Below are 72,089 nucleotides of genomic sequence, written 5' to 3'. Positions count from 1 at the left end.
TGAATAGAAGTATGTTTAGATCTGACACAAATTGGGATCTAAGATGTTTTACATAAACATTTCTTGTGACAAGTTATATAATGGGATTTGCTACCATATTATGAGTGGATACATACTTCATATAAATTTTTTCGCGTGCGATTAGGTATCTATTATAATAATACTTTAATCTTTCTATGCCTTGACTTGCTATGACACTTCTTCAATTCTTAGCAAAATCTTATAGTAGTTTGATTATCATTGTTAATCACAACATGAATATGTGAGAGACTAATATTTAAATGGTTCACAAAAATTTAACCATATCTCCTCTTATGCTGCAAATAAGTATCGTTGATACTCACTCCTGTGATAGATAAGGAATTAGCAAGTTTTTCTTATTATTGTATGAGTATGGCTTTTAGCCTAACTAGAATAGAGAGTTAGATGGTGATTTTCTCACATTCAAGTCTCATATCCAATTCTCATAAGTGTATTCTCTTAGTTTTGCAGGTCCATTTAGATAACACGAAGAGTAATTCGCAGTTGCCTTGAGATACCTTAGTATTCTCTTTACAACAAACCAATGTGTTAGCCCATGATTGGATATATATCTACTCATTATCCTAATGACGTGACAGATATCGGATCTTGTATACGATGTCGTGTACATCAAACTTTACATTACTATAGAGAACATTTTTATATGTTCAATATTTTGTTGTATTTAGGGATACATTTCGATGCTAAAGATCAAACTCTTAGCTATTGGGCTATTATATGAGCTTATCGATTTTGCATATTGAATCGTTTAAAGATGTTGGTGAACTTGAATGATATCTTGAAATCTCAATTTCAAGAAATATAATTTATTTCAAAGCTCGAAGCTTTGATTATAGATTAATGTAATTTTCAGCTATGAGTATGTCATCAACATATAATGACATGATGACAATTTTGTTCCTAGAGCGTTTTATATAGAGGAGATGGTATTCTTCAATTAGATTGAAGTTGTTTAATAGCATTCTTATTATGAAATTGAACATACCATTATCTCAGAGACTGGTTAAGGTGAATAATTGATTTAATCAATTTGTAAATCTTTTGTTCACAACCTTATTTAATGAAACCTACATGTACATTTCTTCGTCTAACTCTCTACATCGAAAAAGCGTTCTTTACGTCAGCTTGATCTAGCTATAGGTCTAAACTTGCCACTGTAGCTAGAAGTAATTCTATAGATATGAGTCTAACAACAAGTGAGAATTTTTTCTTAAAACATATCTTTTTTGTTTTATATAACCCTAAGCCACCCAACAAGCTTTATATCTTTTGATACTTTTATCAGCCTTTCGCTTTTAGCTTGAGGACACATTTGTTCTCAATTTCTTTCGTCCATTTGGAAGATCAATGATTTGATCTTATGGAAGTCATTTTCTTCTTCCACTGTTTTAATCTATTCATTTGTGGGGATACTAAAAGGTCCTTGTCTTTGATATTGAATAATTGACATTTGACTTTTATTTAGACTTGGTTCCGAATCTTGATAAACATATTTAATATATTCGTCATAATTTCAGAATGCTCCTACTTGAATTGAACATGTTCCATATTCTTGCATTGAATTAGAAATCATACTCCAACTTAAGATAAGATCTAGAATATTGGAAACGTTTTGAAGTACTTGAACATTTTCTTTTCCTCAAATTTTCTCCTATTGGAATGGAGAGATCCGCTCGAATCTAGTTCCTCATATAAAGTGTGATCATGGCCAATGTCTCCGATTAGAAGGCAACTTCTTTCAAATTTTGCCATTTTTTTTATTTTCAACCATTAAGACATGTCAATCTGACACGTCTTGGTATCTTAAAAAGACACTATTAAATCAGAGGTTGTTTCTCAAACCAACTCGATGTATCATGAGAAAAAGATGGTGAAACATCATGGGTTATGATGACTTAAATCAGGTTGTGATCTTTTAATAATTCATATGGAGTAGAAGTGACAGATTTTAAGGGCACTTTATTTAGGGCATGATAAACCTAACCATCGCAACACCAGGTTACGAATTGCTTGGAATTGAAAACGGATGTTCAATTCCTTTCATCATATAAAACTTTTGAATTTATCAGAAAGATATACTTGATCATAATGAGTTGTCAAATTTTAATATTTCATACTAGTTGATTCTTAATTAGGTTCATTGACTTTCTAAAATAGTGTAAAGCCTCAGTTTTTTAGATATCACATACGATATGACTATATATTTCATAGTCATAAACTGAAAGTGATGAAATATTAGGCTTGTGCCTTGACCTCACATTATAGATACTAGAGTCGAGATCCCAATGATGAAACCTATGTAAATGGAAAAATATGAAAAGTCTTTTATGGTGTTGCAGAGAAAGTGGTAAAGGCCAAGAATATCAGTTAACCACGTCTAACTAGAACATTCCTTTAGTGATTGGATCCAAATTGGATATTTAGACATTATTAAAAATTTAATGTTTGTCACAAGCATTCCAACGCAACCAATGGTGGCCGATTTGAAGGTGTAATGAGCAAGTTATACTTTGTGCAAGTTCTTGTCAAACTCAAGCTTTGACTAGAATGTTGACTTTTTTTATAGGTCTAAGTTTAATCACAAGAGTCATCACATGTCAATAAAGACTATGATAAGAGTCTAACGAATTGATCATGTTTAATTTGGATGTCGGGTAAGAAGTTATGACTTGGTGAAGCTTTGAATGAAATTCAGGACCGACCCAAATAATAACCTTAAATAGAGTTATTTTTAGCAAAATATATGTAAAAAAAGTTGTCCAGATGGTTACAACGAGTCAAGTGGTACTAAAATCGTCAAAATGAGAGGTAGGAAAGAGTATTTTTTGGAAGAAAAAATGCACTGTCAGTATTAAAAGAAAACTCCATCAGTGCCAAGCTGGATGTCACGAGGACGGGTCTAGCCTAGGCCAAAGCTCCGTGTGGCATCAAGACTTTCCTAAGTCCCCCAAGCCAACTCTTACTAAATGGGCTATCCCCTTATGTGCATCTCGTCAATAAATTCATCGATAATCCATCTTGGAAGGTCCCTGTGTATATCGAACTTTTTCCTATAAGGGGCACACACTATAGGCTATCTCGGAGTCCATAGTCTCCATAGGGTTCCAACCCTATGGAGACATTTGTCTCCCTTCACGAAGGTCGAATGCTCGACTCGTCTAGTCTCTAAAGGACTAGGGTGGATCGCTTAAGCTAGTACTAATGTTGATCCAACGATAAAGTAGTCTTTGTCCCAGATAATGATCCTTATGCCAACTTGATCTTCACGATCAGCGCACATTGATATGTTATATTCCATTCGTTACTCCTTGTTAAAGCCTCCTCGTAGCTTTCCCAATTCGAACGTTTTGAAAATAGGATCTCCCACGTTCACTTGAAATAATTCTTGTCTCTATGTCAATCTATTTCAAGTGTTTGGTCTCTTAGATTTGTATTCAGATTCAGTTTACTTGAGGACAAACAAAAGCTTAAAGTTTGGGGTTGTTGTTTTCGTCTGTTTTCATCATTTTTCTTAGTGTAATTTTAGTTCAGTTTCGTATATTTTTAAAGCATTTTAGTAGAAACTGCATTAGTTTTCCTCTTATTTTGCATTTTCACTCACTTTCACACACTCTCACATATTATTCAGTGTTTTTACACATTTTCTATGAAGAATGGGTCAACTTATAACAAATATTTGAGGGCTCAAGACATCAACAAAAGTTGTGTTTGAAAGAAAAGCCCAGATCTCGTCGAGATCTCTAAAATTCACGACATCCATAAGTTACAGAGAACGGTCTCGGTGAGATCACTGAACATCTCATCAATATCACTGTATTATTGGGGTGAATCGTATGAATTTCCACTTCAAGGACAACTCATACCTATCTACAATTGGACGCTCATTACCATTTAAAGCTCAAGTTGATAATTTTGAAGTTTACTAATCATCAATACATCATTCTATGTTTAGATTCGTTGCCCTAGATATATTCTTAGACTATAAATAGATGTATTACGTAGGAAGAAGATACCTTTTACTCTTTTTATTTTTATTTGTTCCTCTATATTCTAAGTTATTTGTTGTAGTTCCAGTTCCTTTAAATAATATCTTTAGTATTTTCTCTTTCTAATTGTAGTTTGAGATTAGTTGTTCGAAATTTTTTCTCTTTGAATTAAAAGTTTGTTCAATCTAAAAGTATTTTATCAATTGTCATTATGTTTCGATGGATTTCACCTACTTTCATTTCAATTTAGTTTTGTATTTTCAAATGAAAATAAACTAATTCTATCTTTGTAAATGAATTTTAAGTTTTAATAAGAAAAACCCAAGTTGAACACGTTAAGGAACTTTGGATTAAAGAACTAGATTGTAAGATCTAATCATATTTCAATTAATTACTTTTTACTCATCATAATAATAAATAGTTAATGGAAAACTATCATTCTAAATCAAATTGTAAGTCGGTGTGGTTTCTAGTATTCAACAGCTAGAATTTCTCATTAAAGTTCATGCTTTCTTGTCGCATTTATTTAATCATTAACTGGATTAGATAAGTGGGGTGAAAGAAGAGGGTTATGTTATTCAAAATCTTGGCATTGAATCTTATTCGGGAGAAGTTACCATCTTTACGAGTAAAAATTTCCATTATATTTAATTTGAGTAATCTTTCAATATTTAATCCGATTTTAAAAAGTGAACCTAAAACCCAGTACTTTTACCATATTATTTCTTTCAAGTAAAACAATCAATTTTAGTTTAAGTTATAAACCAATTTTAAAAGCGTTTCGTTTAGACTGTGAAGAACAATTAATAGCTAGTGATTTTTATAAAATTATGTGGAATCGATCTTTGTACTCAGGTACACTATATTACTTGATATGATATGGTGCATTTGTTGTAGAAGGACACATATATTTTGATCTTGTTTGGTAAATAGCTTTTTGTGGTAAAATTATATGTTTGAGCCATTTTAGAGGCTTTGACAAGTAAAACCTTTAATAGTAATGTTTGGTGAAAAGATGTTTGAAAGAGCTTATTCGGTCAAAAAAACTAATTTTGGAAAAACTGATTTTAAGGAATTTTTCAATTAGCTTATTGTTTCATCTCTTTTATAAGGATATTTTTACCCATAATTACTACCCTTTAACCCTAAATAAAGGTTTTATTGTGTCCTTATACACAAACAGCTATTAGCAACCAGCTAAATTTTACATAATCAGCTAGTCAAATAAGTTAACCAAAAAGATAATGGCCCTGTTTGGGAATTAGCTGTTAGCTGATTACATTAGCTGATTTGATTAGCTATTTGTGTAAACTTGTTTGGTAAAAATTGGCTGATTGATAATAGCGGTTTGTGCTAAAAGACGAATAAGGGCATTTCTTTTTTTAATACATAAAAATATATTTAAAATAATTAGGGTTAAAGAAGTCCATTAATTTTAATATTGCAAAACGCTAATTGAAAAAGCTCCTAAAAGGAGCCTTTTCTAAATTAGCGTTTTCATCCCAAAACTCTCTCCCAAACCTCTCTCCACCAAACACTCCAATCAGCGGTTTCAGTGGTCAAACCGCTAAAGTTGGCCAAAACCGATCTTTTTATCCCAAAACGCTCTTTACCAAACAGGGCCAATATGCTAATAATGTAATAAGCTAATAGGTATTTGCCAAACATGGCCTTTATGCGCTTCAAAAGGCAAGATAAAAAGCGAGATGAAACACGCCCGCTAAAAATGAGATATCGGTACACCTTCTAAAGATAGATCTCTCTTTCACTCTCTAATAAATCTATAATAAAAAATTATAAAGAAAGAATTTTTTACTAAAATGATCTAAATTTACCTATATGGTACATTTTAAAAATAATTTTTTTAACAATTTTTTAATCCTTTTTAGCACCCTAATATATAAAAACATTTTAAAACAGAAAATAAAACGTCTTAAATTTTTATTTTTACTAAAAGTTTTAGTAAAAAATCTATTTTTTAAATCAAGAAAATTTATTCTCTCAAAAAAAAATCAAGAAAATTTATAGTGGAAATCACAAATTTTATTTTTGTATTTATTCCTACAAAATTATTTTTTTTGAAGAAATTTATTCCTAAAAGTTAAGTGGGTTGCTATACGTCGCCCCTATTTTACTTATCGACGCCTCCTGTTTGACATTTTTGCCCTTTTCATTTTTCATTAAAAAAAGTGAAATTCTCTCAACCCCGAAGAACAAAACGAAGAAAAATCATGCCTCCAAAACAAGGAAAAATACTTGAACATCTAAGTTTCGTATTTACCAATAATCTGAAATTTAACGAATTGAACTTGAAACGAAATTTTTTTCCGTTGAATTTGCTCTAAACGGGTAGCCCATACGGTCCGGTCCATGGACCGGTAGTATGAACTACCCTATTTTACCTAGGCAAAACGGGTAGGCTACCCTATTTTACCTAAGCAGGTCAAAACGGGTAGGCTACTCGTTTTCCTTTAGGAAAAACGGGTTTATTTATTTATTTATTTTAATTATAATAAATATTAATTATAGATAAATTATGTATTGATTGGAAATAAAAAATACGTATTGAAGTGTCCAATTAATTTTTATTTGGTAAATTATATTTATTTACCTTTTAGAACGTAAATTTAATTATACGTAAATTATGTATTGACTTGATAGAAAAAACGTATATATAAATTATTGATTGGAAATAAAAAATACGTAAATTATGTATTGCACGCGTTAATACGTAATTTATCTATAATTAATATTTATTATAATTAAAATAAATAAATAAACCCATTTTTTCTAAAGGAAAACGGGTAGCCTACCCTATTTTACCTAGGCAAAACGGGTAGGCTACCCTACCCTATTTTACCTAGGCAAAACGGGTAGCCTACCCGTTTTGCCTAGGTAAAATAGGGTAGGGTAGGCTACCCGTTTTGCCTAGGTAAAATAGGGTAGTTCATACTACCGGTCCATGGACCGGACCGTATGGGCTACCCGTTTAGAGCAAATTCAACGAAAAAAAATTTCGTTTCAAGTTCAATTCGTTAAATTTCAGATTATTGGTAAATACGAAACTTAGATGTTCAAGTATTTTTCCTTGTTTTGGGGCATGATTTTTCTTCGTTTTGTTTTTCGGGGTTGAGAGAATTTCATTTTTTTGAATGAAAAATGAAAATGGCAAAAATGTCAAACAGGAGGCGACGGTAAATAAAATAGTGGCGACGTATAGCAAAGCCCGTAAAATAACATCAAACCAAATTTACACAATACATTGGATACACGAACAACAACAGAAAGATGAAAGTTTGCCACAAAATCCGTCGCTAATTCTTTTTGAGAGCAAAAGCAGACAACACAATGAGAAAGATGAGGAAGACAGCAGTAAGGAAGGAGTTAACCACAGCGGTGCTCGTCTGCTGGCAGAAGTCGCCGAATTGTTGACAAATCGCGTTCCAATTTGCATTTGAATTTCCATTATGAGCTAAGTAAACTATGGCAGCAGCGGCTGAAGCTGCTGCGATTGTCAACGCCATTGCCACCTGTATATACGAATGTCGTATTATAATCGTGTTATTTCTTTCGATTATATGTAATAGGCTTAATATATCATTTGTTCTCTGAACTTGTCCAAAAAACTTGATTGACCTCCTGAACTTTCAATATATCTTCCGGATTTAACTTACTTTTTCGCAACCGAGTGATCAATTGATTACATTTTGCGCAAATTCAGAAGGCTAACTGAACATTTAATGCAATCACAAATACATCACACAAGTTTTCTTTACAAATTTATGTAATGAGCATTACATAAAGAATATGCACGAATTCTCATTACGACTAACTCTTGCATTTGCACAATTCTCATTAAATGATAAAACAAAAAACATGAAAAATGAAAAAAAAAAAAAGTGAAAATTGGAAAACACAAAAAACAGAAAACCCGAAATATAGCTCATCTTTTTTTATTGCATTTTTCATGTTTTTCGCGTTTTTCACGTTTCCATATTTTTCGATGATTTTAACTGTATAAATAAAATTTTATGCTTACATTTTAACTAGCAAATATAAGTATCGTAACGATAATTAAATTTCATCATTTTTTAACTTTGTCAATCAAACATGGTAATGGAATCTATTCCATTCCATTCCATGAGAAAATTGATTACATTACAAGTTTGATTGCATTACGTCATACCAAACAGATCCATAAAATTAATTGTGAACGTCAAATGAATTAAAAAAATATTATTCATTTTAACTGTATTTTAAATTGTATTTTTTACCGTTTGAAATTAAAAATTTCCAGCTCTCCTATAATTACTTTTAGACATATAAAATTATTTCAAACTATTTTAAATATAAATAAAATAAATAGTGTATTTTTAACCGAGTTTTGGAGCATATACCGTATCAAGTATGATAAGGATAAGCCTGAGTTTAATTGCATGAGGTCGGGCAATGCAAAAGATAGAGAGAGGCAAAATGAGGAGAAGGTATCCAGCAACGAGTCCATTTGCATACAAGAAAAACCTGAAAACACATAATAATATAAACTTGAATTGGAAAACAGTCATCTAAAAGGGGCTTGAATAATCTTAAGCTTTTTTTAAAAAGAAAATTAACTAATATATAAAAAAAAATAGAGTGCTCCGGAAGTAATATACTCGACCAATAATTAAATGCCACATATAACACCAATAATCTCCCGTGGAATGGTATATGCAAAACAATTTTCATTGGTTGGTTATATCACTTCCAAAATACCATAATTTTTTAAAATATCTATTAACTATCCCTAACAGCAGTAAAAAAGCTAAACACAATAATAATTGAACCAAAGACACTCTCAATTATGCTTTATTTTATATAAAACATATGAAGATCCCCCCGGGGAATCCGATCTCTAACGGAGTGGAAGTAAAAAAAAAAATTCCTCAATTCATACACGAGGACATTGATAAAAAATTCCCCAAAAGTATTCAGGGATGGAGGAACCATTCTCTGTCCCCGTTCCACCCCGTTTAAAGCCTTAATAAAGTTTTTGGATATTTTCCCGCGATCAACGGGTGGTCAAACCCCCTTGAATATGTCACTACACTAACTAGTAACAGAAAGACAAGTGAAATTTGATGAAATTGAATGAAACTGGAGTTCTTTTATTAATTTGGGGACAAAGGAATCATTCCTTGTTAGCCGGTCCTGATAATTTACGAGGCCTAGGCAGAATAATAAATAAATATTCCTTTAATAAAAAAAATTTACGTAAAAAAATTTAAAATATATTTCAATACACAATAAACAAAAAAAAAATATTTCATTAATAATTATACAGTACGTATTATTACGTTCACTAAATACAATTATGTATCCAAAATCAAAAAGATGTTGCATAATTTTTTTAAATTATGGATTAAACTCCTATTTGGCTCATGTGGTATCCAAAATTTTGTCATTTGGCTAATGTGATATTATTTGATAACATTTGTCTCTTAAAGTATTTCTATAAGTGACATTCAACTCATTTTGGATAAAAAAAAAACTAACTAATTTGTTAAAATTTTGTCAATAATTTTTTTTTATTTACACGGTAAAAAATTAAATCAATTGCCATGTATATATCATATGTCAAAAATTGTGTCATGTAGTAAAAAAAAACAAGTCGATTAATTTTCCATTTAAAATGAGTTAAATGTCACTTATGGAAATACTTCAAGAGAAAAAATCGATTAATTTTTCATCCAAAATTAACAAATCGATTAATTTTCCATCCAAAATTAATAAATATGAATAAAGTATGCTTTATACTCTAATTAAAAAAAATTAGACCCACTTCGTAAATTCTAAACCTTAATAAATATATTCTAGACCCTTAATTTATAAACCTTAATCTTTAAAATATATTAAAAATAATAATTTTATTAGTTTAAGATAATTTAATGTATCATTTGGCATAATTATAAATAAATTTTTAACCGTAAATGTAAATTACCCTAATTTTAATATTTGCATAGAACTTTTTTTTAGAGGGAATCAAACAGAACACAAGACCTTTTCAATGAGAATTGTGTGTTTAACCACTAGGACATTTATAAATTGTTTTTTAATATATATATATATATATACACACGCACCTAATAAAAAACTTGGGCTTTAGACCAGATCTGACCTAGGTCTAGGGTCGACCCTGTCCCCCCTCCCGACCCATCTACGACACTAATAAAAATTTCCAATGCGAAAACGTGTACTCAAACCCCCTTGCTACCAGTGGTGAATATAGGGTTGCTCGGTTGGGGGGCCAATTTTACACATGGTGTGTAAAAAAAATTGTTAAATCGGTGTCTAATAGAAAAAATTCGGATTTAGAGAAGACCTAATAGGTGAAAAAATTAAAAATTTAGATTTAAAAAATGTCTAACAGGGAAAAAAACTAGAAATTTGGATTTAAGGAAGGTCTAACAAGCCAAAAAGATTTATAATTTTGGACCGAACATACCCAAAAAAAAATTGAAATTTTGGATTTAGAAAGAACTTAATGAGACCTAAACCAATTTTAGGATACTAATATAACACCCGAGCTAAATTTCTTGGAAATAGGAGATCGAAATCACCACAACCTTAAAGTTTGTGGAGACAGGGGGTCGATACTACTCGTGGCCACGGTGATTCCGGCGGCCGAAGGGGGCCAGGCCCCCTGTCTCCGCCCCTGCTTGCTACCAACTACTACCAACAAGAAACAACACTAATAGGTGAAATTTGATGAAATAGAAGCATTACTTACGTGAAAGTAGGAAGATCATTATACTCAGCATGGAACTGAAAGAACTGAGTGAAAAAAGGAAGAACTTCTTCAGTAGTACCCATTATAGCAGTAGCAGCTAAACCAGTTGCAATTCCACAAATTCTTAAAACCAAGTCAAATATTGCTACACCTTTTCTCCATCCTCCTCCTCCTCCTACTCCTTTTCCTCCTGCCTTTTCCTTCACACTGATTATTACAGGAGAAGCTATTCCTTTTCCTTTCTGATCTCCATCTTCAATGGTGATTCTTGCTTCTTCCCCAATTTTCTTCTCTGACTCCATTGATTTGTTAATCAGAAATTAATTAAGCTTAATTGGTATGAAATCCGATGAGTTTGTGTGAGCTATTTATATTAATTCTAGAGATTAAGAACAAGAGTGGATTAGCTATAATGCTTATGGTATTGAAATTAGAGGGAGAGAGGAGTAGTTACCATTGCCAAAGCAGCTAACTTGCTCCACTTAATCATACAATATTTTCTGTTTTTGGGCTAATGAGATTTTTCTAGTCTGAATTTGTACGGGATAAGGTAATAAAATAGGTCTATGATTTTGAGGGAAGTATCAATTTAGATTCCACCTATAAAATAACACTAAGGTGTTGTTTGATAAAACTGAAAATTAAATGCTGAAAAAACAAGTACTGAATTTTAAGTGCTGATATTATAAGTGCTTACGGGGTATTTGTTAGAAGGGATATAGGAGGTGGGATATGGATAAAAAACATGAGATAAATTATCCCGTGTTTGTTTGGGATATAGAAGAGTGAGACGGACGAGGGATAAGCTCAAATCCTATACCCGGAAGGGGGGTGGTATAAGGAAGTGGGATAAACTCCTGCGATTTTAATAGGATGGAAAAGTCTATCTTATCCCTCAAATTAATGTTATGCAGTTTAAATAGGGTTAAAATAGTAAAATGTATTATTTTATCCCTATCTCTATCCCACGTACCAAACATTGAATAATAATTCTCGATTATTATATTTTTATCTTTATCCCAACCATTTATCCTTATCCATATCCCAACTTTTATCCTTATCCTTATCCTTATCCCTATCCCTATAGAATACCAAACGCCCCGTTAAAGTATTGAACGATTTAACTTTTATAAAAATATTAGTTGATAATATTTAACTTAAAATGTTAAGTTAAATATTTCTTATCAAAATAAGTGATTTTTAACTTAATTAACTAAATTAAGTGGTAGAGAAACAACTGTTATCAAACGCACTTAAATTAAATAAGTGCTTAACATTTTAATTTAAGTAATTAAGTGTTTTATCAAACAAGACCTAATATAGACTTAACTTAAAAAAAAAAAAAAAAAAAAAAAAACAATTTAATCTCGATAACGGAACGTGACACGTTATTTATATTACTCCATTAAGTTTTGTCAATTATAAGGGAAATCAGAACTTAACGCAATCACGTAAATGACGTGTCACATTCCATTATCAAGGTCTAAATTGATATCTTTTTTAAACATTAAACTTATATCGTTACTATTTTGTATGTGTAGTCTAAATTGATATTTCCCAAAAATCATAGACTTATTTTTGATACTTTATTCCAATTTGTATTGTCCATGTAAATTATGTTATTATGTCCCAAATTGCGAATCCTAAACCCCGTTTATTTGTCGAAAAATATTGGATAAGGGAAAATAAAATATTTTTCAGTACTTACAACACTGAAAAACAAAGAGAATTGATAGGTAGTTACTATTTTCAAATGGGTAATGGGTAAGAAAGAATAAAGTAATGTTAGAAAAATATTTTACCATTCAAAAAGGTAAAACATCTGACTAATCTAAAAATTTTCATTGGATTTATTTTTCTAAACAAACAAACACTGCAATATTTTTCAGCAATCAAACAAAACTAAACTCATATTTACCCATTTTCATATGAATATACTAACAAAAATTATCAACAAATTATATTCATTTAGCAACTTCAAACAAATTTTTTGATGAAATTTCTTGAAAAGGGAAAACTATAAAAAAAAATGTTAAAAATATAATTGCACTATTTCAAATACATTGAGAGAGTATTTTTTACCCGACTCCAAATTTTCGGGACTAAAACTTTGTTGTCGTTGTTTGCCAAGATATTTTAGAGACTTGGATTGAATTTGCTCAGCAACGCTTTTTTTTCATGTAACCAAATTTTGATAACATGTCATTCACGTAACATCTTTTAACAGTTTGAAGAACCGTGGATATAATTAACACTCATTCAAATGTTTAAGAGTCTTAAATATGAACAAACGGTAAACCAAACAGTTTGAAGAACCGTGGATATAATTAACACTAATTCAAATGTTTAAGAGTCTTAAATATGAACAAACGGTAAACCAAAACTGCAAACCGAATTATTATCTCAATAAGAATACTTGTAGTTTACACTAAAAAAAAAATACTATTCTCCTCTAACCAATTTAGCCCCTTTGTTCCTACTTTATGGACCAAAACGGTATTTAATCCTTCTATATACAATAAAAAAAAATAAAGCTAATTATTCATCAAATCATGCATCCATTCAATTATGATAAAAACCTGTCAATTTCTAACACGACAACAATTTACATAGATAACCCGTTTGGCACAACCTGTTCAGCACAATTATCATTTTTATGTCATTTATATCATAATATAATCCGTAGAATATATAGATCATATAACATGATTACAACATAATAATCAGAAATCAAACCTTATTTCGTACCCAGGTGTATTTCGAGCGTGTGAAATCAATCAATCTCATATACACAAGTTTGATTTTCAAAGGAAAAACAAAAGCCTTTCAATGAAAGCTGAAAAAGAGAGGAAAAAATTCCTGCTCCTCATTCCTATATTACAAGCCGCACTATCATAGCTAAGCTAGCATTTATTTTACATATTTCATAGAACAAAACTCTTGAATCTGATTTCAAATCTGTATAAAGCTTGTGGTCAATTGATGGTTCCTATTTGAACAAATCTAAATTGAGTGGATTCAATTCCCTCCGAAGCAAAAACAAAGGTAAAGAATATGCTTACAACAACAAAATATGAACAGAAGAAGCCTAAGGTCTCAGCCTCAATCCACGTTCAGCAAGTACTTCATGCACCCGCCGTGCAGCCTCTGCAGTATCATTCATGGGAGGGTAGCTCCAACTCTCGGAAATCTGAAACACGCAAAAAGGGAGCTCATTGATCAAGTTAGATGGGCAAGTAACTCTAATAGATTTTAGCTGCTACGTTATCCGACAAGAAATGACACGAAAAGGCCTTTGATGCAGAAAGGGTCAAATTTCTACCGACACAGACAAGTATCACAAGATCGTCAGGACAAAAAGTATACTTCAAAGGGGACGAAAGAGAAACAGAGGGGGGACGACATTGGTCCAAAATCATTCTTGAGACTCATCTCCCTTTTCTCCATGTAAACTCCTATTACCCAAAAGTATAAACTAGTACACCTCAAAAAATTCACTTACATCCTCAGAACCTGTAAATGGCCGAACCACTCCCCGGTCCTTCAAAGATTTGTGGAAGTCAGAGAACTTCCATGTACAGCGTTCAGCTTCCATTACGTATACAGGTTTCCTGCACCAATGTTATGAAATCCTAATTCAGTACTCACCAAGTAAATGTACTATGACACAACGTAAATGCAATTATATATTAGAGCACCAAATGACAGTATTTTCATGCATACCCTGTGCTGCATGCCTCGCTTATCATACTGACTGAGTCAGCTGTAATGACAAATGCATCTGCCCAAGCTAAATGTCCCATGTGCGGATTAGGCTCTGAAGGCAACGACATTCAAAATTCATAAAATGGATCCAGGTCTATTTAAGTAAGGACGTTTTTAAATTGACGAACCATTACCTTCACCGTCCCATATGTACACTTTTGGATTATTCCCGAGCTCTTTGATTATTATATTTGAAACCTATAGGTAGAATCACAAGAAGAAAATAACACACAAGTAAATATGTGCCACTGCTGTCTTAAGGCAATGTGCTTTCTATGAGAAATGCGGGAGTACCTTTCCAGGTGTCCTATTAGAGAAAGATATTCTGACACTGCCACAGCTAGCGAGCACACTCAATATACTAGCAGTTAACTGCTTTGCAAGGTCAGCGCCATAGCGACAGCGCCCTATAAAGGATTAGGAGTGCTTTGTATCAATCTTATGTAACATATCCATGGAAAACAGATCAAAATGTGCAGCAGAACAACTTATTTACTGTCCTTGATAATATGTTTAAAAAAGAATTCTGATAAAGTCAAACAAAATAGAGAAAACTGAAAGGAAACATGTTCTTTCAAATTGAAAATTTCGAGATAAAAGGACACATTAGGCACTGCCCATGAAAAATTATCACCACTATATCATGCATACAGAAAACATGTATCACTTATTCGAAGTATGTAAGTAATTACTCGTAGGTCCTCCAATGTTAACCACCAGTAAGGGCTTTGGCAGAGGTGCAAATTCATCATGCCACTCACTAGCTGCACTACGAAGTGCAGAAAAATCAATTTGATGCAAAGCTCCCGTCGTCAATACCTGAATTTCGAAGAGCATAGTATAGCTTACAAGAACTAGATTTTGATAGTAGAGAATATATAATCAAGTTAATTGTTTCACTTAAGCAAACAGTGAAAGCAATATTAAAAACATGCTATTACCACATGCTCATCAGGAGGTTCACACGGAGTTATATATTTCTGCATAAACTGAGGAACCTGCTTCTTTGCTTCTAGTGTCAAGGGATAATAGTCATGACGAGGAGTGATCACAAGGTCAAACCTATTCAAATGTGACCTTGGATGTTGTATCTGCAAACACAAAAAGCAAAAAAGAAAGATTTGAAAGAACATAAATAAAAGAATCAACAATATCACTTGTTCTTCAGAGCTGCAGAATACATATGCAACTGTGCAACACCAAACACCATGGATTTCCTTATGGCATAAAAGTGGGTGTAACAGTCTCATGAATAAATAAGAACTTGCACATGTCACTAAGCAATTATCTCTCTAAATCGGTAACTGCAGATTGTGTTTAATCATTATCTACACGGAAGCTTACAAAAATTATCTTTTAAAATAAATATTCAGCCTGGGAAGCATTTTATATCATTTTGGATTTCTAAATTGTAGCAAACACATTTACTATTTAGTAGGTTATCACATGCAGATTACATCAGATTCACCTTCTCAATGTACAATACAATATCCCAAACTCACCTATATTTCAACACCCCATGAACAATATATCAAAGGGAAAAAAGCATCCTAAGGCCCCTATTTTTTTTTTTTTTGTTTTGTTTTTGTTGATTGAGCCTATAATCTTTCAATTTAACACATTAAGTCCTAAATCAATTATAGTCACACATATTGGGCCCCTAACTAGAAGGACAAACATCAGATATTCAATTAAAGCATGTAGCTCATTTCATATGTGTATGACAGGACATTTTTTACAATCCAAAGGTTGATTTTATATGTCCGATGTGGTTACAGGAGAAATATAACAAGATTCTTGTTTCTACAAATGGGAAAGATGGCCTGTTAAAATTGTAATGTTACACAAATGAACTAAATCACATATTTTTAGCCAAGTTTGACTTGTCTCGCTTGCTAGGGGCTAAATGTGTGTGATTATAATTGATCGAGAGCTTAATATGTCAATTGAGAAATCAGAGACTTAAAAAAAAAAGGGCGGCCCGGTCGCACTACACATCCCCGCTGAGCGAGGGTCCGGGGAAGGGTCCCACCACAAGGGTGTACTGGGGGCAAGCCTTCCCCTGCCAATTTATTTGGCAAGAGGCCGCTCCTAAGACTCGAACCCGTGACCTCTTGGTCACACGACAACAACGTTTACCGTTGCGCCAAGGCTCGCCCTCTTGAGAAATCAGAGACTTAATTAACAAAAATCGAAAAGGTTAAGGGTCTCAGGATGCTTTTTTTTCTATATCAATCTTACCAATTTAATTCTCCTAATAAAAGATCTAAAAGTGAACATCCAGTAACGGCATAACCTCTTTAACAATTATGTGTGTCCATCAGCTTATCAAACATACATACCAGTTATAAGGATGATTAAAAATAACCAACTAATAAATTATTATCAAGATTGATTCAGAAATCTTGTGACTCTGAAAAAAAAGGGGGTTAAGAGTGTTGCAGACTTGGAAACTATGCTACGTAGAAGAGTGCCAATAATTAAGCCGTATTAACTAGTCAATTTTGGAGCAATGCTGCAGTAACAGCAAATCAATCAACATCAACCACAAGAAAAAAATTGGTACCACAAACAGCTGTGAGGGGTAATACAGAGGAAGCAGATGAAACAGCACATTCATATTCAAACAAAGAGCAAAGAGAACTAAAAAAACAACTAATGTCAGCTAGATAGATGTATTGATACAAACAGGAGCCTAAATGACAGTAAGATGAAAGTTGTTGGACAGGAAATAAAATGACACATCGCACATAGTTGTATAACTAAGAGTTACTTTTTATAATGTTGAAGGGAATCACTACACTAGACATAACTCATGCCAAAACAAACTGAAAGAATAGCCATCAACTATCACATAGACAGCAAGAGATCACAAACTAAACCGTATTGATATACACAATCATTGGCCAGATCTGTGATGCAGCAAGTTCACCAACTAATAAACAAAAAAGAGAAGTCCTCATCAACATACCTGAATAACAAAAACATTTTTAGATGCTGTACGTTTTATTGAGCTTGCAATAGAAATAGTATCTCTGCCTGATGCAACCACCAATAGAGGGCCATCCCTGATAAGGTTAAAAATTATATTTATATGCCAGACAATATAATATAATAGAAAGTAAATTTAGCATGTCTTTACTAAGAAGACCTACAGTATTATTCACTACTATAGATAAAGGTATTAATTAGTTGTGAATTAAACATATTAGAAACAGAAAGGAAAGGCATAGCGTTGGCTCAAAAGACCTAAAGTTCTAGAATGAAGAAGATGCACCACCAACTCTATGATTGTCATGCAAATCTGTTACCAAGTTTACTAGCTCAGTGCATTTTACTCACTGCACAAATCAAACTAGAATTTAAATGATGAGAAGATGGTGTGGCCAGCCTATGTTAAAGTCACTCACAGCATGTTTCTTTACACAAATGACGTACTCCTCTTTATTTGTGAGCCCGAGCAAGAAGGCATACATAGCTAGAAAACATGTATTCTACAAAGTCTATAAGTGTAGCATTTAAAATTCACAAAATCAGAAACCTACTCGCTCAACTATCAGTATTTTACTTGTTATACGTTGTATAAATCAAATTTCTGCATTCCTGTCTATGAGATGTTTAAGGAAGATGTCTGACAAATGTGTAATCACTCTCAGTGTTTTTCACCCTAACATTTCAAAGCTGTAAATAGACCATGAAGCCTACAACTAAAAGGGGAAACAAAAAGGTCCATCTAACTAAAACTGGACCAAACGCAGGTCACACCATATGCTTCAATATAAAGAAGGGGGAAGATTGATTTTACACAAAATCAACTAACTTATGTCCTAATTCTAACACAACTATATTAAGAGGTTTCAAATACAAAGCTTTCTCGCCAATTAACTTAGAATTCACAAACAAGCGAACAAAGCAAAAGCTCAAGAGAAACAGACTTACTTTTCATAACTCTCACGGGCCAGGTTCACAATTTGCTTCACATCAGCTTCCAAAACCGCTGCTAAACCCACGCTGCCACCATTTTGCATAGATGAAGACCCTAATTTATTCCCTCGAGAAGCAAACGAAAGCCGCAAGTAATTAAAAATTAGCCTTATAACATAATCCAACTTCTTGTGAAGGGAAACCGGAAGCCAGTGTAGGCAATCATTCACTCCTCCTCTCGGTCTAGTAACTCGCTGTATTTAACAAGTAGAATTAGGAACTAAATATAACAGTATCAGTTGGTAATTTAATTGCAATCAAGTAATTCAGAGTTCCGAGATAGATTATGAACTCACGTATAAGACGTAGCTATCGAGAAGACCGAGAGCGCGAACCAACCCGATGCTCTGATTCTCGGAGCCGGCAAATCCGTTGCCAATAACGACGGCGCGCCTAATAACGCCGTTAGCGCCACTGTCGAAGATCTCGGGCACGCCCATAGTGGGACTTGGAGGTTCCGGGAGCCTTATGGGTCTCATAGATGGATAACAGTAGTGATTTCAAAACCCTAAGCAAATAACTGAAATTAAGCCATAGAAATCGAGAGAGAGAGAAAGAAAGAGTATACAAATTGGAAAGTGAGAATGAAAATGGTTATGCTGGTCAGAGAAAACGAGTTTACTTTTTCTTCACTCTTTTCATTCAGTTTCTACGACGGAATATGCACTGCATCCGTTATCTTTTATTTCCAATCAATAATTTATATATACGTGTTTTCTATCCAGTCAATACATAATTTAAGTATAATTAAATTTACATTCTAAAAAGTAAATAAATATAATTTACTAAATAAAAATTAATTGGACATTTCAATACATATTTTTTATTTCCAATCAATACATAATTTATTTATAATTAATATTTATTATAATTAAAATAAATAAATAAATAAATAAACCCGTTTTCCCTAAAGGAAAATAAATAGCCTACCCGTTTTTACCTAGACAAAACGGGTAGGCTACCCTATTTTACCTAGGCAAAACGGGTAGGCTACCCTATTTTACCTAGGCAAAACGGGTAGGCTACCCTAGGCAAAATAGGGTAACCTACCCGTTTTGTCTAGGTAAAATAGGGTAGTTCATACTACCGGTCCATGGACCGGACCGTATGGGCTACCCGTTTAGAGAAAATTCAACGAAAAAAAAAATTCATTTCAAGTTCAATTCGTTAAATTTCAGATTACTGGTAAATACGAAACTTGGATGTTCAAGTATTTTTCCTTGTTTTGGAGGCATGATTTTTCTTCGTTTTGTTCTTCGGGGTTGAGAGAATTTCACTTTTTTGAATGAAAAATGAAAAGGGCAAAAATATCAAATAGGAGGCGATGATAAGTAAAATAGGGGCGACGTATAGCAATCCACTATTTTATTTATACACAATATAAATGCTTTATATATTTCTTTTGGTATTGGAATGTGAGTACTTGATTCGAGATTTATCAAACACTTTTCAAATCATCGCTTTTCCAATTAAAGTTTGAGACGTAACTTAAAACTTGAACTCAGAATCTCTGGAGCGATTAAAGCCCTTAGTGCACTCTCTAAAAATAATATAAAGAATTGACTATTAGGATACGTTTGGTAAGACGTAATGGACTTCGTAATGGAATGCCCATTACATCAAAAGCCCATTACTATGTTTGGATGCAATTTTTTTTTTGTTAAACCATCCGGTACTCTGAACCACATTGGCCGACTAATCCGGATTCGGGGCGGGTCCAAGGATTACGGTATTGGATGAAATTTTTAATTTTATTGGAATGTAATGAGAAAACCATAGGCTACATTTTGTTCAATAAAGTTTGTAATGCACATTACATAGAAAAAGGAGTTGAATTCTCATTACATCCAAAACATGTAATCCTAATTGTTACTCGCAAAGCTTCTCTAACCTCTCATTTATGAAATCTCACACCTCAATCTAACCTCTTATCATTCTCAAAAACGTAAAAAGTAGAAAAACATGAAAATTTAAAAACGAGAAAAAAATAATTTTTTATATATATGCACTAATTAAATTGATTTCAGCTAATCTAATTTTGTATTTGATTTTGATTCTTCTTTTTTTTTTTTGCATTTTTTGCATTTTTCGTGTTTTTCGTTTTTCGCTAAATCTCATTTACGTTATCATGTTTTTCGTTAATTTTAATTGTGCAAATAAAATTTTATGATTATATTTATTTAGGCAAACATAAATATTGTAATGGTAATTACATTTCCTTCATTTTCTTTTTATTTAACAATCAAACATGGTAATGGAATCACCATTCCATTCCATTACATTACAAGGTTGATTACATTACATTGCATTACGGCATACCAAACGGACCCTTAGTGATTTAAGAGTGACTCAGACATTTCATCTCCAACAATACTCCTTATATCCACTCCTTATTTATTATTTTAACATTAAAATTATTAATTATTGTTATATTTACCAATAGTGTGAGGAGAGAGACTCCACAATAATACATTATTAATAAAAAAATGAATTAAGAGGCACTAAAAGGTGGAGAGAGACTCTCTATTAATAGAGAGGATGAAGAGACTCCTAGTGATTTAAAGAGCCACTTAGAGGCTGTTGGAGCTGATTTTTCATTCTTTCTCTTCAAATTTTAACTTAAGAGCCAACTTAAGAGGCTGTTGGAGATGCTCTTACAATTTAAAATTTTTTTTACTTAACTCCTAACTTATCATCCACACCGGTTGAGATTTTGCATGGTTCAACGGGCAAATAGTGTTTTAAACCAAAATAATAATATAAAGTTAAAATAAGGATAATTTTTTCTTATTCTCATTTTGTCGGGATTAAAAATGCAGCTTCTTGACTGACTAGGATAATCACCCACAGACGCTAGACTTGTTCACAAGTCCAGGTAACCACTCAACCCGCCTATGCCTTCATCTAATGGGTTAGATTAGACAAGAAAAAAATGATTTTTTTGCCCAAACCAGTGCAGAACCGATAAAGCATGTCTATGTCTAGGGCGAGCTTAGGTTTTATAAAAATAGTACGAGTTGGTCCAGGTCGGTCCGGTTTATTACTATAAATTATTAAATTTATATATTAAAATATTTATTTTTAAATATATATATTTTAATATTTATTATTAAAAATTATATATATTTAGATAGACTTATTTGGGCTAGACTTAAAAATTGATTTTGAATCCGAGCCTAGCCCGCTTAAAATAATAGCGGTTTAAGTTAGTCTCCGACTAAGTATTTTTTAAAGAAATTACATCAAACATCAAGTTTTAAATTGATTTTACAAGTACTTAACTTTTTCGTATTGGTTGATGGGACTCCACTCCTCTCTAGTTTACCGTTTCTTTTCCACTTTCTTGTCTTTTTCGTGCATAATTCTTTTATTTACATTTGTTGGTTCTTTATATTATTATATTTTCAGGTTTTTACACATCTTATTTTCAATATCTATTTTATCTTCACAGATTCCGGTTTGGGCATCTTTCTTTTGGTATTCCTATTTTCTTTTCTTTTTTTCTGAATTTGCTCTTCCTAATTCCTACATTTCGAATTGTTATTTCAGTTTTTTTTATCTTTGGTTTGTGTTTACATCATCATCGTAAATTGACATAAATAAGTCACCAACTTTGATCAGCTACTAGTGAAGAGCAAGGAAAAATAAAATTCAATAGTGATTTCTAGAAAAAAAAAATAAAAGTATAGATATCTCATATAAACAATCTTGACGAAGATCAAATAGTTACATGGAAATTTTATTTATAGTTTGGAAAGCAAAACATGAGATAAAGAAGCAAGTGGTGGATATAATGAAAGAACAATGATGTTTGTTTAATACTCGCTCAATTCCATTATATAAGTTATTTTAGAAAATGATTTTTTTTTCTATCATTCCAGTTTTTCAAGAATTTTTAGTTTAGTTTATCGGTCTAATCATTGAATTTTTTTGTCTTGGTTTTCAATGTAACCATGTATGTTTTTAACATTCCAAGACTTATTCTCCAATCATTATATGCGAGTGATTTTTTTAAGTTAACCAATGTAAATTTATTATTTTAACTCTATATTGATTGTATTTTTTAATTTATGTGAAACATCCAATAATGATTTATATAATGGAATGAAAGAAGTAACATGTAAATGAGCAATTATTGTATGAGAGAAATTATATGATTGGATATATTAAATATCTATTTATCTAAAAACATTAAAATTTACAAGAATTCATCAACACCAATAAATGGTGACTATACAACTAAGGTACATCATCACAAAATCCTAGAATTCTCTTATACCTCATCTTCACTCTCTCAAACTTTATTATTAACTTAGGAATAAGAGTCAGGTTGCTGGATACGACCCCTCATTTAACTCATTTATGACCTATTGTAGGAGATTACCATCATTGATGTGTATGTGTTGGTTGGATAATTGATATAATGTTATGTGACCAAATCATAATGATTTGATGCTTGGTGTAAATCTGATTTGTGATGAGATATGAGATGATTACTAATCACATTATGAATTCCAAGAAATTAATTACGAACGGGACTAGGAGTGGTTGTGAATCAAATGTAAATAGCTAGCTTAAGTTGATATGTACAATAGTTTGGAGGTTGTTCATACTGTGATAACACGCACCTGTCTTGGAAGATGAGACAATATGGTGTTGTTTAGCTCCAATTGAGCATGTACTGTGTTTTGAATGAGTATACGATAACAATATCATTACGATGAAAATTGCATTATGAATTTTAGAGTTGCATGTTAATAATATATGATATCGTATACTATTTTTTGTTAATGAATTCATTAACCAATGGACATATTTTACTTAGGTTAAGTGAGGTCATTAAATAAAATGTATAGTAGTTAATTAATGCATCTTATTGTGTGGTTAATGTTAGTTAAATACATGTTTTAAATTGAATTATATGCACGTGTGGATGTGTTATGTGTATATATGTATATAAATATGAGTAATAATTATTATTGAGTATGAAGCTCACCTCTTACCACTTATTTTTCATGTTACGATAGAAAAAATCTTGTGTTTGCTAGTTGTATCATGTATATCTTACATTCAGGCCGACCATCACAAACATCTCATTCCCATTGACATTTTTTATTAATGTTTTCATTAGGATTTAACGCTATTATAGTTTGTACTATTTGCTAGACTAAAAAAAAGTATATTCATTTTTTTTGGTAGGAAAATGAAAGGAAAAGACAAACAAAAACCAAAAAGAAGCCTAACCCGGGATTAGTCTAGGGAAGCTAGTCCCCACCACATCATCCAAAAGGAGAGAATAAATGAAAGTAGGAGGAGAAGAGAAAGTAGTGACTCCCAACATCTTCTCATGGCCCTCGGCCGCTAAACGATCCGCCACCCATAGTTTAATTTGATTTTTATTTTATTTTTTTGGTTTTAGGAATTGCGATGGATAATAATGAATAAGAGAATAATTTATTTGTTTTATGTTAAATGTCTGTGATTGATATTTATGATGAGTGTTTTCAGTATTATGTGTATTTAATGTAAACGAAAAATGGGGTTACAATTCCTAATTATAAATAAATTGATAACTTCTATAATTACATATGGTGTAATAAATCTGATCAATAAAAAAATGAATATATCCTATTTTATGGAAAATGATTTGTATTAATAAATAACTGACTATAAATGTTATTAAGTAATTCATTCAATGTTATCAAGTAATTCATGCGATATACTTCTTATTATATAATTTCTCAAAAGTCAACGAGTTTATATGAAGAGACTGGAGAAAAAGGGTGCAGGGGGTCGTCACACCCCGAATCACTGAAAATCATCATGATAGACTCAGGGCCGGTCCTGATAATTTACGGGTCCTAGGTAAAATAATAAATAAAGGCCCCTTAAACAAAAAAAAAATATATAAAAAATTAAAGTATATTTCAATAGATGATAAATAAAAAAATATTTTATTACTAATTATATGGTATGTATTATTACGTTACTTTTTTTTTTGGTAGAAAAGGAAATGAGCAAAGCAAAACAAGCAACTACACCGGGATTAGCCTAGGAAAGCTAACCTCAATCCTATCCTCTAAAAGAAGAGGAGAAAGAGCGATAGGGGGAACGGTAAGGGTAAAAACACCTAACACCCCCTCATGGCCTGCCGCCGCTAAGTGATCTACAACACGGTTCTGCTCCCGGAAAATGTGGCTGAACTCAAGGATATCAAATGAGGGGCTAAGCCTCTTAATAGCTTTAATAAGGTTGCGGTTATGAAGACCCATGGCATGACTACCCAAAATCATATTGATGGCCTCCAAGTTATCTGACTCCACAAAAAGCCTCTTAACACCCAGCCTAATCGCCAGCTGGATCCTAGAGAGAATGCCTCAGAGCTCCGCAGAGAAGGAAGAACTCAAACCCAAATTATGGGTAAACCCAGAAAGCCAGGCGCCTCCCGCATCCCTAAGAACACCTCCGGCAGCAATCTTACCATTACTGAGGCAGGAACCATCAGTATTCAGCTTCACAACCCCCTCTCTCGGCCTGCTCCAGCTCACGAGGTGGACATCACTACTCAGGGAAGATCTGGCAAGGGACTCACCTTTGAAACTATCAATAATAGAGGAGAATTTCTTCAAGAAGAACTCAGCTAAGTTAGGCAAAAGCACAGCTTTATTATAAAAAATCTCCTCGTTCCTCCATTTCCACACTTGATGACAGATAATGGCAAAGAAAATGTCCCAAGCTCCATATAAGACAATAACTTTCCCCTAATACCATCTGAGAACCAGTCGTTCACAGAATGGGACATGAAGGAAGAGAAAGTATGATGAGGGAGAATTTTCTTCCAAACCTCTTCACTCTTAGGGCAATCCCTAAGAGCGTGGCACAACGATTCAACATGGCCTCTACATCTACCGCAAGCTCCAGAGGTCGCCAAATGCCTTCTGTATCTATCTGAGTTAGTAAGTAATTTGTCTTTAACGCCCAGCCACAGGAAGCTCCTCATGCGGTAGGGGATTTTAAGGGACCAAATGGTCTTCCAAATATCCGAGGGATTATCAGTCCTGTTAAGGGAAAAAGCTTCAAAGGCAGATTTGCAAGAATAGACTCCATTGTTAGTCAACGCCCAGCAATGCTTATCCATGTCTTCCTCTTGATTACTCACCTTCACTCCTCTAATTCTAAGGAGAGTCTCAAGGCTAAAGAAAGAATCAAATTTAGGCCAAACCCAGTCCCCTTCAGAGTCCACCACATCGGCTAACCTCCAGTTTTGGATATCACTAGGCGGGGGGGAAGTGCACACATCCACTAAAGGTTTATCCCCAATCCAGGTATCAAACCAGAAGCTTATGGACTTACCATTACCCACATCCAGACCAACCCCCGAGCAAAACTCAGCAAAAACGGCGCTAAGCCCTTTCCAGAGGAAGGAACAATTGATAACTCTCTCTTTCGGGCCCCCAAAGATCTTATCTTTTCGATACTTACCACAAAGAAGGCGAACCCAGTGAGAGGAGGGGCATTGCCACATACGCCAAAAGAGTTTCATTAATAAAACTTTATTATTATCCTTAGCTCTCCTAATGCCCAAACCCCCTGAATCTTTGGGCTGACAAACCTCACTCCAAGGCACCAGGTGGATCTTTCTTCCCTCCGCAGCTTCCCCCCACAGGAACCTTCGGTTAATCTTATCAAGATCATTAAGCACAGGATTCGGAAGCTGACAAGCCTGCATGATGTGGTTGGGAGCAGCGGAATTCACAGATTGAATTAAAGTCAGACGGCCAGCGAGGGAGAGAGTCTTGGCTTTCCACGTGGCACACCTCGTATTGGATTTGTCCAAAGTATCTTTAAAAGAAACTTTAGACACTCTCTCGCTATGGAGAGGAATCCCCAGATACTTCCCAAGAGAATTAGTAAGAGGAATACCAGACAAATCACTTAATCTTTTACAAATTCTCGGATTCATATTCTTAGAGCACATCATCCTAGATTTCTGGATATTAAGTCTCTGACCAGAGTCCGAACAAAAACAATCCAGAATATCCATAATGACACTCAACTGCTCCTCATTACCTTCAAGAAAGATAAGGACATCGTCCGCAAAGAATAAGTGGGTCACCTGGGGACAGAAACTGTTGATGGCCACCGGGTGGAAACTCCCAATATTAATGGCATCTTGAATAAGGTGGGACAGCCTCTCCATAGCAATAACGAAAAGGAAGGGACTCATAGGATCACCCTGACGGATGCCCCGACCCGGAGAGAACTCCTCCGACATATCCCCATTCACCATAACCTGAAACACAGGAGAAGTAATACAAACCTTAATAAGATTTCTCCAACTGTCTGGGATCCTAGCTCTCTCCAGACTCTCCATCAGGAAGTTCTAGTTGATGCGATCATAGGCCTTCTCCAAATCCAGCTTAAGAGCCACAATGCCTTTCTTCCCTTTCCTAATCTTCATAGTGTGCACCATTTCTTGGGCAATCACCACATTATCCATCATTTGTCTACCGGGTACAAAACTACCCTGATTCTGACAAATGATCTCCGGAAGAATGCCACGGATTCTATTAGCCACAATTTTTGTAATCGTCTTGTAAAGAACATTACAAAGACTGATGGGTCTCATATGCAAAAAGGAAGAAGGCTTATCAATTTTAGGAATAAGGATCAGGAGAGTTCTATTAACCAGCTCAATATCCTTAGACCCATTGAACACACCTATGATAAACTCATGTATTATTACGTTACTAAATACAAGTTTATCCAAAATAAAAGATGTTTCACAATTTCTTTAAATTATAGATAAAACCCCTATTTGACCTATGTAGTATCCAAAATTTTATCATTTGGCTAATGTGTTATTATTTGATAACATTTGCCCATTAGAATATTTCTATAAGGGAAATTTAATTCATTTCATATAAGAAAATAATCGATTTGTTAAATGTTTTGCCAATAATTATTTTATTTTATTTTTCTATATAGACTTAATACGTGGATAAATGAGAAAAAAATTTAATTCCTTATTTATATACATATTAAATCTATATGGTTAAAAATTAAATCAATTATCGTGTGTATATATGCCATGTTAACAATTGTATCATGTGCAAAAACAAAAAAAAAATGATTAATTTTCCATCCAAAATGGGTTAAAAGTCATTTGTGAAAATGTTACCGAATGATATGACCAAATTTTAGATACCGCAAATGTTAAATATGAGTGTAATTTTTAAATTAACCCTCAATCTATATTAAAAAAAAAATCAAATTAGACCTCTTTTGAGTTTAAAATATTAATTATTTGGAACCTTTAAAACCTAAATAATTTTTAGAGTTTTTTACATAAATATCAAATTGGTTACAAAATTACAATTAAATTATTTTATCAAAATTACTTTTCAATATGCCATTATTTTTATATATACGAAATAAAGTATGATTTTTTATATTCTAATTTAAAAAATTTAGACCCAATTCATAAATTATAAACTTTAATAAATATATCCTTAACTCTTAATTTATAAATTTTAATTCTTAAATTATATTAAAAATAATAATTTTATTTGATTTACATGTAAAAGTACCATTTTGACATTAAAAGATATTTTGTTCTAAAAAAATACTGTCTAAAAAAAGTTATGCTCTATTCATGGATCGAACACGTGAGCCTTTATAGAAGGGAGTTCTACACTCTACCACCAGGAAATCCATTCGACTTTAATTTAAATTGTTGTTTATAACTTATATATACTTACACATCTGATAAAATATTTGGGCCCCCTTACGGCCTTGGGCCCTAGGCCGACGCACTCCTGGTCTAGGCCCAGGGCCGGCCCTACAGAGTGATTCCAAACAATAATATATATATAACAACGTGATTTTTAAAAACATATGATTTTTAAATAAAAATCAACTAATATCTTTCAACTACGAGTAAAAACAAACATCAAACAACTAACTAACATTAATAATAAACAATAAGCAGGAACATATAAACGAGATAGGTTTTTAATTGATTTTCTATTAAAAATAAATGGTTTATTAAACAAGAGAGTGGGAACCACGCATTGGATGTTCTATTCACCCCAATTTTCCTTCGGCCGTAGCTAGTCCTTATACCTAAAAAAGAATCACCGATCTTTCGAATCACTATGTTGTACGCTTGGATCGAAGCCTTGAAGAAATTCGACCGACCAAAGGGAGGAGACATATGATAATAGGTAAATAAACCAATATGCCACATGGACCAATGACCATGCTCCAACTAATAACAATAGTGTAGTATAACTAATCCATTATTAGAGATCGGTCATGAATGCGATGTAATTCCTTTTTCTAGTTATATTACTCATATATGATTTTTTTTTTCAATAGACTGATTATTAAGAAATCATGAATTGGACCATTTATGCTTATTTCAACAAAAGAAGCACGAGTGGGCTAATAAAGAAGGCACGCTAAACCTAAAAGTTGTCGATCCCTACGATTGCGGCTTACAGTTAGCACATGCTGAATCTAGTTGCAGGGATGCTTTGCCAAGCTGACTGCCGATCTTATATGCACACGAGAGCTTGTTTCCTCCACTTCTCAATGTACCATTGATCAACTCAGTGAAGCCGTGAGTCTTCTCAGTGTCAACAAAGCTCAGATGGATGTTGACCTCATCAATGATAAACTTTCACAAGGTCTTCTACAGGCCGTTCGCTATGACAGTGGTCAACGCATCTTCTATGATTCTGCCCTCTTGAAAATGTATCATCAATCCTTTGCTCAGATCACCAACTCCCTTACCTGGCTTAGCAAGTCCCATGAGTGTATTATCAATCTGATCACTGGATCTATCCCCGTTCCTTGAAATGTTCGAGATGATTGCATACCTGTAATAGACGGCTTGAGTGAGAGCACGAAGCGTTTACAATGCTATTCGAATGTTCTATCCTCAGCTGTAAGAAATGAAACCTTTGTCTATAAACCCGATGCTGGCAAAACGGGGGAGAGAACTACAACTGGAACTCAACAACAGATAGGTGCATCAGGAAGCAAAGTGAAAGGAAAGGGTAAGGCTGTGTGAAGTAAAGCTGTGTGAAGAAGTGAAACTTAAGTGTTTGTGTGTGAAACTGTTTTTGTGTTTGTTTAGAAATATATTTTGTGGACACAAGTATTATGCATGTGTATGGTCTATTCTATTTCAATGAACTGTTCTCTATTCTGTTCAAATGCCATACTTGTCAATACACATTAACATAAACATTGAACAAACAAATACTCAGTATACAAAAATAACGAGTAAATCAAACTGAGTATCCAAGCATTTATGAAAGCTGACTTAGACTCACAATAATTTAGAACTAATCTAGTCAGTACAAACATCCTTAGTTTGTTTAAGAGGTAAATAACAGATGCAACCCTTACGGGGGAGAAATTTCAGAAATATGAAAGATAAATCAATCATGGGGAATTTCAAAACTGAGTTCCATAATTATGCATTTTGCCAACATCAAAATGGGGGAGTTTGTTGAAACACCTTTCCACAAGATTTTGATTTGACAAAATCATCCATGATTAAGAGACAATTAAATTTAAGTGCTTTATTTTAATTGTACTAATCCGTTTGTTCAATGTTGAGTGTAAATATAAATAAAGATAAATATAAGAAGTAAGACAGGAAGAGGTCAGCATAGAAGCCTAAAGTATCAAGCTAAGTGGAATCAAACTTAGCATCAAAAGACAAAGACATACACGTCCACAACAACTGTCTCACGAAGCTGAGCTGACTAAACTTACACTCGGATTGGAAATTGTAAATGACAAGGTTTTACGAAGTAGAAGCTGAGTGATTCTTCAGGACATCATAAAAAAGTCGTTAGCTAAAAGACAATGATTACCGCTCCTCTGTACCAATAATTGAATCCTTGGAAATACGCAGAAGACACATTCCGAGATGTATGGGTCAATGGATCATTGGTAAAGGACAACTGACACTAAAGGACAAGCCAGACACAAGAGGACAAGCCTGACGTCTGAAGAAATGCAGAGGAAGGGAATGGCCGGAACAGTCTGAAGCTGACCAGAATCTGTCCCCTAAAAGAGCCATTTTAACCTTAACGGCTACATCATTTCTAAAGCATCCGATCCCAGATTTTCTCCTATATAAGGACAATCAAAATCCTTGGATCAAAGCCGGATTACAAAAGAGAAAAATACAAGAGAGAAAAGATACAAAAGCACTTAGTTACAAAAATAGATCTTACACCCATCTTTCATTCTTTGTGTAAATGCTAGAGTGATTACTTGTAATCTTCTAAAGTGTTCTTTATTTGAAAAGGAACAAGTGTTTATCAATTGTAAAATTGAGAGTGTTGTGCTGAGTGTTTGGCTGTAAACATTCAGTGGTAGAGAAATCTAGGTGCTGGGTTGTAGCACTTAGTAGGAGTTGAGTAGACGAATAGAGGAAGGTACTCTTGCATATTCAACTGCCTTGTAATTGGTTTGTGCTCTATCTTTAAAGAGCTCAGTATTGGATTCTAAAAGCCCGGAGGACTCTGGGGACTGGACGTAGGCGGAGAGGCCGAACCAGGATAAGTGATACTGAGTAATCTCTAAACTCTCTCTCAATATATATGTGCATGTGTTGTATGTGAAATTTACTCAGCATATAAAATTATTTAAAGTTGACTCTGAGTAATTTCAAGTGCTAAGTTAGAAGCTGACCTCCAAGAGTGTCAATATCTAACTTATAAATAAAACATCTTTAGTCAATATCCGTCCAAAGCTGTCTTATAGCATATCTGAGCAAGCTGACCAAAAGCTGAGCTGACCAACTTGCAAAATAACTAAGTCAGCATACAATTAAACAAAAAAGTTATATTAGTTCCTAACCCCCCCTTGGAACTAATCACACGGGACCAACACTATGTCTTGCAAGAGTATATGATAATAATGCCATTACGTTGAGAATTATATTATGAATTTTAAAGTTGTGTCTTACAAGAGTAGATGATAACATATACCTATTTTTATTGATGAATTGTTTGACCATGAGACCTTTGGACACATTTCATTTAGATTTATTAACTAGATCTTTAAATAAAATATATAATAATTAATTAATGTGTCCTATTATGTGATTACTCACTTTTTTTTATAAAAATAGTGACTACTGATAGTTAAATACTTGTTGTAAATTGAATTGTATGCACATGTAGATGTGTTATATCTATATCTATATATATATAACTATGATTAATAATATTGTTATTGAGTATGAAGCTCACTCCTTATTATCACCTGTTTTTCAGACTATGATAAAAAGTTTTCCTGTTTAGTACATCTTACATTCAGGTCGGCCAACACTAACGTCTCATTACATTCTTTATAAATATTTTCATTAGGATTTAACATTATTCTAGCTTGTACTATTTGCTAGACTAAAAAATATTATATTTCGGGTTCAATTTATTTTTTATTTTATTTTTTGATTTTAGGAAATATAACAAATAATAATGAGTAAGAGAAGAATTTATTTATTTTACGTCGAAGGTTTGTGATTGATATTTATGATGATTTTTATAGTATTATGTATATTTAATGTGACTTTCTAACTATAAATAAAATGATGACTTCTACAATACGTTTGATGTAATACATCTAACCAATAAAAAATGGATGTAAACCATTTTATGGAAGATTATTGTGTTAATAAATACTAATTATAAATGTCATCATTTCTTTTTAAAGATTATAAATGCCATCATTTAATTCATTGGGTGTACTGCTCGTTATATAATTTCTCAAGAGTCAACGAATTTATGTGAAGTTAAAGGTTAAGGGAAAGGGTGCATATGGTTGTCATGCCTCTAATAACTGACAATCATCATGGGAGAATTGATTCCAAACGACACTCTTACTAAATAGGGAAGGTGATGTCTAACCTATATAACCCAATTATATAGAATAAAATAAAATGTATGTATATCCATATGGTCTGAGTTTCTTTTTTTGACTTTTTCACACTATAAATATAATTAATTGAGATCAGAAAGAGAAAGTTTTATACAGAATCGAGTAGAAAACTACGCTGCAGCTACCCGCCGGGCCCTCCAACCCTCATCCTTATCAACCAAATCAATATGAGGGGATGTAGGGGTTCTTAACCCCACGAATGTAGCTCTACTTTTATGAGCAAGTGTCAAGTCAATATATCTAAAGAGAAGTCGTTGATCACCGCTGTATGGCTGATCGATGATTACTAGCGATTCCAGCTCAGGTACATGTACCCTTTTGTTGAAGGTCATTCGAGCTTTTCTTAGGTTCATACAAAGAAGAAGTTTACCTCCGAACCCTCGCTTTATTGCTTACCGTACTCACCCGTATATTCGAATTAACGAAATTGATTCCAAACCGACATCGACTATATAATAACATGATTAACAAAGACAATTCATTTGACGTGATTCGTTTTTGTTGTATTTATTCAATTATAATGTGATAACTCATCTTTAGAGTCTGTTTGGTTCACCTGTTGTTGTTTCATATTGCTGATATAAATATTAGTATCCGTTTGGTAGCTACTTTTTCGTAACTAATTTTTGCTTTTTAACTCCAGTTAGTAGATGAAAAGTGTTTGCTTAGAATGATAGAGTTTTAAAGGAAAATCAAATCATATGTATTAACTACAAGCAATAACAAACATCAAACAACTAACAATAATAGAAAACAATAAGTAAGAACACGAACCCCAATATGCTCTTAATTAATTTTTCTATTAAAAACATAAAAATTTATACTATACACAAAGTGTAATACACCCGATCAAGAAGAATGTACTAATTTATGGGAGATGGTTGATATTAAGAAATAAATATATATAAGTAGCATTATTTGATTGGACGAGTATGCTGCAATGAGAGTATTGATAAATTTCTCTAAAAAAACTTGTTTACAATTCTTATTGTGTTATGAAATAATTATGATTAGGTTAATAATTATTAATAGATGTCCACCATATTAAATGCATGTCCATCAAATTAAATGAATATCCACCAACAACTAAACATGTATTAATTATACACATGTGATGGCTAGTAATAAATGTAATTAGAACCATTCATTTTGTAAATCCAGTACTATAAATAGGCTTATCTGTCCATTTATATGATACACCAAGATTAAAGCTTTTAGTATTAATTATCTCCTCTCAATCTAAGTTCTTCATTATAATATATTAATCTTCATATATATACATTAATCTACATATATAAGTGTGGTTATAATCACACTATAATTCAGTAAATTTATAACACATTGAAGACTTATTTTATTTTATTTCATTTTTAAGAATAAAAAACGAAATCGAGGTTTAAAAAAATGAGCTGAGACACTGGAGATGTGAATTTATGGTGAATCTCGACGTTTGTACGACAGTATTAGCCAAACTTTGGGGTCTCTACTTCGGACTTAAAATGGCTTGGGATAGATGTTACAAAAGGATCCAATTGGAGCTTGATTCTGTACTGACAATGATATATGGGGAAACTGGCATGCACCACTGACTAGCATGGCTGTTGATGGATGCCAGGAATACATGAGTCGAGATTAGGAGCTGAGTCTGACATACGTTTCGTGAAGGTAATCAGGCTGTTGAGTAGATGACGAACTTTGCAGGGTCACTTCCTTTGAGTAATCACGAGTATGATGTGCTTTATGTAAGTCTTTAGGCTATTCTTTATAGGGATCAGCTTAACCGACAGTCACATAGAATAGATGGTTAATTAGTTGTTGTTGTCGTCTTTCTTTTTTTTTTTTTTTTTTTTTGGTTTTCACCCTCCTCCTATCACAAAAAAAAAAATGAAATCCAATCAAAAATTTACACTTTAATTGAATGGGTTGCCCTTGCCCACAAAAACGTGCAAGAACACACGTGCGAAACAAAGTGTTGAAGTGGCCACACGTAAGTCCATCTTTCACCGGCCGTCTGCAATGGTAGACTCCACGTCATCTTTCTCCCTCTCCAATCCACCGTTAAAAGCCAGCCTTCCATTCCAATTTCTCCTCTCTCTCTCTCTAAAATACTCTCCTTCTCCACCAAGCTATAACTTTTTTCTCTTCCTTTTAATTGAAAACCCTAATCTATCTCTTTCAACCATCAATTGGCTTAAAGCTGTTGTAGATCTTAACCACTCCGTTGCTTCTCTCCCTGGTGAGTGTTTTTAACTCGTGTTCAGTCAACCCTAGGATTTTCTATTACAGAACTACTCTCTCTGATTTTGCTGGAATAATTTCCCCCTGTTTCTCGTGATCTTTTTGATCGTTCGTTTTTTTTTTTTGGGTTTTCTTTGAGGAACTGATTATGGTTGATTACTGAGAAAATAGATGGGTTATGAAAAGAGGATAGCAGTGAGATGAATTATTTGCATTTTCGTTTCGATATTTCAATGGTTTTAGTCAATTTGCTGTATGTCAAGTGAATTATCAGTTTCGGCTTTGATGTACATTTTCTCTCTATTGAACGTGGACAGAGTTAATAGGGCATTTAAGTAGAGGGTTTTTCTTTTCCCTTCGACGGAGTGATGGAAGAAACAAAGTTTTCATTTAGAAATTATTAAAATATTTTCCACTGTTTGTTATAGAGAAAGAAACTTTTGATATTTGTTTCATTCTGTCATATAGAAAGAAATTTGTGATTTTTTGTTTGTTGATTTTCGTGGAAATGGATTTTGTTCATTGCAGCTTGACGTTGTGAGGTGATTTTGGGGATTTCTTTTTCCGGGTAAAATTCGACTACTTAGAGAAGGTTATTATTGTTTAAAAGTTGGAGGTCTGGGTCTCATGAGAATTATTAGGGGAATGCAGAGATTGTTTTACGCTGACGAGGAGCTGAACTCACTGGGCTGGAAGAATTCCTATAGCCAAGGAATTGGCATTACTGTGCCCAAGGCAAGAACGCGTGACAAACCTATGATTACCAGGATTTTTTTCTGTCTCTAATTTTGGGTAATTTGTGGTGGACACTTGGTGCTTGGCTTCTAGGAACTTGAGTATTGTTAATTAAATTGAAACCAATGACTCGGATTTTGGTTCAACGTGGGAGCAGTTCTTCTTCAAACCAAAGCCGAGCAGGATCTGCCTCGACTGCTAGACCAGAGATACAAGTTACAGCTAGTCAACAGGTTATTTCGCCTCCAAAAGATGAGGAAATAGGTGATGAGACACAGGAACTTGTTGTTGATGAGTTATTGGATCATTGTGGGAATAATGACAAGAAGGCAGCAAAAAGTGATGAGCTTTTAGTAGAAGGCTTACATGGTGATAGAAATGAGAGTTTGAGCAATGAGAATGTTGATTATGAGAAATCAATTAATACTGAAGGATTGGACGGGTTAAGGATATCGGAAAGGCCTACTCCTGAGAGTGGAGGTTCAAGCAGTGGTTCTCCAGAGGTTGGCAATGAAAGTCCACAACCACCACCTCCTCCTGTGCCTCCTCCGAAACCTTTGGCAACAAATTCGAACTCAAGGAGACCCGTGTCAGGGAGTCCAAATTCTATACGAACTGGATCATCTAGAAGAGCAGCTGCTTGGCCTGTTGTTTCTACTAGGACTTCACCATCTGGTTCTCGGCCTTCATCGCCTAGGTCTCATGTTGACAATGAGGGGTATAATAGTGCTGATGAGCAAAGCCCTTGCTTTGCATCCTCCTACGGCGATTTGGTAAGTTTTTGCTATCAAATATCTAATGGTTGAGGCATGTCTCGGTTGTTGTATTATATGGAATAACTGGTCTGTCTTGGCAGGGAGTGACAAGTTGTTTCCGGTTATAAATATACTTCTCGTTGCACTTTATAATGCATGTTGTTGAGGTTTTCAGTTTCTAGTTCTTTTGTTGGTGCATGGGCTATATATATATGATTATTAGTGTGTTCATAATGTCCCTTTTGGGGTTGGTCTATGCTACAGTGATAATCTTTTATTATCATCCATCTTTTAAGCTGTGTAGAATGACTCGTTTGATACAATTGTACCAGAGTATGTATTTTAAACTCACATTTTTCATACGCTTCAGGAAAGAGAACGACAGTTTGAGATAGACATTAGGCGCTCTAAAGGATGGGAAGTCAAAAGAATGTTGGAGGATGGAAATTGTCTCTTTCGTGCTGTGGCAGATCAAGTGTATGGAGATTCTGAATTATATGATTTGACTAGACAAATGTGCATAGATTATATGGTAATTTCTCTCATTTTTCCAAGTTCGCTTCAGTTCAATGTTTTTATGGGTTGGGGACACGTACTAGTAGGTAATTATGTAGCTGAGGCTTTTGTTGAAAGGAAACGTTCTTTTCTATTTTTAACAGACAAAGAGAACACATTCTATGTATATCAGTTATTCAAAAGGTCATCCACTATTAATTTGTAGTTTTATCTTGTATATGGTTTGCCTTGACTTGATGTTTATGACGATTATAGTTCATAGATTGATTAAATCATGCTTTTTGCCTTGCCATAGTCTTATTTTCATGCTTGCTATTTTTTGCGGTTCTCTTGAATTCCCTGCTGTTTGAAGAGAGTATTGGATTTAGTAGAAAGAAAAGTATTTGACACCATGTTTGTTCAAAAGGATCTTCTTGCTGAATCTTTTTTCCCCCATTTTATTTGGATATGGATAGGGTTATTATATATCAGTTGTTTTGGATAAAGCATTCCCACTACGGTTGAAGACAACATTCTTTCTATCCTTTAAAAATGTTTTTTCAATATATATATATATATATATATATATATATATATATGTATATACTGAACTGTAGGGTTATCCTTATTTGTTTTTATTTGTTCAGGAACAAGAGAGGGACCACTTTTCACAATTCATAACAGAAGGTTTTACATCTTACTGTAAGAGGAAGAGAAGAGACAAGGTAATATGGTCCATAGTTGACCCCCCTCACACACACAACACAACAAATGTTCAGTATTGTGAAAATATCACACTCACTCTACATTCTTATCTCTTCTATACCAACTTCTGAACTTTCTATCTATTGTATATCTATCTTTTGCTCACTCTTATATTTATTTGTTTCTTTTAAATTTGATATGCATTCTCTTCATTTGATGTTTAGTTTTTAGTCACTGTTTCCTATAAAAAGAAAATTGAAATGCTGAGAATCTTATTGCAGTATGCGTTTTGTTAGCAGGAACTTATTTAGGCATTAGTCTCTCTCTAATTGCAGCTGACAGGATTCTTTTTATTTCTCATGTGTCCTTATATTCATTACGAAACAAAGTAACAAAACCCCCCTTTCAACCTCATTCCAAGAGAGAGAGAGAGAGACCTCCTTTATTGAATTCCTGTTGATGTTCAGCCCCTTGGGCATTAGTTTCTCTCTAGTTGCAGCTGGAATGCTTATCCCCTTCTTCTAAAGAAGGGATTGATAAGATCTCGCTAATAAGTAATAATTTACACTGCTTTTTCTTTAAGATCAATTGAACTTCATTGGTTTTAATGGAATGTAAGCAAACTGGAGGCTTTTAAATTTTAGGTGTTCTAATATCGACTGAAAGCGTTTCCCACTACAGCACACACTGTGAAAGTGAGGAGGGGAGGAGAGGGTTTGGTGGCTTCTGTCTCTAGGATAGATATTGGATCACTTCTCTTTTCTTTGAGCTGTCTATTGTTTGATTAAGCCAGTTCATTTACGCTATGCTTTTGGGTGTACCAGTTAATTGGTTGCTTGATCAACATATTTGAATGCTGATTGCCTTGTTAATATGGTTCTAGAAATTAATAACTCATTGTTAATATGGTTCTAGAAATTAATAACTCATTTTCTTAATCTCTATTGACAGGTTTATGGGAACAATGTTGAGATTCAAGCTTTATCAGAAATGTATAACCGACCAATCCATATTTATTCCTATAGTACAGGTAATTTTTTTATTGTATCATGATGCAATAAGAGGGCGAGCCTTGGCGCAACGGTAAAACGTTGTTGTCGTGTGACCAGAGGTCACGGGTTCGAGTCTTAGGAGCGGCCTCTTGCCAATTAAATTGGCAAGGGAAGGCTTGCTCCCAATACACCCTTGTGGTGGGATCCCTCCCCGGACCCTCGCTCAGCGGGGACGCGTATTGCGACCGGGCCGTCCTTTTTTTTTTTTTTATCATGATGCAATACCTTTTCGCTCATCAAATTAACACTTGTCATTTGCTACCTTTTTTACTGAGTGACCAAAATCGTTGGTGTTGTAGAGCCTATCAACATATTTCATGGAAGCTACAATACTGACGTACCGCCTGTTAGGCTGAGTTATCATCATGGTAATCATTATAATTCTCTTGTTGACCCACGCCGACTGACAATTGGCGCAGGACTTGGTTTCGGCAGTCTTCGAGGGGTATGTCTCAACTCCTTGCCCTGTTCTTACTTGGTTCATTACAATTCTTTGTTTTTTATTTTTTCTTTTTATTACATCATGACTCAAATAGCCTTTTATGTTGCATTATGGGTTCATCATTGGCTGGGCAATTTTGTTTGCCTATGTGTGGAAATGAAAGAAGTGTACATGTTGGAAGTATATTGCGGCCACAATTGTTAACGGTGAGCCTCAGGCGAGGCTCGAGGTCCTGTGCCTAATAAGTCCTAAGCGAGCCTTTGTTTAAAAGGCTCTTGCTTGGGCTTTGCAGGCTCTCCTTAGGCGCACTTCTTCAGCGTTTTGATTAATGATTAGGTTTTCAAATTTTTATATTGCTGTCATTAAAATAAAAAAGTTGATTAATCTCAACCACTTATCCTATTTAGTTAACTTAAATCCAAAGCATTGATCTAAGTAAAGAGGAATAAGAAGAAATGTAAAAATAGAAGGTAGGAAGAAGACTATGAGACGTAAAGGAGAGGAGCTCCTTCTTGGGTGCCTAGCAAGAAACCAACAGAGATCTGCTGCAATTCTAGTGTCATAACAGGTTGTCGTGTCATAATTGTATTACGTGATCTATATATTTTACATGATATAATTGCAAATGATAATCATGTCAAGGTCTGTAAATCGTGTTGTGTCAGAAATTGACATCTCTGAGCTACCCTATGAAATGGCTAGCAAATTGACTGAGGATTAGATTTTGTGGTAATTTGGCTCTTCCTATTAGCGATGGGCCAAATAAAAGTTCGAGATCACTGACACTTAAAATAATTGGTTTTTCTCTGCAGACAAATGTGGACAAGGATCAAGTAAAAGCTGCTATTAAAGCTCAACAGGACCAGCAGTTAGATAATGTAAATATTTTTCTCAGAGTAATTTAATATTTTCTGCATATTCTTATTTTTCGTCTGCTAACTTGTATTGTAATACATTGAATTGACAGGCGCTTTTAGCAGAGGGTCGGTTTTATTCAGATCTTGAGCTAACCGAGAAAGAAATGGAGCGGATGGTGATGGAGGCTTCTCGAGCTGAGTATCTTGCTGATGACAAATTGAGGAAGCAACTTGTCAGTCATAAAGAATCTTCTACCTCTGGTGCTGAACCTTCATCCTCTGGAGCTAGTAAGTACATATTTGAGGTCTTAAGATTAGGAAGCATCAAGTCAAGTTCTGTTCTTTTTGTGCTTTGATGATTTTTGGGAATGCTTAAAAAAATGGATTCCCCCTTAAACCTCCGAGATATCTTATTAGTCTTTGAACTTTCTTAAAAGTAACAAACTGGCTCCTCGAACTTTTTTAAAAGCGCCTGTAGGTCCCTGAAAGTGATACATGCTACAAGTTATCGGTTTTCGAATTAGGATGCTCATCAAGATTGAAGTGCTCTATAGACCCTCTGAACTTACTTAAAAGTGACATACTGGCTCGAGGCCTTTAAGTGCCCAAATCTCCTCTCACTCCCCCATATAGTCTTAGGGGGTTTAGTTATTTCACTTGGAGCAAGTTCAAGGGGCTAGCGAGACATCCCTTAAAGTTCAGGGGGGCAATAGGTTTCTCGATGTATTCAGCCAAATATTTACTTCATGCTGAATGGTCAATCGGTTTTCAAATTAGGATGGTCATCAGGATTAAAGTGATCTATAGACCCTCTGAACTTACTTAAAAGTGACATACTGGCTCGGGGCTTTAAGTCCCTGAAAGTGATACGCCCTACAAGTTGCCCAAATCGTGTCCCCCTCTGCTGCCATATAGCCTTAGGGGGATAGTTATGTCAATTTAAGCAATTTCATGGGGCTAGCGAGACATCCTTAAAGTTGAGGAGGCAATCGGGTTTGTCTTTAAGTCCCTGAAAGTGATACACGCTACAAGTTGCCCAAATCGCGTCCCCCTCTGCCATATAGCCTTAGGGGATTAGTTATGTGACTTTAAGCAATTTCAGGGGGCCAGGCAATCGGGTTTTTAATGTATTCAGCCAAATATGTGCTTAACTTAACGCTGAATGGTTGGTTGGTTGGTCGGTTTTTGAATTAGGATGTTCATCAGTAAGTGAGGCGAAGACTACGAGAGAGGAGAAAGTGCTGAGCAGTAGTATGCAGATGGTGCTGTCAATGGGATTCAGCTATGTGCAAGTGATAGAGGCATACAGCATATTTGGCGAGGATGTGGATTCAATGGTTTGTTATCTGTTGGAAACTGGCAGTAGCAGACGAAAAGGCAAAGCAACTGAATAAGGAACACAAGAGAGCTTGATTATGTAGTTAAACTTTAAATTGAACTAATCAGAAGAGTTAAATTAAATGTGGTATTAATAAAGATGGATCTTTAATTAGTTTTATGTTAAAATTGTTGTCTTTTCTTTTGATGAATATTATCTTCTGATTTCTTGGGTTAAATGTTCTTTCAGGCAATCCTTTATTCTACATTCTAATTATGTGTTTTTTCAAATGAAAAAAAAAAAAAAAAACCAAAATAGGTCTATGGTTTTTTTGGAAGTATCAAGAGAGCGGGGTGCAATGGTAAATGTTGTTTGTCGTGTGATGAGAGGTCACGGGTTCAAGTCTTGTGAGTGGTGTCCAAAAAAATTGGCACTTGCTTTCAATACAATATTGTGGTAGGATCCCTCTCCGGACCTTTTAGTGGGGACGTGTAGTGTAAGTCTACATTCGATAGATTCGTTGCCGAGAGTTGGTCCGAATTAGGGGGTAATTTTAATCATATTTTTACCTGTTTATTTTTTGAAATATCTGTTCCAATATCTTATTGGGTATATTTTTTAAATTTCATACTTATTCCATTTAATTTCTTTACACGTTAAGAGTTTGCACATCAAATAATAATAATAGGACATAACTTTAATAGGATATAACTTTAATACATCATCGATGAATTTAATAAAATTTATATAAAATATTCACAAATTGAACAAATATTTTAAATTTGAAGGTGGGTATTCGAAGGGGAAATCCTATATTTCTTTCTATACCCATCATTGGTTATTTTGGATCTCATATTCGTTTCGTGGTTCAGATAATCTCCTTAAAGTTGGATAGTACTGGATTTCGCAGTATCAATTATTATCACTAGTCCAAATGCCCAAATAGGATATTGGGTAACTCGATTTGTTGATTATATAAATATATAATATTTGAGATATTCTAAAACTCTATCTTGATAAGCAATGTAATATATTATATCTGAAAGATTGTAATAAAATGCTATCCTAATAAAAGTATATTTTCTCAATTTCAAACTAATTGTCATATTTGATTAAATCATACATTTATCTTTTCTTTTTTTGTTAATAATCTTTATTTTCTGTGTCACACATTTGTTTCTTTATATCTATCTTTCTCTTTCTCTCTCTTCTCATATCCACAGTTAAGTATAAAAAATCAGCACAATTAAGTATAAGGAACGAAATCGAATTTTATTGTTCGAAAAATCTTTGACTCGTTCCTTTGTCTTGCCAATACTCGACTAGTTCAATTACCAATTTTAGAAGATGAAACATAAGAAAAATATAGAGAGAATGAGAAAAAAATATAGAGAGAAAGAGATGACCGTGTGAAAGAATGAATAGAGGGTAGAATAGGGAGAGAAAAGATAACCCGGTGAAAATGTAGTCTAAGGGTTAAAAAAGTTGGTCAATGGTAATATTGGCTACGAGTATAGCAAAATGTAAAATTAAGTAATTTTTATGTTACGTTTTGAAGTTCAGTAGTCATATTATAGAAATGGACAAAGTTCAATGGCCATAAGTTTAATTAAGGAGAGAATGTTGCATTAATGTTAGATTAACAAATTTATCAACAGTAAATCATATTCAATTATGGTATTTGTCGAGTTAATTACACCATGATTCTTTAAATATTAGGAACTGAACATGAATGACACATAATTTAATTTTTTAATATTAAAATCATGAAATTTTACATTTGATTTCTACTGTAATCCTTTTATCCAAATTTTGCCTGGAAAAAACACGTAGACTATACGTAAGTCAAATTTTTATATATGAATTAAAAAATAATATGAAAAAATACATGTTACAAACTTAATTCAGTGAATTTCATTTCTCTCGTCTCTTTTGATTTTTCATATTAACTCAACTTAACAAGGTCAAACTAACGTATTTTTAGCTTACGTGTTGTTCACAATTCATTCTTAGTAACTATTGGTAGAATTCGAAGAAAATGATTAAGGGGTGTTTGTTTATTTATTTATTTTATCTTGTTTGTATTTTTACTTTAAAATATAGATTTTTAGTTATTTGGTTATGACTTCCCATTTGCCTTTTATATATAAAAAATACTTATTTCGTTCCACAATAGATGTCTTTCTAATTTTTTTTCCATAAGACATGACTTTTGATTCAATTTTTACCAAATATACCCTTATTTAAATAAACATTAATTAGTAGATGCAATAAATACAAGGATAACAACGTGTTTTAGCTAAACTTAATTACATTTCTTAATAATTGTACCCTAACCTTAAAAGACATCTATTGTGAAATAGAGAGTCTTTTAGCTAAAAAATACTATTTGGTTAAAAGATACTAGATACTGACCCTGTTTGGTAAAGAGTTTTTTTGGGTAAAATTAGAGGTTTTGAGACACTTTAGAGGTTTTGACTAGTCAAACCTCTAATAGTGGTGTTTGGTGGAGAGATGTTTGAAAGAGTTTATTACGTGCAAAAAAACTAATTTTGAAAAAGCTCATTTTAGAAGATTTTCAAATAGCTTATTGCTCCATCTCTTTTGAATGACATTTTTACCCCTATTTACTATCACGTAATCCCAAATAAAGACTTTATGATGTCCTTATTAGTCATTTTATACAAATAGCTATTAACCATCAGCTAAGTTTTACCAAGCAAGTTTACACAATCGACTAGTCAAATCAGCTAACCAAAAAGGTAACCAACTAATAGCTAATGTAATCAACTATCAACTAACAACTATTTGCCAAACAGGACCACTATTTGCCTTATATATATAAAAAAGGGTAAAGTTCAAATAAAACCCATGTGGTTTCAATAATTTTAGATAAAGGATTGTGGTTTACTTTTTTTTGTCAAAACAATGATTGAAGTTTCAAATTTGGATTAATGCTATTAAAGCCATCTTTAACGACCTGAAAATGAAAATTTTCAAGAATTAAAGTTGTTCAATGTCATATTTTCTATGAAACTGCATTTTCGATTTTCGAAAATCATATTTTTTGGAACTTTCTCTCTCTAAACATTAACTTTCTCTCTCTTTACCAAACATCATCTAAACAATCTCAAAATAAAAAAGTTGAAGAATTAAAGTTGCTTAAAATATTAGTAGTTCTTAAAATATGTCATTTCTGAAGTCGTCAAAAGTGATTTTAATAGTATCAATCGAAAAAGTCCTTATTTTGTTAGTTAAAAACTTCAATCCTCGTTTTGATAAAAAGTAAACCACATTCCTTTATCTGAAAATTAGTGAAACCACAGGGGTTTTATTTGAACTTTACCCTATAAAAATTACTCATTCCGTTCCATAATAGATGTTTTTCTAGAGATCTTTATTTATTTCATAATACATTACTTTTGATTCAAGCAATACACATTGATTGATTTTTTACCAAATATACCATTTTTTAAGTTGCTTTTTTTTATTTTTATTTTGGGAATAGATAAACATTAATTAGTAGGTGCAATAAATACAAGGATAACAAAGTCTTTTAACTACAATTAATTACATTTCTTAATTATCGTACTCTAACCTTAAATATCTATTGTGAAACCGAGAGTCTTTTAGCTAAAAAATACTATTGGTTAAAAGATATTATTTGTCTTTTATATATACAAAATACTTCTCCCGTTCCACAATACATGTCTTTCTAGAGAATTTTTTTTTGTTCCATAATACATGACTTTTGATTCAATCAGTGCACATTGATTGATTTTTACCAAATATACTCTTATTTAAATTATTTTTTTTATTTTGAAAATAAATAAATATTGATTAGTAGATGCAATAAATACTAGGATAACAAAATCTTTTAGTTAAAATTAATTATATTTTTTAATTATTGTATCATAATCTTAAAAATGCATCTATTGTGAAATAGATAGAGTAATTTTTTACAAAAACTTTCGAACAACAAACAACAAACTACCAACTATAAACATTATCTAAACCAAACTGTAACAATATGATTCTCAGTGATTGTTATTGATGATAAGCTTGGTATTTATACAGAATACAGTTTACTCTAGGTAAACAACTATAGTCAACAAACTAACCTATATTCTAGGCTAGAGATAAGTAACAGAATAAATACAAATAAGTAATAACTAAATACATAGTCTAATACACCCCCGTAGTCGAAAGGTTCGGAGGGCGAACATTGAGGCTATTTCGAAAATCTTCAAATAGTGTCGATGGTAGACCCTTGGTAAAGATGTCAGCAATTTGATAACGAGAAGACACGTGAATGACACAGACTTCTCCTTTGGCAACTCGTTCTCGGACAAAGTGAATGTCCATTTCCACATGTTTGGTGCGGTGGTGCTGAACCGGGTTGCCTGTCAAATATACGGCGCTGATGTTATCACAGTACACTAGTGAAGATTTCTGAATTGGGCAGCCAAGTTCCAACAACAGGTTTCGGATCCAACATGTCTCAGACACGACGTTGGCAACGCCGCGATATTCGGCTTCTGCGTTGGAACGGGACAGCGTTGGCTGTCTTTTTACGGACCATGATATGAGATTGTCTCCTAGGAATACACAGTAGCCTGATGTTGATCGGCGAGTGTCGGGACAGCCTGCCCAATCGGCATCCGTATATGATATCAATTGACTGAGAGGAGATGCTAGAAGTGTGAGGCCGAACTCAATAGTTCCTTTAACATACCTGAGGATGCGTTTAAGGGCAGCCATGTGTGTTGTTTTGGGATTGTGCATGAATAGGCATACCTGCTGAACCGCATATGAGATGTCAGGTCGGGTAAGAGTGAGGTACTGAAGTGCACCAGCCAATCTTCTGTATTCAGTTGGGTCATGATAAGTAGAACCAGAAGAGATACTGAGCTTTTGCTTGGTGTCCACTGGAGTGGTAGCCGGATTGCACGAGCTGAGTCCGACTTTTGCAATGATGTCGGAAGCATACTTTCGCTGAGAAAGGAAAAGAGAGCCTGGAGAGTGAGTTACTGATATTCCCAAAAAATAATGCAGAGGACCCAAGTCTTTCATTGCAAATTCGGAACTCAATTGAGACATTATGGAAGCCTGAAGTGTGTCAGACGAGGTTATTAACACTATGTCATCAACATACAGAAGAAGATAAGCCGTGTCCGAGCCTTGTTTGTAAACAAAAAGTGAGCTGTCAGATATGCTATTGGAGAACCCAATTTTGAGAACAAAGTTAGCAAAACGCTGATACCAGGCCCGAGGTGCCTGTTTGAGGCCGTATAATGATTTCTGTAGCAGGCAGACATGATCAGGATACCTGGAATCCCGGAAACCCAATGGTTGATGCATGTATACTGTTTCATGAAGATCCCCATGCAAGAAAGCATTTTTGACGTCTAATTGCCGAATTTTCCAATTTTTAGACAGCGCTATGCTGAGGACAGCACGAATAGTGGCTGGTCTAACCACAAGGCTAAATGTTTCACCACAATCAATCCCTGGCAGCTGTCCTGAACCATTTCCAACCAATCTTGCTTTATATCTCTCAAAGGAGCCATCTGACTTTGTTTTGTGCCTGAAAATCCACCAACTACGAATAATGTTAGTACATTTTGGACGGGGTACAAGTACCCACGTCTTATTTTGAATAAGAGCCTCAAATTCATCAGTCATGGCTTGTATCCAGTTTGGATCACTTAATGCAAGAGCGGGTGATTTTGGAATAGGAGATATGGGAGATTGGGTTAAGACAGAGAGATTTAGCATGCGACGGGGTTTGTGGATTCCATGTTGGGCTCTTGTTGTCATTTTGTGAGTATTAGGAACCTGTAATTGAGGAGAGATGACAGGATTATCAGAAGATGTTTGTGGTGCAGTGGAGGAGGATGGGGAAGGTGAGACTGACTCGAAAGATTCTGTTTGCGCTGTGCGCACGGATGATGGTGCGGCTGGACTGATATTGCGCGACGAGACCGAAGATGACATTGACGGACTGATTAAATTCGACGGGACAGCAGAGGATACAGACTGATTAATGGGAGTGGACTTAGAGATAGACGACGCGGATTGATTCGACACGACAGGGGACGACGACGCTGATTGGTTTGACACGACAGAGGACGATACGATTGACTCGGGGCTGACAGAATTTCGAAAATGAACAGCAGGTAGAAAATTGTTGTCCGACGCGGAATGAATTGGAGGGGAGGGATCGCGATTTTGAGGCGCGGTAGAAAACGGAAGTGTGGATTCGTCAAATACGACATGTCGGGAGATTATGATTTTGTTCTTAGACAAGTCCAGACACTTATAGCCTCTATGATTAGATGGATAGCCTAAAAATACACATGGATGAGAACGAGATTCAAGCTTATTTCATGTTTGGGATGGAATTAGAGGGAAGCAAAGGCATCCGAAGACGCGCAGGTGGGAGTATGTAGGTTCCTGGTGATATAGAATTTTGGTTGGTGATTGATATCCTAGAACCTTGTGAGGATATATATTTAGAAGGTAGGTTGCTAATTCGAGGGCATGATGCCAGAATTTAAGTGGAATGGAGGCATGATGCATGACTGTTCTAATCAGATTATTAATGGTGCGAATGGTGCGTTCTGATTTTCCATTTTGAGGTGAGGTGTACGGACATGAGAACCGGAATTGCATGCCGTTAGTTTGACAAAATTGTTTGAAAGAATTATTATTGAATTCACCCCCATTGTCACACTGAAAAACTTTAATTTCTCTTTCAAACTGAGTTCTGACATATGACCGAAAGATAAGAAAAACGGAATATACTTGTGATTTGTGGGCTAACGGAAAGGTCCATAGAAAATTAGTGTAAGAATCGAGAAATAGAACATAAAAACGATGACCACCCGAGCTAAGAACGTGTGATGTCCAGATATCACTATGAATTAAATCGAATGGCATACAAGCAAAATTGTTCGAGGACTGAAAAGGTAATTTTACTTGTTTTCCATTAATACATGAAGAACAAACAGAAGAATCCTTAACTTTATTACAAGAAATTAAATTCTTATTGACCAGGGCGTTCAAAACAGGAGGCCCTGGATGACCTAATCTATGATGCCAAACGGTGGAAGATAAAGCAGTAAAAGCAGAGTGAGACGACGATGAATTGGGGAAGCTAGAGGTGACTGGATATAGATTGCCGGAGCTTTTACATCTCATGATAATATTGCCCGTCCGTAAATCCTTCACAGAAAAACCGAAAGGATCAAATTCCACAGAAACTTGGTTATCTTTAGTAAATTGACGGACATAAATAAGATTTTTGATAAGATGAGGTGCATGCAAGACATTGATTAACTTTAAAGGGTGATGTTTAGAAGCTAAAGTTGCATTACCAGATCCACAAACAGGCATATAATGACCATTACCGACAATTATGGTTTCATTGAGACTCGAATTAAAATAAGAAGTGAGTGTACCTTTGTCGGCTGTCATGTGTGATGTAGCTCCTGTGTCCATGTGCCACTGATCAGAAGGTGGAGTTAGTGTCATGGTGTGCATAGCTTCAGCAATATCTGTAGGTACATATGATGGTGATTCCATATGGAGGTGTGCTTGTTGCATGTGAGGACGTGGTCCTAGAATACCAGACTGAGACGGTTGCCTGCCTGATGTGGGATAGGGGCAAGGAGGAGATGCCCATGATTGCGGTGGTGCCCAAGGGTAGGTATATCCCCAAGGAGGAATAGCAGCAGGGCGATAGTGCGATGGCTGAGATGATCGGTGGTGGTGTCTGTCGCCTCTACCGCGATAGGGACGGCCACCGTGTCTGCCGCCGCGGTACGAGGAAGAGCCGCGATATTGCGCAGGTCGGGAAGATTGGTGTTGCGGCGGCGGAACAGTAGTGTCACCAGACGACACAGTTAATGCAACAGGTTCGGACGGAGGGAGATTCTTACGGGCACGAGCAGTTTCCTCCAGAATCAGCATGGATCGAGCTCTCTGAAAAGTGGGAAGGGGATCCCCATGTCTAATTTGAGTGCCGACAGTATCATACGCGTCAGTCAGACCGGATATAAGCTGTAACACCATCTGATCATTGGTAACCGGGCAATCCACATTTGATAATTGATCAGATAGGGATTTGAGGTGCTGGCAGTATGTGGAGATATCAGAATAGTCACTGAGTTTGGTTTTGGAGAACTCTTGTTGAAGAAATAGAGCCCGGGAATTTTTGTTGTCTGAGAAAATCTCCTGAAGACGGCTCCAGGCCCTGGCGGCTGTGGAGTCGGCTACAATAATAGTATGTAGAAGGTCAAGGGAGATGGTGCTATAGATCCATTGAAGAACAACAGCATCAATACGAGTCCAGAGAGCAGGATTGGATTGTTTGAGAGTATTAGCGGAAGGGTCTGTGGGTGAGGGAGGAAGTATGTGGTCCAGGACCTCAAATGCCATGGCATGGAGTTTGAATAGGGCCGCCCAAGTAGGATAATGTCCCTTTTCTATGTCGAGGGTTATTTTGATGAAGGTAGATATGTTGGATACGGTGAGGAAGGGATGGTGATTAGGGTTTGTGTCTGTGGTGCTAAGGTTTGAGTTTGTGCTGTTGAGGTTCGAGTTTGTGTTTGGTGGTGTTCCGGCGGTGGAGTTTACCGTGTTGGTATTCATGATCGGCGATGGGAGGATAGGGATGGTGTTTCGGTTTGGCTGGATCGGTGGAGATGGTGGCCGGAATCTGGGACGGCGGCGGCAGCGGCCGTATATTGGAGAGGAGAGATAGTTTTTCGGTGAAGGTAGGAGAGAGGGAGAGGATTAGGGTTAGGTTTAGGTCTCTGATACCATGTAACAATATGATTCTCAGTGATTGTTATTGATGATAAGTTTGGTATTTATACAGAATACAGTTTACTCTATATTCTAGGCTAGAGATAAGTAACAGAATAAATACAGATAAGTAATAACTAAATACATAGTCTAATACGTTTGATTACGAAGTTCAAATTTCACAAGTTTTGGCGAACCCACCCGTTAGTTAGTAGGGTCATTTGAGTCAATTGAAGAGAAATCGTGGTACAGAAGATTACGTCTGTGTCCACCGACGTACCAAACCCTGCGTGCACCACCACCACCATCATCATCATCAAATTTTCTCTTCTCTTCTTAATTTCTAGGGTTTTGTTCTTGCTATTCAGAAATTCTAATTGGTGAGAGAGGAAATCATGTCTCAAAACGGGAAATTGATGCCCAATCTCGACCAACAAAGCACAAAACTCCTTAATTTAACAGTTCTTCAGCGAATTGACCCTTTTGTTGAGGAAATTCTCATCACCGCTGCTCATGTCACATTGTACGAGTTCAATATCGAGCTCAGCCAATGGGTCTGCTTCTCCCTTATCAACTTACTTCTGTACGTTGTATTTTCTGTGTATCCTTCGTTTCTCACCCTTGCAATTTTATCTGCAGAGCCGCAAGGACGTGGAAGGATCTCTATTTGTTGTTAAGAGGTCAGTACATTTTTTTTCCATCAATTTTTATAAGGTGGAGATTATGAATGGAAGTTGATTCTGCTTCCTTTGATTGATTTATTTGTTAATTTTAGGAATACGCAGCCTCGATTTCAGTTTATTGTGATGAATCGACGGAATACAGGTTTGTTCATTATGTCCGTGCTACATTTTTCTCTGTTCTGTTCTCCTTAAATGCATGCCTCTGGAATGCAGCATTAGATAATGTTTGGGAATGTCATTCATTAAGTTGCTTACCTTGTTTTTTTTTTTTTTTTTTTTTCTTCTGCTGTTAGTTTTGTTCACTTGATATTTTGGTATCCTTTTATTAGTTTTGTTCACTTGATATTTTGGTATCCTTTTATTAGTTTTGTTCAATTTATTTTTTTGGTATCCTTTCCATTAGGGGGAATTGATTTTGTTTTTCTTTCAAAAATCTTGGTGCAAGACCATGTTAACAATTTACTACGAGCAACCTTGTTCACAACTATGTTGCACTGTAACTCTTCTTCATTAGCGTTTCAGTTTCTTTTCCGTTTCCTAGCTATATTTTTTAGAAATAATGTTTCGGTGTCCGTTTCTGTTTCCATGAAACATAGGTTCACAGTTTAGCACAATCTTTTTTTTTCTTTTACTATTTATGGACATTTTTCAAGTATTGGAATTAAGTATGTTTTGCTGAAAGATGATACTTTAGTTTAACCATTCTTTTCTAAGAGAAGCATTGAAATGGATTGTGTTAATGATATTTTAGCCTTTTTATATGGCATATTCACTCAGTATTTAATAGATTCTTAGAGCTCTTGTCTGTGTCTTCATATATTTCTGACATATTTCTACAAAATCAATGATATTCCTGTCTTTGTGTAACCTTCATATGTGCATAGTTGTTAAAGGCACGCCTCACTCAAGGTTCAAAGTAGTGAACCTTGATTGCAGAAAGCGAGGCCCTGTTTAAAAAGGGTCTCGCCTTGTGTGCCTCGCCTGAGCCTGAGAGTCTGAATCAAGGCGCGCCTTTGTGTTTCACTAGGGTTTTTTTTTCTTTTTACTGTTTTGTGTAAAACAAGTGTTTTGACTAATCTCAACCACTAATCTAATTTAAATAATATTAATCTTAACCCTTGATCTAAATAAGAATATCAAGACATATAACTAAATATAGAAAGACTAGAGAGGGATTGAGAGCAGTCACGTAAAGAAGCTCCACTCCATTCAAACAGAAACTGCGACAATATCAAGTGGCAATGAATGGTTATTAGTTTAGCAGCATTAATTAGGTTCTTAGGTTAAGACGTTAAGTATATGTTAATGTCTCTATAAAGTATGAACTTAACTTAGTGTTTTTGACATTTATGATTTAGTATCATGTTTTTATATGGTTTTGTTTATTTTGTGTGGTCATAAGTGTGTATTTTTGGTTTATGATTTAAGCAGTAAAATAGTGTTTTTTTATTTTTTTTATTTTCTGCACCTCGTGTTCCTCAAGCGCGCACCTTGCATTGCGCCTTGAGCCTAGGCTTCAGGATCCCTTAGCGCCTTATGCACTTTTAACAACTATGCATATGTGATTATCAATTTTAGTTTTATGAATAAGATTCCTATTTTGGTCCAAGCAGATAATTTGGTTGAAAATCTTTTGGGGGATTTTGAATATGAGCTCCAACTTCCTTATCTCTTATATAAAAATGCTGCTCAAGAAGTGAATGGTATTTGGTTCTACAATGCACGTGAATGTGAAGAGGTTGCAAATCTTTTTAACAGGTAAGTTGTCATCCTTGATGTAGTTTCTTAATTATATTTGTCGTATTCCTGCTATATAGAGGATTTCAATTTTGATTGGTATCTCTCATTCAAATATCAATATGGCCTGGACTTTTTATTTGCTACGTCATTATCTGTAATCGGTAGCCTATGACTTTTGGGTGATATATCTATCAGAAAAAATTCTATTTCTTCTCTGGCTTGTAATTATGCTTTTGCGTGTTCCACTGCGCCAAATTGAAGATATATAGGATATGTTCTGGCACAGTGGTAAAATTCTCAAGCAGCTAACGCAAACACATGCTTTCATTTCTTTAGAGTGGCATGCTCGGTGCAAAATTTCCAAAGTTAGGGCTGTGTGCAAGTCATCCATTATCCCCTTATTAGAGCAGGACCTGAGGCAATGAGAACAAGAAGACAGTGATAGGAATGTTATGTGATTGTACATTGAACTTGAATGATTTACAAGTACAGCTTATATAGAATACAAAATAGATAAGGTATATTTGAATATATTTGAATACAAAGAATCAAATAGAAAATATCTATCCCTGACAGCACCTAGAGCAACAGTCATGTGATGTATGTAAAGAATGGAGTTATTACTAAGTGCAGCATACATCTGAATTATTATGTTTGTTAAAATAGTGATTCATTATGTTATTTTTCATGGTCGATAGCTGTTTTACAACATTATTGGGCAATAATTTTGTGGCTACGTTGCCCATATGAGTGAGTTCATCTATTTCCTTATCAAAGAGTAATAAGGCCAGGCAGACCTCATGGTTATTTGGCTATATCCTGAGTTATGTGATAATTATGATTTTGGATATTCTTCCTTGACTCCTATGAGAATGTTGTATGTATATCAAGTTAATTCTGTAAATAGGTAATAATCATTGTTCTTATTGTTGGCATGCCAGGATACTTAACGCTTACTCCAAGGTGCCTCAGAAATCAAAGGTACCGCCTACAAAAAGGTAATGGAATTTTGGATTTAATTTAATTTTTGGTTGTTGTCAACAATTGTTCAGTTGTGTGTGTGTATATATATATATATATATATATATATATATATTGTAGTTGTTTAGTGGTTTCCTTTGCTTCCAAGTCTTGCCTTGTTTTATTGGTAAATTACACCCATGGCCCCTCAACTTTGCCTTTACTTTCATTATGGTCCTTGAACTTCAAAACCGAACATTATCCCCATGAACTTTGCATTTTACTAACATAATATAATGACCATTTTTACCGTTGATCAAAATGATAAATCCAATATCATGTAATCCTCCGTTGTAGATTTGAGGGAAATGATATTCTAAGCAACTTTAATTCTTGAACTTTTTGTTTTGATGTAATTAGATGTTGTTTGTTTAGGAGAGAGAAAGTTGTTTTTTAGAGAGAGAAAGCTCCACAAATAATAATTTGGAAAATCGAAAATGGTGGTTCTATGGGAAATGTAGTTCTAAATAACTTTACTTTTGGACTTTTCCATTTTGAGGTCGTCATCAGTCATTTTGACTTGTTCAATGGTAAAATGGGCCATTATGTTAGTAAAAGTTCAGGGGTCATAATGTTCAGGAGCCATAATGTAAGTAAATGCAAAGTTCAGGGGCCATGGATGTAATTTACCCCTTGTTTATTTGTAGCTTAGATTTAATGGTATTAACAATGCGTTTAAATTCACTCTTCTTCTTTCCTTGAAAAAATTTAAGTCTTAAAAAACTGTCTGATGATGTGGAAAGACCATCTCTAGGATACTTTTGTTTCCATTGATCATGAAATTCAGATTAATGTTTTAAAAAGTTCAAAATATGTGTAGTTGCAGCGAGTTTGAGGAACTGGAAGCTGTACCAAGTATGGCAGTTATAGATGGTCCTCTGGAGCCATCTGGGTCATCTGCCGCCAATATCACTGACCTGCCTGATGATCCTGCCTTTGTAAATTTCTTTAGCGTAAGTACATCTTGTATCCTGTTTTAGATCTAGTAATTAGCCTGTGAATTCTGTTCAGTTGCACATGGTAATAATATAGATCGTTAGGACTATCAACTTATATGTGAAATCTAACTCTATCTAAAACGTTCCTTTACACTTTTTCTCTAGTTCAACTAAATTTCTAGAGAAATGTTATTGTTGCTACATAGGATTGTTCATTATTCTGCAATGATTCGCAATATTTTCTATTCAGAGGCAATGGTATCTATTACGAGATGCTCAAACTCTTTGTGAATCTTTCTTAGGATGGTAAATCGTGTATATACTAAATGATAGTTGAAAAGAAAATTCGGAAATAAACAGATGTTTGGATTGCTAGAAATTGGGGTAAATGACATTTGAGAAAGGAATCACAGTTGAAGGGGGGATAGAGAGAATATAAGAAAGAGAAAGTAAGAAATTAGGGAGAGAGCATATTATTGCTGAAGCTTCTTTTACTTTACAGTTTATGCCCTTTATGGCCTATTACAAGTAGGGCTGTAAATGAGCTGAGCCGCTCGGCATTTGGCTCAATAAAAGCTCGACCGTGTTCGGCTCGATTCATAAACGAGCTGAGCTTGAGCACCGCGGAACTCTGCTCAAAAGCTCGCGAACTGGCTCAGTTATAGGTTTATGAACAAGCTCGAATATAATGTTCACGAACACACTCGTAAACAAGCTTGGGTCGATTACTTCTTTTTAATAATAATATTTCTATAAAGGGGAAATGTAAAACGATGTAGGTTTGTGTAAACTTTAGTTTTGTATGTTTCAAAACTATGTAGTTTTGTATTAAAGAAATTTTAAATGAACATAATTAATGAATTGCTCGCTAGCAAAGTTAATGAACAAAATTATTGAGCTCCTCGTGAACAAGCTCGCGAGCAGCTCACGAACAGGATGTTGAGCTCGAGTTCGTCAATTTTCTGACGATCTGAGTATGAGCAGTTCAAAGCTCGGCTCGATTACAGTCCTAATTACAAGTATAGTGGGATTTTCATAATTGGCTAATAGAATCAACATACTACTATTACTATTAGTAATTCTAACTAACTCTGGACCAAATAGTCCATCTCATCCTTAATTAACTTGACTTCTCTAGCAGCTAATCGCTAAACTTGCTATCATCCTTAATTCCTTGAATAATTGGTGTTGCAATGCTAGTTTGTTTTAAAGCTCACCTCTCATCTGTGCTTTGTATATTGCAGACAGCTATCAACGTTGGGAATGCTTCAAATGCAACAGCTCCCGGGCAACCGTACCAATCTTCAACTCCGGTTCCCTTACCTTCCCATCAAAGTAATGTTACTGCTCCTTTTGTGCCAACCTTGCAAATACCATCCCCTCCTCTGTCAGTATCTACTCCTTTAGTTCCAATACTTGATGGCTTGGATGCCAACAGCAACAAAATCAACCGGACCGCTAATCTTGTAAAACCCTCTTCATTTTTCGTTCCTCCATCATCATCTTCTCGGGTTATGCCACAAATCCCTTCATCTATTCCTACTGCTCCTCCACATAGTCCTCCTGTGAACCTACAACGCCAATATGGTGCTCCATTGCTTCAACCATTTCCACCTCCCAATCCTCCACCATCTCTTGCACCTGCCTTAATGCCTGCCCAAAATTATGGACCCGTCATAAGCAAAGATAAAGTTCGAGATGCACTTCTGGTACTTGTTCAGGTTAGTTTCTATAGACACTAGATGGAAAAATGATGACATATTTAAAGTCCTAGTTCTTGTCCCCATAATGGGCGGCCTTGCTGCCTTTTAGTAAAACCCTGTTATTTTGCATCAAAGGTCTTGGCCTTCTAACCAACATTCATTGCTGTAAATGTTACTCCCTCCATTCTTTTTTATATGCCGTTTTAGCTTTATCATTTTTATGTGGACGATTTATAATCTATGCACTTTTGGGCATTTTTACCCTTTCAAATTTGTCCTTATTTATATTTATACTAAAAAAGAGGTTTAGTATTAATAGACTGCATACAATTAAGCCATAATAATTAAGAAGAAAGAGAATTTTAGCATGGGAAGTAAGAGTTTTAGAAGAGAAGTATTAAGGGCAATTGTTAAAGGCGCAAGGCGCGAAGGGGTCCTGGAGCCTAGGCTCAAGGCGCAACTGAAGGTACGCGTATTACTAGTTAAAGCATAAACCAAAAAAACACATTTACGACCACACACACAAGACAAAACTACATAAAAAGATAAGTTAGGTTCATACTTTATAGAGACATTAGCATAAAACAATAAAAGAAAAAAAAAACCCTATTGAAAACAATATATGTTACTATTCTTATTTACATCTCTTGATATTCTTATTTAGATCAAGGTTAATATTAAGTTTATTTAAATTGGATTAGCGGTTGAGATGAATCAACCATTTGTTTTACACAAAATAGGAAGAAAAAACCCCTAGTGAAAACAGTATATTTGTTACAGGCGTGCCTTGACTCAGGCTCCAAAGCCCAGGCGAGAGCCTTTTAAACTGCACGTCGCCTTGTGCAATCAAAGCTCACTACCTTGAACCTTGCAAGCCTTTAAAAACTATGATTAAGGCTAAATCAGTCATATTATATGTCTAATTAATATTTTCGGTCGTCATTTTGTCACTATTCAGTGAAATACAAAAACTTCTTTGTTTGTTGTCTCTTTCACCAATATTATGCGTCTTCCCTCAAATAACTATGGAACATCTATGATTTAATGATGAAACTAATTTACTGGTTGCTGCCTATGAGATTTGCTGTCGTGTTTTGTAGCTATTCAGTGCAATACCTTCTCATTTATTTTGAGTCTCCATGTTTACTTTATTTTTCTTGAACTCGTTTGATTTTCCACGACCTCGTTTGTCTAGAGATCTAATGAACTCTTTGCTTGTGTTAGGACAATCAATTTATTGATATGGTGCATAGAGCGCTGATGAATGCACACAACTCTTGACCAATTGGAACGTGGTCCATAACCATCGACTTGCTGGAGTTTTTGTTCATTGTGTAGTTCCATTTTGGAAGAAGTGTGAGAAACAAATGTGTATAGCATTTTGCCTAGTTTGTTAACATTACATTTACTAACATATATATATATATATATATAATTTGTCCATTATTTGTTTCTAATATATTTGATTGCCATTCCTTGCTTTATCTTCACAGGAAAACACTGATGCATTGTGGATTTGGCTGTTTGTATATTCTTGTAGATGTGTTTATAGGGATATAGTGCATTTCCAAAAGGACATGGTAAGATTATTTGTTCATTTCTAGGCTGGCTTAAACTATTGTTTGGCCGTTTACCTTGCGGCATTGTCTTACGACGAATAGGAATTAATCATTAATCATTTCTTATGTATAGCCATTAATCGTGTTATTTCTAATCGGGTGTAGTATTGATGTTCTCTAAGGTTGTAGAAGCAGAGAACAATGGGGTTTCGTGTGAAATATTATATGAAAATTGACGCAGCTAGGAGATTGGTGATTTATTATAGCAATTGTGTTGCGATTAGTAATCATTGAATATAAATGTTTAACGGCTCTTTTTAAGTACGTGTTAATTTTGTCTAAATTAGATCAGGGACTCAATCGTTTTATTGTCTCTCTACCTTCTTCAGATTGCAATTTGCTACTGTGTATTTGAACTTGTGTACTATATTTGTGTACTTGAACTTGTGAACTGTATTTCTGAATCCAGAAATATTCACATGGACTATGATGATCAAATTGAATTTGGTCATTAGGTCAGGTGAAAAGTTTCTATTTGAGTAATGAGATAGTATGAGTAATGAGATAGTATGAATAGATAAAACTAGAAAAGAAGGTAGTAATTTGTAGTTTTTAACGTCTACCTCTAAAAAAGAAGGTAGTAATTTGTACTCCATCCATTCCAAAATATAAGTCATTTTAGGTTGTTTTACACAAATTAAGAAATGCAATTAATATAAAGTGAAATTAATGAATTTACATTGACTAATTAAAAAAAAGGGTAATTAATTTATTAGTCCCTATATTTTGACAAAACACACTGTTTAGTCCTTATATTTTAAAAAACACATGATAAGGTCCCTAACCTTTTTCTCAGTGAACTGTTTAGTCCTTCCGTCTGTTTGTTAGATTTTTTACCGTTTATGACTTTGGAAATGACTAAATTACTCTTTATTATTTACCTTCAAACTTCAGAAGAGGAAATCCAATTTAGAAGAAGAAGCTATTTGTATGGAGAACAAGAAAAAGAACAGACCCAATGCTCGAGAATTTGAATGATTAAGAAGAAAATCAAGAAGAATAACACTCAAAGTTGATTTCAGATGCATTAGAGTTTAAAGGAAATGAAAATAAAGGAAAAGAAGAACGCAAATCCAAATTGACTAACAAAATCTTCATGAGAGTCTAACGGCATGGACTAAACAGTTCACTGAAAAAACGTTAGGGACTAAACCGTTCACCGAGAAAAACATTAGGGATTTTACCGTGTGTTTTTGAAAATACAGGGACTAAACAGTGTGTTTTGTCAAAATATAGGGACTAATAAATTAATTACCCTAAAAAAAATTCTCTCTCATGTAATTGTTGGTGAACAAGTTTTGTAATTTTGAAAAACACATGGACCAAGACAAAAAAATTTAATAGTTGGACCGGAAAACTATACTAAAAGTTCTTGAAAAGCTAGAAAGACTTATATTTTGGAAAAAATTTCAATTGTTAGAATGACTTATAAAAAGTAATGGAGAGAGTAGTTTTTAACGTCTACCTCTAGATTTTATTTTGCATGATCTGTACTTTGATTCTTTTTAATTAAATCCGTTTGTTTAAAAAAAAAAAGAAGCAAAATTGAACTTGTAACTCACGGTTAGAACTAGGATGATTAAATTTAAACCTTAGAATGTTTTGAATCTCCGGTAAATGACCAAATTCAATTTGGTCATCAGGTGAAAAGTTTCTGTTTGAGTAATGAGATAGTATAACCACATCTCGCTATCCTTTTCTAAAAACACATCTGAATTCATTTCAAAGGGGTATAACTCGGGTGTCAAGCAGTTTTTATGACTCGTGTTTTTTGTTTGCTTTGTATTGATTAACCAAAATCGATATCGACCATTAGATATCTCCAAAAAACACGTATTAATTTTGGTGGTTGATCACGTCAAGGGAGTTGTTCGGCTAATTTTCAAAAGGTATTATTTGTGGGTTTTCTGTTCCATATGGCTTAATTTGTGATATCTTTGTGCCACGAGGAAAAAGTGGCACTCCCATTGGATAGTTTTATCTCGAGTTCATCAGATCGATTTTTAAAAGGGTAAGGTCTGAGATCATTTTTGTTACCTACAGTTTTTTTTACTCTATACAGCCTTGCTAGCCATCAACTCGACATATTGTACCCTCGGTGGGTGTTCCTATCCCGGAGCATTTCATCGATTTCGGACAGGGTACCACTATAGATTCATATCGTTTTTTTGATGGTCTATATGGCCTAGTTGGGATCCTGAAGAGAACCTAGGATATTCCAATATTCCTACGAACACATTGAAGTCTTGGTGGTCGATTCTATCCCACAACTTATCTTGTAGATTTTCAAAAGGGTGGCAAAAGGGCTTTGTTTTTATGAGATGTGGTTTTCATGCTATGTGCGATCCAACCTGGGTCTCAAATCAACCTCGCGATATTAATGTATCTTGCGAAACACATTGAACTTCCGATGGACAAATTAATCCAGGTATAACTGATTTTCAAAGGGGTGCCACTAAGGTTGAGATAGAAAACCCCCAAGGGCATTAGACAGGTCCTAGTGATACCCCTTTAAAAATTGATCAGATAGAAAACGAGACTATCTCGGCTAGCGGTAGTCTCACGTGTCCCTCGGGGTACGAGGATATCCTAAGGATAATGCAAAACTTGGCTTAGGCCATACTGAAGACAAAAATCACGAGTCAAAAAAATAAACTCGATCCTTAATAGTATCCCTTTGAAAATAGGTAGGATGAGATCCCAACAAAAACTTGATACATGGAGTCCCACGTGTCCATAGGATACGAGGATACCATTAAGGTTTGAGACTATTTTTTTGTTTCATTTTTTATTCTCTGTACGACCTAGTTAGGCTAAGAGATTGATAACATGATATCTCATACCCCAAAGAACAAATAGAAATCCTAGTGGCCGATCCCATCCTAAGGTCTGTCCGGCTATATTTTAAAACCATTAGGGCCCAAGATTGACAATATGATATCTCATTACCCTGATCACTAGGGCTCGAGAGCATTTTTTCGATATATGTTCTTTTCTTCTCTCCATACAACCTAGTTACGGTATGTGATCCACCTCGTAATATCTAGGTACCGAGAGAAACACGTGAGAATTTTAGTGGTGGTCTCGTCTAAGGGTTTGTAGATCTAAATTTTCAAAGGGTTACCACTAGGACCCAAGGCCATTTTTTACTCTACCATAGGCTTTTCTCATGTCAAGTTTAAAGCACAATCTCCATTTTTTCCTTTTATTCTATGTTTCATGGTGTAGAATAGTTCAAACGTAATAAGGGTATTATCAGTAATCAATTGTCTTGATAGAAAGTGCTTTGGACTGGGTGGATAATATAATCCAGCGAGCCTTTAACATATTAACTAAGGTTTTTGAGACAACTTTATATGCAACTCAATTTATAATATTGTATCAAAACCCTTATATGGTTTCTATCGAGTCCCCTTTCCACGCTTCTACCACAAACTACACGACATATAGGCTCCCTTATCCATATTTCCTCAAACATGAATACTTTTTTTTATCTATGTTGGTTCCCACCATCTATGTCGAGAAGGATATGGGAGTGATATGAGGCCATCCGTAAAAGATTGGAAGCTATTGCATTGGGAAAAGTACCTCCCATTCAACCCAATCGAGTCGTTCCCTCACTGCTCCCTTTCCCTTCCTACCACTATTCCAAGTGAAAGGAGCTCCATCATGTCATAGATCGAAAAGGTCACATTCGTAAATTCAATTCCTAAATGCCTCCATATTTCTAGAGTCTATATCGTTTCCTCATTCTTTCTCCTTAGAATACATTATTTCATTGAAATCTTAAAAACACATCTACAGGAGCTTTTCCATCTTATCGGGTTCCTTCATTAGTTCCCACGTCAGGAATTAAAGATGTAACTTTGGCCATCTATATACCCTAGTGCTCGTCCATACTGGAATTCATTCCTTATTTTCCATACCGAAATGAATGCAATGTTGGGTATAATTGAGTATACATACCCCTAGAGCTTCTTTCCATATGAGTAGTAACCCACCAGATCTTCCTACAATTTTCAAAACATATCACAACCAATGAACCTGTGTTCGATGCCTTCTACCTCTTTTCGATGTAGTCTAGTCTCCATTAAAAACACTACAACATGACAATTTCCTCTCACTAATTGTGAGAGTGCACGAACTTTCCTAGGGTTTTCCATTCCCCGGACATTCTAGCTTAGTAGTTTCATGGATTTCGGCGGGGATAGGCTCCAACATCCACCGATATGTCCTTTTCCACCTCAGTTCCATCTCGGAATCTTTTTACAAAGAAACCTCATCTTCGGTCAAGCATTCACATCCCTTATTAAGTATCTACTTTCCTATTAAATCTTCCTTCCTCCGTATCCTCTATACCCAGCTCCATGATTTCTAGTGTTTTTTCCTCGGAGTTTAGGTCTTTTTTTTGTGTTGGTTGTGTAAAGTTTGGGTCATTTGTTTGGGGTATAATGATGTTTGGTTAAGGGTAAAATTTACATGGTTTGTATGAAAGGGGAAATTAATTTCATTGGGTAGTAGTTTCTTAGTGGTAATAAAATCCAAGGTTGCTTCTTTTTTAAGGTGGATGACATTCCCGATAAACTCAATCCCATTTTCATTAGAGAATTTTCAATGGTTCATACTTACAACTACTCAATATACATATCACACCATCCATTTAATAAATTTCATTTTATTAAACTATCTAACTCCAATGGTTAAACTCTATAACCACTCAATCATAAAGGACACATCAATCACAAAGGATCCACCAATTAATTAAATTCTATCATATTATTTTAAAATTTTAAAATATATTATAAAAATAATCAAAAGCTTAATCAACTACTGAATATCTATTAAATGGTTGATAAATGCTCAATATATTAAACTCACTCCAATAGGAGTGAGTTTAATAGAAGAATATAATGAGTGGTTCATGATACTCCATTAGAGATGCTTTTATTTTCCAAATTCCATTCACCATATTTGGATTTTGGGGGTTATCTGGAATTTGTGTCATCCTTGCCTTAGGTATGCAAGTGTCCCCCTTATAATTGTTTTAGGTAGTGATGGTACAGGAATTGGTAGCGAATCATGATTGGTCGTTGGGGGTGATTTTACACGTGCATGCGTAAAAAATTTTTTTGCTAAATTGTACATGTTTACATTTTTTTTCCGTATATATACGTGTTATAATCTGAATGGTCAATAACCATTTTTTAGTACCAATGTAAAATTTCTCAAAATTAAGCTACATTGTGTTTAACATTCTTAACATGTAAAAAATTGTGTTTAATAGAAAAAATCAGATTAAGGAAGGCCTAATAGACCAATTTTCTTTTGAAATTTGGATTCAAGGAGTGTCTCACAGGCAAAAAAAAAAAAATAAGAATTTTGGATTTAGATAAGATCTAACCGGACCTGGACTAATTTTAGTACCCCATCAATTTTTTTTTGAAAATAGGATCCTAGTGGTAACCTTTATAAATTTGGAAGTTTCACGTCTCGCCCAAGTTTAGCTTAAGAATATCTTTAATAGTTTACAATTACAAACTATCGCCCCAAACCTAAACTGTATCACAAATGCATACACCAACCGTACCCCACCTTTCCGCAAAGAAAACTGAAATGATGAGGTAATTTTTGACAGGGGGTGGAATTCTTATGACTAATTCTATAACCATTTTAATTCTTTGCAACCAAATTTCATAATGTTAACTTCCTCATTGTTTTCACTTTCTTCTCCACAACTCCACTTCCTAAAGTTCAGTTTTTTTCCAAAACAAATATAAAATGGAAATTCAATGTTTCTTTTGCACTAATATTTTATTCTCTCAAATTATCTTTACAAAATTAATTTTTTCTTGTTGTTCCATTGCTTTTGATCTTGAGTTCACAAGTTTCGGAGATAGCTGTGTTTTTTTTAGCCTTAGGACACGAGTAAAGTCTGCTAGCTGTTCATCTCTCACCTTATCCCGGACTTCATGGGTCACTCTTTCCTCGTCTCTTTTTTACTCAAATTCGCAAAGATACATACCATTCTCCATTTCTTTTATTTGGAAAGCCTTAATTCTCCATGCTATCATGAGTGCTTAAACCATTCTCCTAATATTGAGATTTCGAGTACCCTACCCACCAAAATGGGTTTGGTATAATTTCTTGCATCACATTACTAGCCTAAGGTATTAAACAACTCTAATTCTTAAAATTTTCCATTTTAAGAGTTAACGATCATTTTTATTGTGTCAAACTAAAATATCCTCGTTTTTTACAAAACAAAAGCCCAAGTCCTCGTTACACCTAGCCCTAACCTAGCCCATGAATAAGTAATACTTGTATCTAACTTTTGAAACTTCCTTGAAACGTTGTGTTTGTTTTTAAATTTCAAAATAACTGCTTTTAACAGAAAATCAACTAATATCTACGACATATCAATAACCACAAACAGCAAATAAAAATGAATCAAATGGGCCCTAACACAGAACTTCCTCAATAAGAATGAGATCAGAAAAAGAGACAGCTTTACGAGCTAGCGCATAATTGAAATCAAAATTAACCAAACAAAATATAAAATTTGAACCGATCAGTGATAAACCGAATTTAATAAACTTAAAACTATACGCTTTTTAAGTACCCAACAAATAGTTAACTAGCTGAATTAGTTTAATTAACTCGTCAACCATAGAAAAACATAATAAGAATCAGAATCAATGTTATGCTCTCACCTAGATTGCTTCAAACACGAAAATGGCTTCTGCATCTGCAATTAAAAAACATTCCATTAGCATCTATTAGAAATTAATTTAGAAAAAAAAAACAATTGCAATTCTGTTCGTTGTTAGCATTATCCATATTTCATACAAGGATTTCGAAATTCTTGCACAAATTTAAAATATATACAGTATATCCTTCTGAAGCAACTGAAATTACAGTCGTTCGATGAGTATATCCGATTTTTCAATCAGACATATCAGAGTTAATTACGTACAACTAAATTTAGTGCTAGTTCATATATTCTTTGCAGAGGAAAAAATGTTAATAGATAATTTAGCAGATATTTAGAACTACATTTACCTTTGCTGCAGCTTACAATGTGTCTGTCTCATTGTCCTCATATGTAGGATTCGGAATCGGAATTGGAATCAAAATCATATTCATTACTAGAAGTAGAATCCGAATCCGAATCCGAATCTGAATCATTAGTACAACTAGAATCCGAATCTGAATCTGAATCTGAATCTGAATCTGAATCTGAATCATAAGTAGAACTAGAATCCGAACCAGAATCAGAACTAGCATAAAAAACAAACCTGGGATTAAAATCAGGATAAAACTCTTCTTCAACTATTGAAATATCTTTGGCCTCTTTGTGCAGCTTCAACTCAGTGCACCTACCCAACAGAGTTACAAATTGGTTAGAAAAAAAGATAAAAAATTTCATTTTGCAAGTAATTCTTTATTTTCTCAACAACTTCCTCATTTATCATATGCATCACTACATCTATTTAAGTTTAAAGTTTGAATTCATTGCTTTGTTAATTCATTCGCAACCCAATTTCTGTAGGCAGCTCTCGATCCCATTATCAACAAGGGATGCTATAAAAAATGTAAATGAAAAACTATTTGAGATCAATCAACTCAAGCTTTATGTAGCATATAATTACAAATTACCTGGACATAACATTATGCACATTCACATTCTGTCCCGATAGAGCATGTTTGAGTGAAACCAAGCTTGGAGTATGAGCAATTACTTCCGCTGCTGATTCCATCCCATGGATCTTCAAATATCTGAACCGATTTCTTTTTGAATCTATGTAAAGTAAAGCATCTCCTAGATCCGTGGGTATAAAGTTTCTATAAGAGTGAAACATCAATATTGCCCCATCATTCAAGTACTTTATGGGTTGAAATGGGCCATAATACCGTGTTGGATAAGGACACATGGAAAAGGAGAAAACTTTAGACCACGCCTTTTCGGTACCATAATCTTTCATTGTCCAGACACGAATGGTACCGGACTTCGATACCCTAGATATGCAGACTTCTCCCCGTAATACTCCCACACTGCTATGCAGATAAAGTCGATCCTCACTTGGTGCTAAAATTGACCCAAACCGTTCCCTCTCAATGTCAAAAGTACATACAGATAATGGATGTAAATCAGAAGACCAATAAAGAAACCCATTCAAATAAGCAGGAAATAACTTCGGTGAAGGCTGAGTGAAAAAGCCAATGCATTTCCATGTTTTTGTGCCAAGAATATGTACTTGAGCCATATTGTGAGTGCCTCTCGCAGACATTCTTATCACCTTATATTGGTTGGACAGAGGACTAAAACCAAAACTATAACTATAACGCATAGGACGTTGGTCCAAGCCAACCTTCTTAATCTCCGGAAGGTTAATAAACTCACCCGTAATGGGATTACAAACAATAAGGGGACTTCTAGCAAATGGATTGAACAAGCAAAGCAAGCCATTGCATGAATTACTTATACTGTATTTATATCTCTGATCCTTGGTTCTCTGTATTTTAAATTTGGTGTCAAGTTTAACCTGAACATTACAGACACATCCAAACTTAGAGTGGCTATGATCACACATCCCAAGCTTGAGCTCGAAATCATCATTATCTGGCTGCACAAGATAAACCATTCTCGATTGGAATCTTTGAATCAAGGGATAAACCTCAGCTTGATCAAAATGGAACTTTGCAAATTCAGGGTCTGAAACTAGATCATACCATGTTTTGCACACACATTTACATAAAATAATCCTCTTAATGGACAGCCTAAATAGGATATTTAACATAATATCCCGGGGAAGATCTGAAAAGGAAGGACCTGAATATGGAGTCTCTATATCAACTTCTTCCCCTGTTTCTTTTCTGACTCTCTTTGCATTAGAATCAGGAACAGTAGAAATCCTCCCTCTTTTCATCATTATTACAAACCTATGATATAGAAGCAACGCAAATGGGACTATCAGCAAACTGAATTCAAAACGCTAAAAAACCCTAATTTTGGAAATAAATGATTCGAATTCAACAAATTAATTGAAATCTAAAGCAGGTTTAATAAATGATTGTATGACTCAATGCCACAACAATTGAAAACAGAACAATAGAAAGAAAAGACATTCTTACCGGAAATTTGATGGAAGAGCTGAACTCCGAACTGAACGGTAGAGCTGTAGAAAGAGCGCGGACCTCTTTGTATGTTTAAATAAGGAAGTGGGTTGAAGGCTTAAATACAACTAGGTCCCTAACATTTATAAAAAAATTCATCCAAAATATACTAAACGGGTGATTCACACCATTCCGCCTAGGTAGAAACGGATGAACTATCTGTTTCTGCCCGTTTTTGCCGGGCAGAAACGGATAGTTCATCCGTTTCTGCCTTGGCGGAATGGTGCGAATCACCCGTTTAGCATATTTTGGATGAATTTTGTCTCCGAATCTGGAGATGGAACTCATGTTTTCGATTCGATTTTCAAATAAAAATACTTATCCGAGAAATCATTAGTCTTTTTCCTTTACCGTGTTTAAGTCCCATGAATGTTGTTCGAGTTTTTGAATTTCGAAGAAATTTGAGAGAATTTCAGTTTTTGAGTTTAAAAAATGGAAAGGGCAAAAGTGTCCAAGAGGGAGCGGTGTTAAATAATTTGGGGGCAGTAAATGGCAATCCGCTGAAATAATCACTTAAGTCCTTAATCTATACCTTGAAAGTCAGTTAGCTTTTTAACCTTCTAAAATTGTTAATTAGATTTCTAATGTAATTTGAAACCATTAATTGGATCCCTCCTATAATTGAAATAAATTTGGTTCGGTTATTTGATATGTTTAGTTCGATTTATCAGTAATTTTTAATATTTCAGGTGTCGATTATCGATTCGGTTTAAATAAAAAATTTGGTTAAACCAAATAAAAGTTAATATATTATACTAAGATATTTTTTTAATGTGTCTATACAATATTTACAGGTTGACTGCTTGTTTTACTAAAATTAAAAATATTATCAAATATTAATCAAAATCGAATGGAAAATATAAAATTATAAAACCAATGACCGAAACCGTTGGCATTATCTACTTCTCATCAAACTACTGGTAGTAATAGGAATAAAACTAAATTAAAGAATTAAATAACAATAAAAAATAGCAAACAAATTCCTAATAATAAAGATATTGTCATTCTTATAAAATAAAATCTCTATCATGAAATTTATTTTCATAAAAAATAAATATATGAATTATAAATTCAATTATCCAAATAAACGGGATAATTTAAAACAATAGAAGATCTCTCGATCTTCATCACCTGAAAAAAATGTTTTTTAATATAAACGTTTCAATATTCTATTTGAAAACTCATAAAATTAACTTTTTTTTTAATTCCTTCAAATATTTTCCACTTGTCTTTTTAACTTATTTTTTAAAAGCAGATAAACACCGAAAAGATTAAAAAAATATTTTTCTGCATAATATTTTTCGACAAACAAATGTACCGGGTATCATTTTATTAGGTTTATGATATTACTTTTCACTAATGAACATATGAGTTATAGTTTCAATACTCATGCTTTGAAGGAGAAAGGTTCTCCTCCACGTTATTTTTTTTGTAAGTAAGAAAATAAACAACAGAAAGACGGCAGCTAGCAGCTAGCAGCAGACGGATCGCCGGAAGCACACCCCCAACACATCCACCATCAGCAGCCTACGGACATGATCAGGGGGGAACCTCCTTTCACGCTATATAATGTTTAAAGAAATAATATGATTTAAAGAAAATAATCAATGTTATTTTTAACACTTAGAATATGACGTGCCCTTCATTTTAGTTTTTATATACATTGAGTTTCATAACAGTTTCTGACTTTATTTAAGTTCCAAATTTAGTTTAGAATTTTAAGAATTAGACCCTTCATTTTAGTTTTTATATATATTGAGTTTCATAATCGTTAATAAGTAACTTAATATATGTGGTATGTGAAAGTTAAATATTAAAAGCCTAATTCTTAAAACCTTGAAAATTTAAGAACTTAATTTGACAAAATAAATTATCAAGAGAAGACGTAGTTTTTGCTGTATTGACGACATCTTTTGGTGTAATTGGTGGAATGAATCCGGATAATTTTGAATCATAGCTTGAGATTTTTATTCATCCCTCGTTGTAATAATATCCCGGGTTTTTTCGATAAAAGACCCACATCCAAATTCCATAGCTTTTGGTCTGCTATCCCGATCATGATTTTCTTACCTCTAGAAGGAAAGGTCCTTCCCATTTTGGTTGGTGGACGAGGAGGCGGTAACATTTAGGGCCTTATCAAGCTCTAGAAATTTATCTCACTCTCATCATTATTCGTCAAAAACAAATACGAAAACAGAAACGACCACATGTCTAGTTTCGCTAAATAACTTATGTTTTGTTGTTATTTGTCTCGACTAGTGGGAACTTTCACTGTTTCTGGTATTGTTTTGTTGTATTAACTGCATAAACTTTGCACTAAACCTGCCTGCACTTTGCTCGTAAGAATAATGCATGTGATATCATAATATCTTAAGGAACATTAGAGAATCTTATTGGTTGATCTCCTTCTAGGGTTTATCCTGCCAAATTTTTGAAGGGGTCACATGATATTTTTTAACTCATTTTTCTCTCTCTATATGGCCCAGTCGAGGTCTAGGATTGACCTCGTGATATCCTGATAGCTTGAAGAGGGTGTGGGAATCATTGTAGTTCATTGTAGTCAGTCTTGTCTTGGAGTCTATCCTGCTTAATTTTCAACGAGTATCACTAGGGCCCAATACCATTTTTTGACTCTTGGTTTATTTTCTATGTAAGACTTAACAGAGGCTGGGCTTGACCTTGTGATATCCCTCGTCCGGGAACACGAAGAACATATGAAAATCTCGATGGCCAATCCCTTCCTATGTATCTCCAAATATACCTTTTTTTTATTCGTGTTTTCTCTTTCATCTTATGGCATAACTAAGGTCTAGAATTGAACTCATGATATCCTAGTAGTTCAAAGAACACATGAAAATTCATATGGTCGGTCTTCCCTTAGGGTCTATCCTGTCAAATTTTCAAAAAGTGTCACTAGGACCCATTATCAATTTTTTACTCGTGTTTTATTTTCTTTGTACGAACTAACTGGGTCTGGGCTCGACCCCATGATATCCAGCTAACCCGATGAACATGTAGAAATCCCAACGGTTGATCTCGTTGTGATCATGGTCGGTTTTGTCTTACGAACATATCTATCTTTATAGTATTCGGTATGAGACCTGAAATGTTGTTAAGGAGGTGGGACTGGAGTGTGCTCTGGACTGATCCTGTCACCACACTCATTGAATCTAAGAGTCTCCTCTCGAGCTTGTGGTGGGACATATTTTTCTCTGACACCTAAGGTCGGTATTCCTTTTCCATTGTCTGCCGGTCCTTGGGATATTGACTTTTAGGAAAAAAGCTCTGTACATTTTTTTAGGATTTTGCCAATCTTCCTAGTAAGGTCGGCGATCCTTTCTTCTAGCTTCGACACTTTACTCTCTTTAATGGCATCATTAGTGGCTCAGAGTGAGTTCATGACCATCTGCATATATATGTTCATGTTCCGCATGGCCGTTTCAAAGTCCATTGAAGCTGGTTCCTTAGGTCTTGGCTGGTTTGCACCCTCGATATTGCTTACGGTCTTGGCCATAAAGCCTTCGGGCACTCCGAGTTTATTGTTCTGATCTTAGTTCTGATTTTGACTTTTTTGTGCATCTGATGAAATTGCATCTTTTCTTGTGTTCTTCTTTGGAAGAATTCTCCGTGAGTAAAGATAAGTAAAAATGATTAAATTGAATTAGTAACTAAAATTAAGCAAGAAAATAACTAAATAAATACTTGGGCAAAGTACGAAAACAATGCTCGTGGTTTGCCTTGTTTGCGAATAGAGGTCCATGGTTTAAAAGTTTACAAATAAAGGTATGTGGTATGTTTTCTTTTACAAAACAAAGTATTTAAAATTAAAATTTTAAGTAATAGATGATAATAAAAGCGTTGTTTAAATTTTTTTCAGTTACATTTATATATATTGACAAAATACAGATATCAATATCAAATTGCAACTGTAAAATGAACTTAAATATCAATTAGTTAATAAACTGTCAGATTAGTAAAAAACGTAAAATTCCAACATATTATTGATTTTTTCGATTTAGAAAGTTGTTTTTGTCGGGGGTTGTGTTATGCTGATATGTAAGAATAATTTTTTTTAAGATAAAAATGTCTTTCATTGTAATCAAAACTTAATTATGTAATTGTAATATTTTGTTTTGTAAGTAAAATATAGGGTTAAGGTGCAAAAATACCCCTAACGTTTTGGGTTAGGAGCAATTTTACTCCTAACGTCTAAAATGGTGCAATTTTACCCCTAACGTTTGTAACCAAGAGCAATTTTATCCCTAATGTTGATAAATTGGGTCAATTTCAGAAATAATTCATCAAACTGTCTTTTCAATCATGAATTTTGTCATCTACACTTCACACGCATGTCATTTGATCAGTAACAAATCACAAACATATGTTGGGATGTGAAAAAAATATAAAAAAAAATATAATGTCTTTTGTACGAATTAGACAAAAAAAAATTAAAAAATTCACCGAATTTATAAATATTAATCTCCAATTCTATTATTAAATTACAAAAAACATGAAATCCTTTTTTATATAATGATTGATATGCAATTAGTGCGAAATAATGAACAAAAATGTATGTGTTTTATAATTATTTCTGAAATTGACCCAAATTATCAACGTTAGGGGTAAAATTGCTCTTGGTTACAAACGTTAGGGTTAAAATTGCACCATTTTAGACGTTAGGGGTAAAATTGCTCCTAACCCAAAACGTTAGGGGTATTTTTGCACCTTAACCCTAAAATATATCACAGACCTTTATTTGTAAACTTTTAAACCACATGCCTCTGTTTGCAAAATGGACAAACCACAAGCATTTTTTCGTACTTTCCCCTAAATACTTATTAATGCAATAATAAAGTAAAGGTTGAATACAAAGCTTAATTAAAAATGTTAAAGTTCATTCCTACTAGCATACAATCATTGACTAAAAATAACATAAACAATGAGGGCTGAAAAATTGTAGATGTAGTATAGGCAAGATGAGTATTGGAATTTTTGGAAAAGCCTAAAAATAGGTTCCACTGGACGTGTTAAAAGTTATTAATGATATTTTGCGAATAGTGCTAATTTAAAAATTGTCACGTGTGGTTAGGGTGCAGGCGTGCCAGAAAAATTATTTCTCAATTAATATGGACGGTTAAGTTTATAAAGTTTGCGCTCAAAACTTGAAATCTAATCCAAATGATTGGCGAGGGACGCAAGGTTTGAAAAATTCCCTCTTGGATCCCTAGTGTCGTTATAAAACTTTGCTAGATAATTAATCTTTTTTAAACTATTGCAGATGAATTAAAGA

General features: G+C 34.3%; 5 protein-coding genes across 10 annotated transcripts; 2 read left to right on the top strand and 3 right to left on the bottom strand.

The window, feature by feature from the left end:
* Positions 1-7,251: 7,251 nt before the first annotated feature.
* LOC136224417 (casparian strip membrane protein 3-like) lies at positions 7,252-11,214 on the bottom strand. The gene is made up of 3 exons (XM_066012750.1): positions 10,798-11,214; positions 8,426-8,549; positions 7,252-7,558 (listed from the first exon to the last, which is right to left on the bottom strand). Exons 1-3 carry the CDS (start codon positions 11,097-11,099, stop codon positions 7,343-7,345), a joined length of 642 nt encoding a protein of 213 aa, XP_065868822.1. The 5' UTR covers positions 11,100-11,214; the 3' UTR covers positions 7,252-7,342.
* Positions 11,215-13,565: 2,351 nt separating this feature from the next.
* Positions 13,566-19,205, bottom strand: LOC136223614 (mitochondrial fission protein ELM1). Its single transcript, XM_066011717.1, has 10 exons — positions 18,843-19,205; positions 18,502-18,740; positions 17,534-17,630; positions 15,504-15,653; positions 15,255-15,381; positions 14,857-14,969; positions 14,697-14,760; positions 14,521-14,614; positions 14,300-14,408; positions 13,566-13,987 (listed from the first exon to the last, which is right to left on the bottom strand). Exons 1-10 carry the CDS (start codon positions 19,023-19,025, stop codon positions 13,886-13,888), a joined length of 1,278 nt encoding a protein of 425 aa, XP_065867789.1. The 5' UTR covers positions 19,026-19,205; the 3' UTR covers positions 13,566-13,885.
* A 15,386-nt stretch (positions 19,206-34,591) lies between these two features.
* Positions 34,592-41,327, top strand: LOC136222175 (OVARIAN TUMOR DOMAIN-containing deubiquitinating enzyme 6). Of its 3 annotated transcripts, XM_066009689.1 has the most exons (11): positions 34,592-34,750; positions 35,281-35,320; positions 35,404-35,487; positions 35,581-36,260; positions 36,613-36,774; positions 37,385-37,462; positions 38,394-38,472; positions 38,794-38,939; positions 39,749-39,814; positions 39,904-40,081; positions 40,988-41,327. In XM_066009689.1, the coding sequence occupies exons 4-11, from the start codon at positions 35,613-35,615 to the stop codon at positions 41,185-41,187; spliced, it is 1,557 nt and encodes a 518-aa protein (XP_065865761.1). In that variant the 5' UTR covers positions 34,592-34,750; positions 35,281-35,320; positions 35,404-35,487; positions 35,581-35,612; the 3' UTR covers positions 41,188-41,327. The 3 variants fall into 3 exon arrangements, with proteins under 3 accessions (XP_065865761.1, XP_065865759.1, XP_065865758.1); XM_066009687.1 differs by having other exon boundaries at positions 35,404-36,260; XM_066009686.1 differs by having other exon boundaries at positions 35,281-35,487.
* Positions 41,328-50,155: 8,828 nt separating this feature from the next.
* LOC136223587 (mRNA-decapping enzyme-like protein) lies at positions 50,156-57,911 on the top strand. 4 transcript variants are annotated; one of them, XR_010686019.1, is made up of 10 exons: positions 50,157-50,476; positions 50,562-50,602; positions 50,698-50,747; positions 52,219-52,363; positions 53,287-53,343; positions 54,186-54,318; positions 55,548-56,024; positions 57,231-57,362; positions 57,500-57,586; positions 57,748-57,911. XR_010686019.1 is itself a non-coding variant. In XM_066011679.1 (8 exons), exons 1-8 carry the CDS (start codon positions 50,318-50,320, stop codon positions 57,285-57,287), a joined length of 1,113 nt encoding a protein of 370 aa, XP_065867751.1. In that variant the 5' UTR covers positions 50,156-50,317; the 3' UTR covers positions 57,288-57,465. The 4 variants fall into 4 exon arrangements, 2 of the variants coding, with proteins under 2 accessions (XP_065867751.1, XP_065867750.1); XR_010686018.1 differs by having other exon boundaries at positions 57,231-57,377; XM_066011679.1 differs by lacking the exons at positions 57,500-57,586; positions 57,748-57,911 and having other exon boundaries at positions 50,156-50,476; positions 54,192-54,318; positions 57,231-57,465.
* A 6,279-nt stretch (positions 57,912-64,190) lies between these two features.
* LOC136221885 (putative F-box protein At1g47790) lies at positions 64,191-66,829 on the bottom strand. Its single transcript, XM_066009357.1, has 4 exons — positions 66,758-66,829; positions 65,282-66,565; positions 64,685-65,001; positions 64,191-64,370 (listed from the first exon to the last, which is right to left on the bottom strand). The coding sequence occupies exons 2-3, from the start codon at positions 66,553-66,555 to the stop codon at positions 64,722-64,724; spliced, it is 1,554 nt and encodes a 517-aa protein (XP_065865429.1). The 5' UTR covers positions 66,556-66,565; positions 66,758-66,829; the 3' UTR covers positions 64,191-64,370; positions 64,685-64,721.
* Between the last annotated feature and the right edge of the window lie 5,260 nt (positions 66,830-72,089).

The sequence above is a fragment of the Euphorbia lathyris genome, chromosome 3 (genome assembly GCF_963576675.1).
Source record: "Euphorbia lathyris chromosome 3, ddEupLath1.1, whole genome shotgun sequence".
Lineage (NCBI taxonomy): Eukaryota > Viridiplantae > Streptophyta > Magnoliopsida > Malpighiales > Euphorbiaceae > Euphorbia > Euphorbia lathyris.
Note: the sequence above shows the minus strand (reverse complement) of the source record. Positions and strands in the feature narration are given on the sequence as shown.

Bases quoted from the DNA above. Each gene is read 5' to 3' on its own strand.
- LOC136223587 (XM_066011678.1), top strand. From the start codon at position 50,318: ATGTCTCAAAACGGGAAATTGATGCCCAATCTCGACCAACAAAGCACA. The intron at 52,364-53,286 runs GTAAGTTGTCAT...TTGGCATGCCAG, and splicing joins GTTGCAAATCTTTTTAACAG to GATACTTAACGCTTACTCCA. The intron at 53,344-54,185 runs GTAATGGAATTT...AAATATGTGTAG, and splicing joins AAGGTACCGCCTACAAAAAG to TTGCAGCGAGTTTGAGGAAC.
- LOC136221885 (XM_066009357.1), bottom strand. From the start codon at position 66,555: ATGATGAAAAGAGGGAGGATTTCTACTGTTCCTGATTCTAATGCAAAG. The intron at 65,002-65,281 runs GTAATTTGTAAT...TCTGTTGGGTAG, and splicing joins GTGCATAATGTTATGTCCAG to GTGCACTGAGTTGAAGCTGC.
- LOC136224417 (XM_066012750.1), bottom strand. From the start codon at position 11,099: ATGGAGTCAGAGAAGAAAATTGGGGAAGAAGCAAGAATCACCATTGAA. The intron at 8,550-10,797 runs GTAAGTAATGCT...ATGTGTTTTCAG, and splicing joins AATGATCTTCCTACTTTCAC to GTTTTTCTTGTATGCAAATG. The intron at 7,559-8,425 runs GTATATGCTCCA...TCGTATATACAG, and splicing joins TCCTTATCATACTTGATACG to GTGGCAATGGCGTTGACAAT.
- LOC136222175 (XM_066009689.1), top strand. From the start codon at position 35,613: ATGACTCGGATTTTGGTTCAACGTGGGAGCAGTTCTTCTTCAAACCAA. The intron at 38,473-38,793 runs GTAATTTTTTTA...TTGGTGTTGTAG, and splicing joins TATTTATTCCTATAGTACAG to AGCCTATCAACATATTTCAT. The intron at 40,082-40,987 runs GTAAGTACATAT...TTTTTGAATTAG, and splicing joins ACCTTCATCCTCTGGAGCTA to GATGTTCATCAGTAAGTGAG.
- LOC136223614 (XM_066011717.1), bottom strand. From the start codon at position 19,025: ATGAGACCCATAAGGCTCCCGGAACCTCCAAGTCCCACTATGGGCGTG. The intron at 17,631-18,501 runs GTAAGTCTGTTT...TAACCTTATCAG, and splicing joins GCCCGTGAGAGTTATGAAAA to GGATGGCCCTCTATTGGTGG. The intron at 14,970-15,254 runs GTAATTACTTAC...AATCCTTTATAG, and splicing joins TAACATTGGAGGACCTACGA to GGCGCTGTCGCTATGGCGCT.